Here is a 72,089-nt window from a genome sequence, read left to right on the forward strand (position 1 = left end):
TTCTAATTTCTACTAACATACCAACTAGTAAAATTAATAAAATTATCCAAAAAAAAAATTCTAACTTCCACTAACATATTAGCTAATACAATAATTAAAATCACTAAAATAAAGACTCTAAGTTGGATTAACATACAAACTCACTAATATTATCCTTCTTTTTTACAAAACAATAATTTCCATTAACATGCTAACTAATATTACTTTTAGAAATTATCAAAAGAAATTAGGATAAAATATACTAATAAACTATTTCAGCCTCAAAATTATTCTAATATTTTATTTTGATTTTTGTTACAAGCATATCCTAAATAATTCTATATAAATCAAATCAATAGGTTCAATTTACACTTTTTCAATATAAATTAAATCAATTGAATTCGATTTAGCATATATATATTGTAACAATAGTAAATCAAAGGGTTAAGTACGATTTTGATCCCTATGGTTTAAGTCGAAAAGTTTTTCATCTCCAACCTTTTTTCGCATACAAAATTGTTCCTAAAGTTTAGCGTAATTTTGTCCTTTTGGACAGATTAATCTTTTAAATGACAAAAATAGCATTTCTCTCTTTTCACCACCATCATAATCTACTCTTCATATCGTTACCATTACCACCACCGCTAAACACCCATTTCTCTCTTCTCACCACCACCACCCCACCCACTATCACACCATCACCATCTGTTCATAAATCCAACAAGAAAATTCAACATTCAACAACAACCTCAAATAAATTAAAACCAAAATAGCAATTCATCACCAAAACCATCATCATTAACAAGAATCAAGAAAATCCTCATCAACATCATCAAAACAAACATTAACAAGAAAAGTCAACATTAACAAGAATAACAAATATCTTGTTCTTCCTCCAAATTTTACCAAAATCAAAGAACCAAGAAAAGCAATTACAATCCATGTTCGGAAATTTGGGTGTGTGATAAAAGGAAAGAGAGGGAAGAGAATTAGGAAATTAAGGTTTCTCTGTTAGCTCACCCATGTCATACAAGAGTCTGGACAGTAAAGGGCAGGGAGGGAAGGGGAAGGGAGGCGTGGCGGTGATGCTGGAAACACGAGGAATACGACGACTACCACCACCTCACCGATGACAGTGAGGAACACGAGGTGAGGGCAAGGGCCAGGCGCATTGCGTGGAGGCGAGGGCGAGTTGCGGCGCTACAAGGGCGAGGGGCGAAAGTGATGTGAGGACGAGGAGAGGTGCGGCGAGGGTGACGGCTCTCTCTCTCTCTCTCTCTCTCTCTTTCTCTCTCTCTCTCTCTGAGTTTTTGCTTTTCTCTTTGAGTATCCACTTTTCTTTCTTCCGAAGGTATGATTGAGATGATGATATTGATGGTATAATTATTTGAAGGACAATTTTAAAACTAAGTTGAATCTTAGAGACAAATTTGAATGCAAAAAAAGGTTGGGACGAATAAAATTTTTTACCTAAAACTTAGGGACAAAAATCATAGTTAACCCTAAATCAAATCAACTAGATTCGATTTACTATTAATACAACATATATATGTACTGAACAACACATATATAGTAAATCAAAACAGCTTGATTTAATTTACTACTTGTAACAGATTATTGACAAAGTTAATTGATTATTTATTCTATATTAACTTCAAAACATAAATGCCAATAAGAAAATATTCTCCATTTGGAATCAAAACGAATAAGAATAGAAACTCGATTTGTGTTTTAGTTCAAATTTTAGAAAATCTACAGTTTTTATAAACAATTTTGGAACAATAAACAATTTCTAAAAATTCATTAAAAATTATCATTTGACTCATTAGTATCTAAAGAATTATTACCATAACTTTTGATGTTAAAAAAGTTAATATAAAGTATAACCCTCCAAGATGGCATTGGGGTTAAAACTTAAATTTTTTTCATAGTCAGAAGTAACAGATAGTTATACATTATAAAATGACTAATTATATTTATACAATATGTAATTTGAGAAATAATTAAAATACTATATCAATTAATTTATTATTTAATTTGTGAAATTAAGTATAAAATGTATACTTTGAAGATTGTATGCTCTGAAAAATCTAAGTTTAAGTTAGAAGTAACGTCATCAAAGGCATAAATTTTATACTTAATTTCACAAATTAAATAATAATTTAATTGATATAGTATTGTAATTATTTTGCAAATTACATATTGTATAAATATAGTTGGTTATTATATATTGTATAACTATCTATTACTTCTAATATAACATGTTAGGAATAAGTAGTATGACCACAATCCAATCAATCACGTGTCAAATAATTTGTTATTGTTATTATATTAAAATGTTAATATGATAACGTCCTTGATTAAATTTAGAGATTTATCATTGTGATAGTGATCACAATATTGAGAGATGAATCTTTTATAATTTAATCTAAATTGTTCTTGGTCATAGGATTATTAAAAAGGACATTAATAATTCGGAAAGATCAATATATATATAATGGTCTTCATTGAATGAAGATTAATAGATCTCATTTATTAAATTATATATATAGATGGTGCATATAGAGATATGACCATTGAACTGACTCACTTTGGAAATTCCTAATGGTTATAATTACCGTATATTTGTCAATAGAATATTCTCAAGATGAACATAGTAATAGAGTTTCTTTTGACCTGCGACTATCATAGTAATTAACAATGTATTTATTATACTTTGATTCTGGACACCTAATACCCTAGGGTGCTAGTTGAATGGATATTGGGTATGATTTAAATACTTGTAGAATTAATGATTAGTCAATAAGAAATCCGTCAACTCTTGATAAATAGTTTGAGCTCTGATTATAATGACTGAGATGAATAAAACCTTGGCCAAGGGGATTGAATGAATGAAGAAATGAGTTTCTTAGGTCATTCACAGTTCATTATAATAATGGTAACAAGTTAGAGTTTGACAATTAAACCATACTCTAAAGGTTAACCAAGAGCTGGAAAGATGGAATGAATTATACTTTGTTCTTCTGAGGTTCTTAGTTAAAATATATTACTTCATACTATCGGATCGTTGAGGAGTGTTGCTAGACGCCAACCTTGATTAGTAAATTTAGTATGACTAATTTACTACCCGCTTAGTATTGAACCTATGGGGTCACACACTAACGAGTGTTCTAATCTTTGCTGTAAAATTATTTAATTATTATTTTGATTTGATCAAATAAATAATTATATTAATTCAAATAGAATATTATTATATTCTTTGCTAGCACAAAAAATATAATAATAGTATGATGATTGAGAATATTAAATGAGATTTGAGAATAATTAGTTATTCTATTTCTAGATTTGGATGAGATCCTAACTGATTCTCTTTTCAAATTGAGTTATGCTATGATTCATAAATTTGAAGGATTCAAATTTAGAATTTCAAGATATGATTTAAATTTGAATTAAGATTCAAATTTAAAATCAGGAACAAATCTCATACTATATATATGTATGCCAAGAGTAAAGGAATGACTAACGAGAATAAAGAGTTTTATTCCATTACCTCTACACACATAAACGTATGTGAGCCTAATTCTTGGAGAAGAATTTTATAGCGTGCAAAGAGTTGCAAGAGGTTTCTCAATTTAGATCAGATGTCCATTGGTCAAGGAGTTGACAGCAAAGATTAGTCTCGGTGTGGATACGCATAGCGCCTTCGTACCATCGAAGGAGAAAGTGAGTTTTTACTAGCGTACACAGGTATTTAGATCTGATCTATATATTGTATATTATTGGAATAAAGTTTAAGCACAAAATAGATCTTTAAGGATTACTTTCTTTTCTTCCGTTGCGTGTTATGAACACATCATAATCCTACATAACACCTTGTTACCCTAAGCCTTACCTCGCGCCGTAAAGCGAAGGATAACAAAGTGTCACGACAGTTCTAAGTATATATATATAGATAGAGAGAGAGAGAGAGAGTAATAGTAATACTAGAAGCCAGATGAAGGAATAAAAGCTCAAATTGCATAAAGCAGAATTACGAAATGCAAAGCGTTCACACATGATAACTAAACGCATAGGTACGAACAGAACAAGACATAATACATGTAAAACCTTGTAGATAGCTCCAGGATACATAAGGTAATAATTGAAGTAAACAAGATATATATAATTATAATATCAAAAGAGGACTAGCCACAGCCTGTTGAGTTTAGGCCACCTAGTCAAACTGAATACAACATAGATTTAAAGTTTAAAACAGTTTATACAACTTATCTCTCAAATCAAGTCTCTAAGACCATAAAGTCTAAAACAAAAAGGTGAGAGAGAGTACTACAACAAAATAATCAAAAGTACCAAAAGAGAGCATAAGATCCTCCGCTCCGTTACCATCTCGCAACTCAGCAGATCGGGAAAGGTGCCTGGTTCGTGGTGGGGATGGCCACACTCAATCTGTTGGAGAGCTGGTGATGGGGAAACCGATGGGGCTGGTCTGATCGGTGGAGCAGCAGTCTCACCAGGTCGAATCGTAGAAGATGAAGCACTTGGCGGTGCGAAACGGATGGTGGTTAGAGTAGGGGCGGTTGGAGTTAGTCATGATGCTGTGGTGGAGGGCGAGTCGTTCATGGCTCTGTCTCCGGAGGATGATGCGGCCACAGCATGCGAGGACCAAGACGGGAACCATGCTGCGCTGAGGGCTGGTCAGGGGAATATTCTGAACCAAAGTGGAGGTAGTGGGGCTATTGGATAGGCTGGGGAAGGTTGTGGAGGTGCTGGACCTGGGCAAGGGTACTATGATAAAGAGGACAGGGATAGTGACTTTCAGTGCTTAGAGGAGCAGATGTTGGAAAACAGATTGACCTGGGAGTTGGCGATGGAATCAGGCGCTGTGTTGTATAATAAGAAAGATGACATCATGGCAATTCTTCAAGCGTAGAACACAGAAATAGCACAAAAGAGGAAAGTGGCAAAACAAAAGGCGAAGATGAGGTGGTGCGGACCCAAAACTAAAAAATAGGTGTCTAAATATAGTTCTAAATGACTTTTAGTTCTTGGAATGTTAGGGGGTTACGGGGTGACAGAAAGATAAGAATGGTGAAGGATTTAAAAAATAAAAATAACTTGAGTATGGTAGGTTTGATTGAAACTAAAAGAAAGGTTGTGACTAGATTTAACGTTGAAAGGATTTGGGGACATGTTGGGGCAGGGTGGGAATATGTAGGGTCGGATGGTGCATCTAGTGGTCTTTTGATGATATGGGATGAAATATTTTTTAAATTGAATAATTGCTATAAAGGGGAAAGATGGTTATGCGTTGAAGGTGTCTTGCTAAAGAATAGCTTCCACTGTACTTTTTTCTTGGTCTATGGTACGCATAGTAGAGAGGAGAAGAGTCATGTGTGGGAGGAGTTGAGTTACAGTGCTGGGTTGTGTCAGGTCCCTTGCTGTTTCATGGGAAACTTTAATGAGATAGTGAATGTGGAGGAACGGAAAGGCATCGTTAATTTACCTCTGTCTGCATAAGAATTCAAGTTTTGGATGCAAGATATGCACTTAGTGGATCTGTCACTTACAAATCACAAGTTTACGTGGTTTCAAGGTCGTTCATTGGTGCACGAAATTGTGATCTCTGGTAATGGCTCCAAAAGCTTGGTGCTCTAATCTCAATTCATAATTTGTCACAACTTCGATACAACTAACCAGCAAGTGCACTGGGTCGTCCAAGTAATAAACCTTACGTGAGTAAGGGTCGATCCCACGGAGATTGTTGGTATGAAGCAAGCTATGGTCACCTTGTAAATCTCAGTCAGGCAGATATAAAACAGTTATGGAGTTTTCAAAAATAGATAATATAATAAGGATAGAAATACTTATGTAAATCATTGGTGAGAATTTCAGATAAGTGCATAGAGATACTTTCGTTCCTCTGAACCTCTGCTTTCCTGCTGTGTTCATCCAATCAGTCTTACTCCTTTCTATGGCTGGCTTTTTGTAAGGATGTCACCGGTGCCAATGGCTACTTTCAATTCTCTCGGGAAAATGGTCCAAATGCTCTGTCACAGCACGGCTAATCGTCTGGAGGCATCACCCTTGTCGATGGTTGCATCCTATTCCTCTCTGTGAAAATGGTCCGATGCGCTGTCACTGCATGGCTAATCATCTTTGAGGTTCTCGATCATACTGGAATAGAATTTACTATCCTTTTGCGTCTGTCACTACGCCCAGCACGTGCGAGTTTGAAGTTCGTCACAGTCATTCAATCCCAGAGTCCTACTCGGAATACCACAGACAAGGTTTAGACTTTCCGGACTCTCATGAATACCGCCATCAATCTAGCTTACACCACGAAGATTCTGATTAAGAGATCCAAGAGATAATCATTCAATCTAAGGTAGAACGGAAGTGGTTGTCAGGCACGCGTTCATAGGGAATGATGATGATTGTCACGTTCATCACATTCAGGTTGAAGTGCGAATGAATATCTTAGAAGCGGAATAAGTTGTATTGAATAGAAAAACAGTAGTACTTTGCATTAATCTTTGAGGAACAGCAGAGCTCCACACCTTAATCTATGGAGTGTAGAAACTCTACCGTTGAAAATACATAAGTGACAATGGAGTTCATTGGTCTCGGCCCCAGAGGGGAACCGGAGCAACCAAGACTGTGAATACAATGATAAAAAGTTCTATTTATAATAAACTAGTCACTAAGGTTTACAGAAGTAAGTAATTGATGCATAAATCCACTTCCGGGGCCCACTTGGTGTATGCTTGGGCTGAGCATGAATGTTACACGTGCAGAGGTCATTCTCGGAGTTGAACGCCAGCTTTTGTGCCATTTTGGGCGTTGAACTCCACTTTGCAACTTGTTTCTGGCGCTGGACGCCAGAATTGGGCAAAGAACTGGCGTTGAACGCCAGTTTTCATCGTCTAAACTTGGGCAAAGTATGGACTATTATATATTGCTGGAAAGCCCTGGATGTCTACTTTCCAACGCAATTGGAAGCGCGCCATTTTGAGTTCTGTAGCTCCAGAAAATCCATTTTGAGTGCAGGGAGGTCAGAATCTAACAGCATCAGCAGTCCTTCTTCAACCTCTGAATCTGATTTTTGCTCAAGTCCCTCAATTTCAGCCAGAAAATACCTGAAATCACAGAAAAACACACAAACTCATAGTAAAGTCCAGAAATGTGAATTTAACATAAAAACTAATGAAAACATCCCTAAAAGTAACTAGATTCCACTAAAAATATACTAAAAACAATGCCAAAAATCGTATAAATTATCCGCTCATCACAACACCAAACTTAAATTGTTGCTTGTCCCCAAGCAACTGAAAATTAAGTAGGATAAAAAGAAGAGAATATACTATAAATTCCAAAGTATCAATGAAACATAGCTCCAATCAGATGAGCGGGACTTGTGGCTTTTTGCCTCTTGAATAGTTTTGGCATCTCACTTTATCCATTGAAGTTCAGAATGATTGGCTTCTATAGGAACTCAGAGTTCAGATAGTGTTATTGATTCTCCTAGTTCAGTATGATGATTCTTGAACACAGCTTCTTTATGAGTCTTGGCCGTGGCCCTAAGCACTTTGTTTTCCAGTATTACCACCGGATACATAAGTGCCACAGACACATAATTGGGTGAACCTTTTCAGATTGTGACTTAGCTTTGCTAAAGTCCCCAATTAGAGGTGTCCAGGGTTCTTAAGCACACTCTTTTTTTTTTTGCTTTGGACCTTGACTTTAACCGCTCAGTCTCAAGTTTTCACTTGACACCTACACGCCACAAGCACATGGTTAAGGACAGCTTGGTTTAGCCGCTTAGACCAGGATTTTATTCCTTTAGGCCCTCCTATCCACTGATTCTCAAAGCCTTGGGATCCTTTTTATTTGCCCTTGCCTTTTGGTTTTAAAGGTTATTGGCTTTTTGCTCTTGCCTCTTGGTTTTAAGAGCTTTGGTTTTTTCTGCTTGCTTTTTCTCTCTTTTTCTTTCTCTTTTTTTTTCGCCTATTTTTTTTCTGCAAACTTTGTTCTTTGCTGCTTTTTCTTGCTTCAAGAATCATTTTTATGATTTTTCAGATTATCAGGTAACATGTCTCCTAGTCATCATTCTTTTAAGAGCCAACATATTTAACATTCTTAAACAACAACTTCAAAAGGCATATGCACTGTTCAAGCATTCATTCAGAAAACAAGAAGCATTGTCACCACATCAATATAATTAAGCTAAGTTCAAGGATAAATTCAAAACTCATGTACTTCTTGTTCTTTTGAATTAAAACATTTTTCATTTAAGAGAGGTGATGGATTCATAGGACATTCATAACTTTAAGACATAGTTACTAACTACTAATGATCATGTAATGAAGACACAAACATAGATAAGCACATAACATAGAAAACGAAAAACAGAAGAAATAAGAAGAAGGAATGAATCCACCTTAGTGATGGTGGCGTTTCCTTCTTGAGGAAACAATGATGTCCTTGAGCTCTTCTATGTCTCTTCCTTGTCTTTGTTGCTCCTCCCTCATTGCTTTTTGATCTTCTCTAATTTCATGAAGGATGATGGAGTGCTCTTGATGTTCCACCCTTAATTGTCCCATGTTGAAACTTAATTCTCCTAAGGAGGTGTTGATTTGCTCCCAATAGTTTTGTGGAGGAAAATGCATTTGAGGCATCTCCGGGATCTCATGGTGATGAGCTTCATACGCCTCTTGAGCTCCATGAATGGGCTCTCTTGCTTGCTCCATCTTTTTCTTAGTGATGGGCTTCTCTTCCTCAATGTGAATGTCTCCTTCTATGGAAGCTCCAGCTGAGTAACATAGATGGCAGATAAGATGAGGAAAAGCTAGCCTTGCCCCAGGAGAGGGCTTTTCGGCTATTTTGTAGAGTTCAAGGGAGATGACTTCATGAACCTCTACTTCTTCTCCAATCATGATGCTATGAATCATGATGGCCCGATCCACAGTAACTTCAGATCGGTTGCTAGTGGGGATGATGGAGCGTTGGATGAACTCCAACCATCCTCTAGCCACAGGCTTGAGGTCCAATCTTCTTAGTTGAACCGGCTTGCCTTTGGAGTCAATCTTCCATTGAGCTCCTTCCACACATATGTCCATAAGGACTTGGTCCAACCTTTGATTAAAGTTGACCCTTCTAGTATAGGGGCGTTCATCTCCTTGCATCATGGGCAAGTTAAACGCCAACCTCACATTTTTCGGACTAAAATCTAAGTAATTCCCCCGAACTATTGTAACATAATTCTTTGGATTCGGGTTCTTAATTTGATCATGGTTCCTAGTGATCCATGTATTGGCATAGAACTCTTGAACCATTAGGATGCCGACTTGTTGGATGGGCTTTGTTAGAACTTCCCAACCTCTTCTTTGGATTTCATGTCGGATCTCCGGATACTCATTTCTCTTGAGTTTGAAAGGGACCTCAGGGATCACCTTCTTCTTGGCCACAACATCATAGAAGTGGTCTTGATGAGCTTCGGAGATGAATCTTTCCATCTCCCATAACTCGGAGGTGGAAGCTTTTGTCTTCCCTTTTCCTTTTCTAGAGGATTCTCCGGTCTTTGGTGCCATCAATGGTAATGGAAAAACAAAAAGCTTATGCTTTTACCACACCAAACTTAGAATATTGCTTGCCCTCGAGCAAGAAAAGAAAGAATTAGATGAAGAGGAAGAAGAAAATATGGAGAAGAGGGGGGAGGTGTGTTTCGGCCAAGAAGGGAAAGAGAGTGTTGTGTTGTGTGAAAATGAAGAAGAATGGAAGGCTTTATATAGGGAAGGGAGGGGGGGTTAAGGCTCGGCCATATAGGTGGGTTTGGGTGGGAAATTGATTTTGAATTTTGAAGGTAGGTGGAGTTTATTGGGTAGGTTTATGGGGAAGAGTGGGTGGATGTGAGTGGTGAAGGGTTAATAGGGAAGAGGGATGGAGGTGATAGGTGAAGGGTTTTGGGGAAGAGTGTTTATTGGGAATAGAGGATGATTGAGAAGAGAGAAGAGAGTGAGTGGAGGTAGGTGGGAATCCTGTGGGGTCCACAGATCCTGAGATGATCCTGTGGGGTCCACAGATCCTGAGGTGTTCAAGGATTTACAACCTTGCACCAAATTAGGCATGTAAAATGCCCTTGCACACAACTCTGGGCGTTCAGCGCCAGGTTGGTGCCCATTTTGGGCGTTGAACGCCCATTTGTTGCCCATTTTTGGCGTTGAACGCCAGAACCATGCTTGTTCTGGGCGTTCAGCGCCAGCTCTTCTCCAGGGTGCAATTCTGGCATTCAGCGCCCAGATGCTGCCCATTTTGGGCGTTCAGCGCCCAGATACTGCCTATTTTGGGCGTTCAGCGCCAGAACCATGCTCTGTTCTGGCGTTGAACACCAGACAGGTGCTTCCTCCAGGGTGTGATTTTTCTTCCGCTGTTTTTGATTCTGTTTCTAAATTTTTCATTTTTTTTGTGACTCCACATGATCATGAACCTAAGAAAACATGAAAAACAAAAATAAAATTAGATAAATAAACATTGGGTTGCCTCCCAACAAGCGCTTCTTTAATGTCAATAGCTTGACAGTGGGCTCTCATGGAGCCTCACAGATGTGCAGAGCTTTGTTGAGACCTCCCAACACCAAACTTAGAGTTTGGATATAGGGGTTTGACACCAAACTTAGAGTTTGGTTGTGGCCTCCCAACACCAAACTTAGAGTTTGACTGTGGGGGCTTTGGTTGACGGTGCTTTGAGAGAAGCTTTTCTGCTTCCTCTCCATGGATGCAGAGAGAGATCCTTGAGTTGTAAACACAAGGTTGTCCTTATTTAATTGAAGGATCAATTCTCCGCTGTCCACATCAATCACAGCTCTTGCTGTGGCTAGGAAAGGCCTTCCTAGGATGATGGATTCATCCTCTTCCTTTCCAGTGTCTAGGACTATGAAATCAGCAGGGACTTAAAGGCCTTCAACCTTTACTAACACGTCCTCTACTTGTCCATAAGCCTGTTTTCTTGAATTGTCTGCCATCTCTAATGAGATTTTAGCAGCTTGCACCCCATAGATTCCTAGTTTCTCTATTACAGAGAGGGGCATGAGGTTTATCCCTGAACCAAGGTCACACAGAGCCTTAAAGATCATGGTGCCTATGGTACAAGGTATTAAGAACTTTCCAGGATCCTGTTTCTTCTGAGGCAATGTCAGTTGATCCAGATCACTTAGTTCATTGGTGAACAAGGGAGGTTCATCTTCCCAAGTCTCAATACCAAATAATTTGGCATTCAGCTTTATGATTGCACCAAGGAACTTGGCAGCTTGCTCTTCAGTGACATCCTCATTCTCTTCAGAAGAGGAATACTCATCAGAGCTCATGAAGGGCATAAGGAGGTTCAATGGAATCTCTATGGTCTCTAGATGAGCCTCGGATTCCTTTGGTTCCTCAGAGGGAAACTCCTTATTGATCACTGGACGTCCCAGGAGGTCTTCCTCACTGGGATTCACGTCCTCCTCTCCCTCTTTGGGTTCGGCTATTTTGGTAATATCAATGGCCTTGCACTCTCTCTTTGGATTTTCTTCTGTATTGCTTGGGAGAGTACTGGGAGGGATTTCAGTGATCTTCTTACTCAGCTGGCCCACTTGTGCCTCCAAATTTCTAATGGAGGACCTTGTTTCATTCATGAAACTTACAGTGGCCTTGGATAGATCAGAGACTAAGTTTGCTAAATTAGAGGTATTTTGTTCAGAGATCTCTGTCTGTTGCTGAGTGGATGATGGAAAAGGTTTACTATTGTTAAACCTATTTCTTCCACCATTATTAAAGCCTTGTTGAGGCTTTTGATCCTTCCATGAGAAATTTGGATGATTTCTCCATGATGAATTATATGTGTTTCCATAGGGTTCACCCATATAATTTACCTCTGCTATTGCAGGGTTTTCAGGATCATAAGCTTCTTCTTCAGAAGATGCCTCTTGAGTATTGTTGGATGCAGCTTGCATTCCATTCAGACTCTGAGAAATCATATTGACTTGCTGAGTCAATATTTTATTCTAAGCTAGTATAGCATTCAGAGTATCAATTTCAAGAACTCCCTTCTTCATAGGCGTCCCATTACTCACAGGATTCCTCTCAAAAGTGTACATGAACTGGTTATTAGCAACCATGTCAATGAGTTCTTGAGCTTCTGCAGGCGTTTTCTTTAGGTGAATGGATCCACCTGCAGAAGTATCCAATGACATCTTTGATAGCTCAGATAAACCATCATAGAATATATCCAGGATGGTCCATTCTGAAAGCATGTCAGAAGGACATTTTTTTGTCAGCTGCTTGTATCTTTCCCAAGCTTCATAGAGAGATTCACCTTCCTTCTGTCTGAAGGTCTGAACATCCACTCTAAGCTTGCTCAGCTTTTGAGGAGGAAAGAACTTGGCTAAGAAAGCTGTGACCAGCTTATCCCAAGAGTTCAGGCTGTCTTTGGGTTGAGAGTCCAACCACACTCTAGCTCTGTCTCTTACAGCAAAAGGGAAAAGCATGAGCCTGTAGACTTCAGGATCTACTCCATTAGTCTTAACAGTATCACAGATCTGCAAGAATTCAGTTAAGAACTGAAAAGGATCTTCAGATGGAAGTCCATGAAACTTGCAATTCTGCTGCATCAGAGAAACTAGCTGAGGTTTCAGCTCAAAGTTGTTTGCTCCAATGGTAGGGATGGAGATGCTCCTTCCATGTAAATTGGAATTAGCTGCAGTAAAGTCACCAAGCATTCTCCTTGCATTATTGTTGTTGGGTTCGGCTGCCATCTCCTTTACTTGTTCGAATTTTTCAATAAGGTTGTCTCTGGATTGTTGTAATTTAGCTTCTCTTAGTTTCCTCTTCAGAGTCCTTTCAGGTTCTGGATCAGCTTCAACAAGAATGCCTTTTTCTTTGTCCCTGCTCATAAGAAAAAGAAGAGAAAGAGAAAAGAAGAGGAGTCATCTATGTCACAGTAAAGAGGTTCCTTATTGTTAGTGGAAGAAGAAAAGAAGAAAAGAAAATCTGAACTCAGAGAGAGAGAGAGGGAGTTCGGATTTTTGGTGAGTGATGTGAGGAAGAGATGTTAGTGGATGAATAAATAAATAGAATAAGATGAGAGAGGGATTTTCGAAAATTATTTTTGAAAAAGAGTTAGTGATTTTCGAAAATAGTTTTTGAAAAAGGTTAGTAATTTTTCGAAAATTAAAATAAAAAATTAAAATAATTAGTTAATTAAAAAGAATTTTTTTGAAAAAGAGGGGAGATATTTTCGAAAATTAGAGAGAGAGGGAGTTAGTTAGGTAGTTTTGAAAAAGATAGAAACAAACAAAAAGTTAGTTAGTTAGTTGAAACAAATTTTGAAAAGATAAGAAGTTAGGAGGTTAGAAAAGATATTTTGAAATCAACTTTTTGAAAGAGATAAGATAAGAAGATATTTTTGAAAAGATATGATTGAAATTAGTTTTGAAAAAGATTTGATTTTTAAAATCACAATTAATGACTTGATTCACAAGAAATCACAAGGTATGATTCTAGAACTTAAAGTTTGAATCTTTCTTAATAAGCAAATAACAAACTTGAAATTTTTTGAATCAAAACATTAATTGTTATTGTTATTTTCGAAAATTTGATATAAAAATAAGAAAAAGATTTTTGAAAAAACATTTTTAGAATTTTTCGAAAATAACTAAGAAAAATGAAAAAGATTTGATTTTTGAAAAAGATTTTGAAAAAGATAAGATTTTTAAATTGAAAATTTGATTTGACTCATAAAAATAACTGGATTTTAAAAATTTTTGAGAAAGTCAAATCTAATTTTCGAAATTTTAAGAGAGAAAAAGGGGAAGATATTTTTTTGATTTTTTGAATTTTTATGATGAGAGAGAAAAACATGGGAATGATGCAATGCATGAAATTTTTAGATCAAAACAATGAATGCATGCAAGAATGCTATGAATGTCAAGATGAATACCAAGAACACTTTGAAGATCATGATGAACATCAAGAACATATTTTTGAAAATTTTATATGCAAAGAAAATATGCAAGACACCAAACTTAGAATTCTTTAATGCTTAGACACTAAGAATTCAAGAATGCATATGAAAAACAAGAAAAGACACAAAACATGCAAATGCAAAGATCAAACAAGAAGACTTACCAAGAACAACTTGAAGATCATGAAGAACACTATGAATGCATGAAAATTTTCGAAAAATGCAAGATGAGTATGCAATTGACACCAAACTTATAACATGACTCAAGACTCAAACAAGAAACACAAAAATATTTTTGATTTTTATGATTTTATGATTTTTTTTTTGTATTTTCTTTAAAATTTTTTTTTTTCGAAAATCATTTTGAGAAAGAAAAATAAGGATTCCAAAATTTTTAATATGAATTCCAGGAATCTTATGCTCTTTAGTCTAAAGCTCCAATCAAAGGGTCAGACATGGCTTAATAGCCAGCTAAGCTTTAGTATGTAACTCAGACATGACACGCCTAACATGCCCTATAGAGGAATTAGACATGGCTTTATAGCCAGCCAGGCTTCAACATGCTTCATGAAACACTAGAATTCATTCTTAAAAATTTTGAAGAAGAATATATTTTTGAAAATATTTTTTTTATTTTAAATTTTTTTTTTCGAAAACAAAGGAGAACATTTTGAAAGATTTTTGAAAATTTTTTTTGAAAATAAAACAAAAAGAAAATTACCTAATCTGAGCAACAAGATGAACCGTCAGTTTTCCAAACTCGAACAATCCCCGGCAACGGCGCCAAAAACTTGGTGCACGAAATTGTGATCTCTGGTAATGGCTCCAAAAGCTTGGTGCTCTAATCTCAATTCATAATTTGTCACAACTTCGATACAACTAACCAGCAAGTGCACTGGGTCGTCCAAGTAATAAACCTTACGTGAGTAAGGGTCGATCCCACGGAGATTGTTGGTATGAAGCAAGCTATGGTCACCTTGTAAATCTCAGTCAGGCAGATATAAAACAGTTATGGAGTTTTCGAAAATAGATAATATAATAAGGATAGAAATACTTATGTAAATCATTGGTGAGAATTTCAGATAAGTGCATAGAGATGCTTTCGTTCCTCTGAACCTCTGCTTTCCTGCTGTCTTCATCCAATCAGTCTTACTCCTTTCTATGGCTGGCTTTTTGTAAGGATGTCACCGGTGCCAATGGCTACTTTCAATCCTCTCGGGAAAATGGTCCAAATGCTCTGTCACAGCACGGCTAATCGTCTGGAGGCATCACCCTTGTCGATGGTTGCATCCTATTCCTCTCTGTGAAAATGGTCTGATGCGCTGTCACTGCATGGCTAATCATCTTTGAGGTTCTCGATCATACTGGAATAGAATTTACTATCCTTTTGCGTCTGTCACTACGCCTAGCACGTGCGAGTTTGAAGTTCGTCATAGTCATTCAATCCCAGAGTCCTACTCGGAATACCACAGACAAGGTTTAGACTTTCTGGACTCTCATGAATACCGCCATCAATCTAGCTTACACCACGAAGATTCTGATTAAGAGATCCAAGAGATAATCATTCAATCTAAGGTAGAACAGAAGTGGTTGTCAGGCACGCGTTCATAGGGAATGATGATGATTGTCATGTTCATCACATTCAGGTTGAAGTGCGAATGAATATCTTAGAAGCGGAATAAGTTGTATTGAATAGAAAAACAGTAGTACTTTGCATTAATCTTTGAGGAACAGCAGAGCTCCACACCTTAATCTATGGAGTGTAGAAACTCTACCGTTGAAAATACATAAGTGATGGAGTTCATTGGTCTCGGCCCCAGAGGGGAACCGGAGCAACCAAGCCTGTGAATACAATGATAAAAAGTTCTATTTATAATAAACTAGTCACTAGGGTTTACAGAAGTAAGTAATTGATGCATAAATCCACTTCCGGGGCCCACTTGGTGTGTGCTTGGGCTGAGCATGAATGTTACACGTGCAGAGGTCATTCTTGGAGTTGAACGCCAGCTTTTGTGCCATTTTGGGCGTTGAACTCCACTTTGCAACTTGTTTCTGGCGCTGGACGCCATAATTGGGCAGAGAACTGGCGTTGAACGCCAGTTCGTATTGTCTAAACTTGGGCAAAGTATGGACTATTATATATTGCTGGAAAGACCTGGATGTCTACTTTCCAACGCAATTGGAAGCGCGCCATTTTGAGTTCTGTAGCTCCAGAAAATCCATTTTGAGTGCAGGGAGGTCAGAATCCAACAGCATCAGCAGTTCTTCTTCAACCTCTGAATCTGATTTTTGCTCAAGTCCCTCAATTTCAACCAGAAAATACATGAAATCACAGAAAAATACACAAACTCATAGTAAAGTCCAGAAATATGAATTTAACATAAAAACTAATGAAAACATCCCTAAAAGTAACTAGATTCCACTAAAAATATACTAAAAATAATGCCAAAAAGCGTATAAATTATCTGCTCATCATTCATGCAGTTTAATTGATAGAGCTATGGTTAGTGTAGAATGGCTGGAAGAGTTCCCTGAGACCTGGTTAAGAGGCGAACCAAGGGACTTGTCAGATCACTACCCTATTATTGTCGAAGATAAGAGGATGAGGGGAGATCCTAGGCCTTTTCAAAGCCTAGAGTCATGGTTTACACATGAAAGTTTTCTTAGAATGGTTAAGGAGGAATGGAGAGGGTTAGGGGAGTTGCAATTTACAGAAAAATTGAAGACATTGACGGGACCTTTGGGAAGATGGCATAAGGACAACTTTGGTGAGATGGACAAGAAGATCCTGAAGTTTGAGGAAGAGATCAAAAAGGTAGATGACATGGTAAGTAATGGAGTGTATGATGGAACTATGGAGGCTAGAAGGAAGGCATTAGTTACTTGTTGTGAGAGGTGGTATGTCAGGAAAGAAATTCACTGGAAGCAAATGTCACGGTCTCGGCAAGCAAAGGAAATGGACAGAAACACAAGATACTTTCACAATATAGCGTTGGCAAGAAGGAGGAATAATTGGATTGATGCTCTGATAGTTAATGGCAGATTGGTTAGGAACCAAGATAGAATAAAAATAGCTATTAGAGAGTTTTATAAAGATCTATATCATCAAGGAAGTTCTCCTTTGTTGAGGTTCAGAGATGGTCTGGTGGAAAGATAGATGAGGAAGAATCTGTGACCTTGGAGGTGATGCCTTCGGCTGAGGAAATTAGAAAGGAAGTGTGGGATTGTGAGTCATCGAAGGCGCTAGGTTGTGATGGGTACAACATGAATTTTATTAAAAGGTGCTGGGATGAGATTGGGGCGGAATTTACGACAGCTGTGATAGGGTTCTTTCAGACATCCAGGTTACTGGCAGATTCCAATATTACGTGGGTGGCGCTGGCCCTTCAGAGTGCATTTGTGAAGGGTAGGAAAATTCATGATGGGACTCTCATAGCGTGTGAAACAGTGCACTGGCTTAAAAGGAGAAATAAGGAGGCAGCCATAATAAAGTTAGATTTTCAAAAAGCATATGACAGAGTCAAGTGGAGTTTTATGGATATTGTGCTGCAAAAGATGGGATTTGGGCATAGGTGGAGAGTGTGGGTTATGGAGTGTGTGACCACAACTTCTATGTTAGTCTTGATTAATGGTTCGCCATCTAAACCGTTTAAAATGGAAAGGGGTTTGAGACAAGGTGACCCGCTTTCTCCTTTCTTATTTGTGCTGGTTGTGGATGTTCTGCATAGAATGGTTGGTGAGGCAGTCAGGATCGGACGTATTTCTCCTTTGGTGGTTGGTCGAGATAGTGTGGAGCTATTACACCTTCAATTTGCTGATGACACTATTCTATTTTGCCCACCAGAAAACCAGACTATGAAGAATTACAAGCGGCTACTGCGATGGTTTGAGTTAATGTCAGGGATCAGTATTAATTTCGAAAAGTTCAGTCTGATTCCAATTAATTGTGAAGAGCAGTGGGTACAATGTATGTGTAGATTGTAGGATTGTAAGGAATATACCCTCCTTGTTAAGTACCTTGGAGTCCCTTTAGGAGCTAATCCAAGGCTGGTTAAGACCTGGAAGCCTATAATTGACAAGGTGGAAGACAAATTAAGCCTTTGGAAACCTAAGGTGCTAAATAAAGCGGGGAAGTTGATGCTTATCAAATCAGTCTTGAACAGCTTGCCAGTGTATTATTTGAGTTTATATAAGATGTCGAAGGCTGTTGCTGAGAAGTTGATTTCATTATAGAGAAGATTTCTATGGAGTAAGGAGGATGGGAGGAATGGTATGGCATTGGTGAGATGGGAGTTGGTGCAGGCCCCTAAGAAGTTAGGTAGGTTGGGAGTTGGAGTTGCCATAATTTGTAACACTGTACTGTTATTTAAGTGATGGTGGCGCTTTGCTAAAGAAGAGTGCCCATTGTGGAAGAAGGTGGTCTGTTCCTGTAATAATCTGAAGCCAAATGAGCTACTGTCCACTCAAGTGCTGCCCACTAGAGGAGGCCCATGGAATGATATTTGCCGTATACAAATTAAGGAACCACATCTAAGGGATAAGATGACTAAGGCCTGGCTATGGAGATTGGTGATGGACGACGGACTCGGTTTCGGAAGGATGTTTGGCTACATTGTGGATCCTTAAAAGATCGGTTCCACAGGCTCTTCTCTTTTTCAAACCAATGTGATTAGGTTATTGGGGAGTGTGGGTTTTGGGATGGGTTAGAATGGGTTTGGAACTTCCAATGGAGGCGAGAGCTATTTCAGTGGGAGTTAGACATTCTGAGTCAGCTGCATGAGGCTATGAGACCTGTGAGGCTAGCGAATAATATAGAGGATAGAGTTGTGTGAAAATATGATAGACTTGGTATCTTTTCGACTAAATCCTTTATGCAGGTGCTACAAGAAGGAATGCTATCAGAGGACGTTACCAGCTATAGCTTCACGAAGACGATATGGAAAGGGTTGGTTCCACCAAGGGTACGGTGGAGCTATTTGTTTGGTTTGTCCTGGTAGGCAGGGTGAATACCAAGGAACGGCTAAGTCGGTTCAGGATTCTTAGCTAGGACGATAAGAATTGTGTTTTATGTAATAAGGATGTTGAGCAAGTACATCACTTGTTTCTTGGCTGTGAATTTGCTTGGCAGATGTGGAGTGCTTGGATATCTGTGTTTGGCCGGCACTGGCCTTTTCTGGGGTTAGTGAAGGACCACTTCCTAAGTTGGACAGATGAGCCGCGTAGAAAAGAGGATCGAAAGCAGCGTTTGAGGTGCTTCTGTGCGATCATTTGGCACATTTGGATGGAGAGGAATAGGATGATATTTCAGAATAAAAGCAAAGGCGTAGAAAATATCATCAACATGACCATGCTTAGCTGCGACGAGTGGAGAGGCGTACATTCCTAGTGTTGTTGATAGCTATGCCGGAGATGACATGCATATTTCTTTTCTTTGGGTTATGGTACCTTTTGGAGTTGCCTGCGTGTTTATGTTGTTTGTTGCTATTTGCTCCACATTAGTGTGTTGAGTTCTTTTGCTTTCAAAAAAAAAGTATTATTTTTGTTCTTAACGTTTGAGGTAAGTTCTAAAATTGTATTTAACGTTTAAATCGTCCTATTTAAGTTTTTAACGTTTTAAAATTGGTTTAATATTGTATAGATCTGTTAACAGAATTGATGGCGAGCCAAAATTGAAACGATTTTAAAACGTTAAAAACTTAAATAGGATAAAAATATTGGAGACAAAAACTTTACTTTTTATTTAACATAATTTATATAAATAAATTATTTGAAAAATAATTTTACTCAGTTGTCCTAAAATGAAGTTGCATTACACAATTGTCTTCTTTTTTTTTTCTTTTTTTTTTTTAACTTATGAATATACCACGATTTAGTAGGATGAAAATATAATAAATTTTATTTCAAAAGCAATACTACTACTAAGTCTTAAGTATACACGGGGCCGGGACATTGCAACGATTTAGTAGTTAAATCCTTGTATGTTCATAAATTTTATGATGAAATTTAAAACTTACCTAAATACCATGATTTACATATTAAAAAAGAGGACAATTATGTAGTGCAACTTTATTTAAGACAAATGGATAAAATTATTTCTCAAATAACTTATTATTTAAATTATCTTGTGATTATCTAATCAGTATAACCACTGAACTATAATTACCTATTATTAAGATTATTTTTATTAAATTTTGTTAAAACTTAGCTTCAAATAAAATTATAATATATCAGTTTAAATTCGTGTAAGTTATAAAATTTTAGAATAATTATCCAAATTAATCCTTAAAATTTTTAAAATTAGACACTTTTAGTTTATCAGATTTTAAAATATACAAAATATTTTTTAATATTTACTTTAGTTGGACAAAAATTTTTTTTTCGGTTAACCATCATTGTTAGTGACTTAAAGAAAAAAATATATTGTCTAACAAAAATAAACGTTAAAAATCGTTTTGTGTATTTTAAAATCTGAAAATTAAAATGTTCGATTTTAAAAATTTCAAGAATTAGTTTAGATAATTACTCAAAATTTTATACTGAAATTAGTTTTGATATATGAAAAAAGTATGTCAAATAATTTTTAACTATACTACATAAACACAAAAAAAATCCACTATATAAAAGTACATATTTAGCATTCGTGAAAAAATTTAATTATTCCATTATGTCAAATTTGACTATTCTTTTATATTAATATTGATTATTCTGGTGATAATTATTTTATTAGAAAATTGTGTAAAATAATATATTTAATTATATGTAAATACAAGTAGATGATTATTTATTCCCATGAAATATTTTTGCATGTAAAGTATACAAATATATAATGACTAAATTTGTGATATACTTTTTATTTTGTTTGAGGTAAAATAAATATAATTAACAATAAATAATTTACTTAAGTGATTATTTTAATAAAAATATTTAATTTTATAATATTTATTTATTTACATTTACAATAATATTATTAATTTCTTTTAATTAATAAAAGAATATAAATCACGAAAAAACTAAGCATATATATTCAATATTAAGAATAATGTTAAAATTCCATGTATCATTTTAATTTATTTATTTTTAATTAAATTATCATATGATGAAAATGGGTTCATCTCAATTCAATCAACTATATTATCAATTATTTCATTTTTAGTGTATCTATATTACTCCTTAACAAAATATATTGTATATTATTTGATCATTTTTTTACATTGGAATACAATTTAATTGGCTACTGTGTATTCATAGTCAAAGTTAACCCAAGAAATAGTAACAGCGTTAAGGCTGCGTTTGTTTCTGTAGATAACAAAGAACATGATACTAAAACAAAGATTATAAAATAGAAATATTAAAAACTATTTTTTATATATTGTATTTAGGGGTATGCATGATTCGGCCCGGTTTGAAGATCCGGCCCGAATCTGAATATTTTAGGAGCTAATTTGTTGTGATTTTACCGGGTCTAGGGTCGGATAAGGTCTCAAAAATAGACTCGATCATTATTTTGGGTCGGGTCCAGGGCATAGCTTGGGTCACCCGAACTCGGCCCGGTGGCCTGATCATCATACACAATTAATATTTTGTGTTATTAGTGATGGATGATGACTATTCTTATGTGAGATTTAAGTATTGTAAACCTTAATAATTTGTGTTATTAGTCATTATATATAAGACTATAAGTTAATATTTTATATTTAAAATGCGTAAGACTTTAGATGTAACACCCTACTACATAGAGTTTTATGCTTAAGTCGTAGAACAGAGGTAGTGTGGTGTTACGGACCTGTAATCAGTTAATATATATATATAGTGAAAAGAGATAATATACTAGGAGCATTGAAAAACGAGTAAAACAAAATTGCAAAATAAAAAGCGCAACGCTCAAGAAATAGGATTACTTGCGTGCTAAGAAACCTAGAAGATAAGGATAAGAATAAGCGACAGAGTAAAAGAAGGCCAAGAATACAACATAACTAGCTCCTGACTCAGCCTGCGAAACCAAGGCTGGCCGGAGGATATATATAGGTATCCCAAAATACACAAAATACAAAATAAGATCTTATCTCTCTCTCAACCTCTATGAGGAGCAGAATAAACAAGTTTCTTGGAGAGCAAGCTAAGTACATAGGTACATATATATACAATCACAAAACCCAAAATAACCCAGGGACTACTCCACTTCAAAGATCCAGATGCCTAGCGAGGAGCCTCTCGACCTGCATCTAAAAACAACAATACAGTATGGGATGAGAATCGGAGGTTCTCAGCATGGTAAAGGTGCCACGCGTATAATAAATAAGGTTCTGGGAATGCCAGAGGCAATCCTAAGACTCCGTCATACAATTATAAAACTTAATTTCTAAGCAGAAGCCATAAATAGGGGTAGGTACTCTAAGCCTTCCTAAACTTACTCACTTTTAAACCTAACATCAACACCAACCTATTTTACCCTTCCTCTGTTCCTCCATCATCCATAATCCAGCAGAGACAAGCAACCAAAGAAGTTCACGCACAAGTAGAAACAGATAGTGCAAGTAGCAAGTATCACAGGTAGTAGGATGTATGTATTCAATTAGGCAAACCCAGGTAATGCATAGCAATCAAGTCTTATGGTTGTATGTATTCAATTAGGCAAACCCATGATGTATGCATGTTCTATGGCTGATGAGGCTCATCTGTCGGTTATCCAGCCAACCTGACAAGTCCGAAAACCTTAGACTGTCCCCCGTTGCGCATCCCATGAGTCTATGCATAGATTTCACAGTCATTCATCATTTAATCACTCAATGGGGGTATTCATACCCGGAAATTTATACGTGCCCGATCACCCTTACGACGTAGGGTCAACAGAGTATCGAGATTCATCCTAGAACACGCGGTGGCAAGTCACGGTTCTGTTACCCAGAAAAATTCGGATCTCAGATAACATCATTCATAAGCCATTTTATGTTCATAATCATTAGTTATCCATTCATTCAAGCCATGGCATCATAACTTCGTTTAATATTCATCTATTTTTCTTATAAATCCTCATATTTTTCCTTTTCTTCATTTCCAAGTTACCTTATTTTCCTAACTTCAACTAGCTACTGGACTTAGTACTATACCTTAAGTCTAGAAGGAAGAAAAATTGAGGTTTAGAAGTGAAGATCTGGTTTAAAACACCAAAAATCCAGTTTTGCAGCAAGTCGGGGCCACGCGTACGCGTGGGCCACGCTTACGCGTGGTAGTGTGAAAAAGTAGCACGCGCGCGCAGTCCCTTACCATGCGTACGCGTGGTCATGCAGGTTGGCTCATCACGTGCACGCATGGCTACTCGTGCATGCGTTGTTTGAAATGTCACGCCACGCGTACGCGTGGATGTACGTTTTTCCAAAACAAGGCAAATTGTCCATAAAGTTGCTAAACCAGAAGTTTATCACTTGCATAATACACTTTTTTACACCAAACTTCTATCGTCCATAACTTTCTCTACAAAATTCTATTTTTTACAAAATTTATATCGTTCAAAAGCTTGTAAAACCATCTTTTAGTTGAAACAAACCACATTTCCATCCAAAATTTAAAGAGCAAGTTGTGGACAACCAAAGTTCATCAAAAATCATTTTTTACCAAATTACACCCAAACCTCATTTTCACCAAATTCATATTCCTTACCCATAAAACCTGCACATTCATAACATATCAAGCCCCATTTCATTAATACTATCTACTAACACATCAATACTTACACCAATTCATAAAACTCATACATTATTCAAAAATCCACCCTTTCCAACCATAAGCTTCCATTTTAAAATTCATTAACCCATTTTCTCCATTCATTAATAACCACTCACAAATCACCTTTAACTAATTCAACAAGCCATAACCACCGAATTCCATTAACATATATCAACATCATCATCAACCCTTCATTAATAATTTCAAGAACACATATTCAAAAATACCAACAACTCATGCTCATAAATTCCAACACAAGCTCAATCATTAATTTATCCAACATCATCACAAAGCTAATCATTTAATACATTTCACCATTTCAACTTAACCTATGGTTCCCTAGCCTAAGTTTTCACAAAATCTTATATGTTAAACGCGCGAAACCTAAACCATACCTTAGCCGATCACTATCTTTAGTCCAAGGCAGCCACCCAAGTCACAGCACAGCCCTTCAAGCTCAAGGAAACCAGCCACAATCTAAGCTTCAATCACCACCAAGCCTCCAAATGCTCACTTTTCAATTCCAATGCTTGTATATAAACTTAATTCATACCTAATACACATATAAATTCCAAATTCAGATTTTACCTAATGAAATCAAAATTGAATTAAGGTTTAGGGAATCCTTACCGCTCCCACACGCGTAGCAACTCAAACCCAGTAAGCTCCGCAAGCTAAATCGAACCTAGAACACCAAATTGGCAAAATCTCACTATAGGGTTTCAATTCAAGAATAGAAAAGGAGGTAGAAAATCTGATATGGAATTGGAGCTTACCAATGAAATTGATTCGACAGAATTGTAGAGCTCGACGCGCTGGACACGTGGCCACGAACGGTGCGGCGATCGGAGCTCAAACGGGGAAGTTATGGTGGTTGGAAGGTTTGGTGAGGGTTAAGGAGCTCTCTTCCTCCCCAAATGTGTTCGTTGGTGTTGTTGCTGAATGGGGGAAGAAGGAGCTTCTGCTTCCTTTAAGTTATGGGCCCGGTTGGACCCACGGGCCTGGTTTGGGTCCCGGTTCAACCGGTTCGGCTTTTCCAGTCCAATTTTGGGCCAAATTTTTCGAAATTGGTATCAAAATTCTCGTTTTGAGGAGATCTATCCTATTTTGATATTAGTTTTACATTTTTTTATTTTTCTAATTGAAATTCAATTTATTGACTAATTATTTACCGATTTAAGCGAGATTTACATTAGACTAATGCATAATATTGTGTTATTTGTATTGATTTAAATATTTGGTGTTATTAAACAATATCAGTATTGATTATGGTTATGTTTTAATTTTAGAGAAGAGTTGGTTCTTGTTATATTTTTCTAAGTAAAATTTACCATGTCAAATAATGGTTGGAGTCTTAGAAATTTAGATATTTTCACATGCTAGCTTACAAGAAGGTATCAAGGTAATATAATGTTAATGGCCCAGTTTTTACCCGGTATAATCGTGACCCAAAAGTGTATAGGTTTCATCAGGTCTAGGACCGGGTTCAGGTCTAACAAATAGGCCCGGTATATATTTTGGGTCGGGTCTGGGTCACATAAAACCCGGTTTCATCCGACCCATGCACACCCCTAATTGTATCTAAATATAATGTATAAAATATTAATGTAATATCTAATATTATGTTTGAATACACATGGATAAGACTAAAATATTATGCAAAATGACTAAAATAGATATACCTCTCATACCTTCTCTCTCTCTCTCTCTCTCTCTCTATCTCTCATGTCTAACCATTCCCCCAATTATTGAAGGACGATAAAAAAATAATACATGCTATACTTGCTAAATTCTGCTTTTGTCAATTCAGTCTTTTTTACCAACTCAATATTCAAAAGATTTTGGATACAATTTATTTTCGTATTTCTTTAATTTTTTATTTATCTGCTTCCGAATTTTTTATTATGTAAATTGGGAGATTCAATAGGTATTAAATTTAGTATTTTTACTCCAATTGAAAGAAGAAGAAGAACACAATGAAAGAAGAAAAACACAGAAATAAAAAAAGAGAAGAGTATCTCAGAACCTTTGAGAACGACGATGCATGAAGAATCCCAAATTATGATTTTTTTTCTTTTTAAAAAAGTGGTAATTATCTATGGATAAAAAGAAACAAATTTTCATTAAAAATCCGTGTCTACTCTCCCAAATCTCGTATTCATTATTGTCCTTCATTGAAAAGTAGACAAAAAAAAAAAAAAAACTGTCCTCGAAACACTATCTCTCTATCTAAACAATTTTTAGATATTTACTATCTATATCTCTCTGTCATGTCCACAAAAACAACTGCAGGCTAAAGTCACACACATACGGTAACTACTCTTTGATTGACGTGATCCGCTTTTTCATATGTCTCTCATGCAATATGATATACACGTATAAGTCTGATTGTGAAAAAAAAATCTATAACTCTATATCAATTAACATCGAAATTTTTTTTAAATAAATATTTTAATTATTTTATTTATTGAAATAAGTATTTTGGACATTATTTATATTTATAGGTCACATTACATATTTTGTTTAATGTGTAAATGAAATGATTATATATATTTCTCATTTACATGCTACAAGAATATGGTCGATTAGCTACCACAAAAAGAGTTGTAAAATCGTCGTTAATCCGACGCAAAATATAATTTGTGACGGATTAGCTACCACCTAGCTACTAATGCTTTCCTCGCTGATTACAAGTCGCAAATCAGTGAGGCAAACACAACAGTCGCTAATTCATCGGAAAATTTTTTTGCTACCGAATAGATAGTCGCAAATCCATCACCAAAGTAAAAGCTAATTCCATTGAAGAAATAGACTAAACGGTAGTCGCTAATTAGCGACACACTCTACTGCAGCAGACTCATCGCTAAATGCAAGCTAACTTCGTAGACAAAATGGAATGATTAGTTGACGCTAATTCGAGAGGAATTTTTCCGAACCTAACTCGTCGCAAGTTGTCCGCTAATATGATCACAAATCTGTCACATTTTGTAGCAAATCTATAGCTAATCTTTAAAAATCCTTAATCAAATTTGTAGGAATTTTGTCGCTAAACCAAAGCTATTCGAAATGAGAAAGTAGAGTTATGAAATAGTCGCTAATTTGCTAGGAAATAATCTGCAGTCAATTAGTTGTAATACTATCGCAAAATGTCATCGCAAATTCCTTTTAAACTAGTAACAAATCGATAAGTATCTCGCATTACAAGAAAAACTGGGTTTTGCTATGCTTTTAAAGCATTCCAAATATGCAAAAAGTATAGCGATAAACGTGCCAATTGAGTTAGTGTTAGCTACACTTCGAAAGTGTGCCAATAGGAGACATAGCCACGCTTTTGAAGGGAGAAAATAACGATAATAGAATTTTCAAATTTTGATTTAAAGCATTAGAAATAATGCTTATACGCAATTTTTTATTTGAAATAATAAAAAAAAGTTCTTATAGGTACGTTTTAAATTTTTGAAATTAAATGCTTTTTTATTTTTTGAGTTACTATTTTTTTCTTTTGTTTTCAAATTTTCATTTTGATTTTTTTAAAAAGAATTTAAATTTTAAAAAATATTTTATAAGGTAGATAAGATTTTTTTTAAAAAAATACGAAAATATTTATGTAAATATCAATGATCTTATATTAAAATAAATAAATTAAAATCATTTGTATTACTTTTTTAATGATTTTTTTCATAAATTTTCCATGGATGTATATAGTGGTTAGTGATTAGTAGCAACATGGGACTAATATTTTTTCTGATAAATTAGTAACAACATGAAATAAGCGAGAAAAGTATATCAGTTGTTAAACAGTCGCTAATTCCTCACTAAATAAGCTTTTGATTAGTGACTCAATTGCGACTAGTTACTTATAAAATTTTCTTGATCAGTTTTGGATTTGTTATAACTCTGCGACGGATTTCCAACGAGATTAGCGATTAATTTGCTACAAAATAGGTAGGATATAGCTTTTACTTTGCGACAAGATTGCATTTGCCAAGTCGCTCGCTAAATTAAACTTGCGACAACTTAGCGACAAATGTATTTCGCCCGCTAATCAGCGACTTGAAATTAGCGAACAAACTGTGTCAGTTGTTAAACGGTCGCAAATTTCTCACTACTTAGGTCCTAGGCGCTCAATATCCGTATTTTCACTTTAGCGACTAATTAGCGAGGAACAGTTCCTTAGCTAAATTATTTATCTGTTGTGACGAGTTAGCGACGACTATTTTCTGTCGCTACTCTTATTTTGAATTTTACAATATTATGCGACAAATTAGCGAGAAACTAGTTGCTCGCTAAAAAATAAAAACTTTGGTGACAAATTAGCTAGGAAATTATCCATCGCAAAATGCATTTCAATTCTTCGTGACGGATTAGCTAGGAACGTTGTTCCTCACTAATTAGCCATTTCGCACAAAGTTTATTTAGCGACGAACTAGTGTGTGAATTGTTTCTCGCTAATTGTATATCAAACACTTGCGATGGAATAGTGACAATAATTTCACTCGTTACTTTACCTTTATTCGATTGAACCCCTAAGTGACTGATTTGCTAGAACATTGTCACTCGCTAATTAATTTGTGACAAATTAGTGAGGAAATTTTCCCCGCTCTTTTTTTAGCCACAAAAGTCAATCTGCGAGAAACAAACTTACTCGTAAATCTCTCGCTAATCAGTTGCTTTTCTCAAGTTCAGGTATTTTGTGACCGCTCATTAATTTTGTCGTTAGTGCGTCACTAATTCCTCGCAAGTTAGTGACGGATTAGTGACAAAACATATTTCTCGCAAAAATTCGTCGCTAATTTGTGAAATTCTTGTAGTGACAGAATAAACGAGATACATTCATAAGTGTAAACGAGATATGTATATTATTATAAAAAAATTACGATTAAAATAATTCAATTTTTTAATACTTAAAAAGAGTATATAAAAATTTTATTTAAATTTATTCTCAAATTTGTAACGGCTACAAGGAATATTCAACTTCTAGTCTTTTTAATTTGATTTCTTCTTCCATCACTTATTTAAATTTCTCGTTTATTGATTTTCTCCTCCTACTATTACTGCACTAAAAAAAATTAAAATATTAGATTAATGTAGAGACTCATGTTCTTTGCTCTTTTAGGTAACTGTTTCAAATTTTTGTACTCCCTCATACTCTCGCTTTTCGCGCTTTCAGATCCTTTTTAGAAAATAGTGGGCAATTTCAAATTTAATTTACTAATAAAAATAAATTTAAAAAGAAAATAATCGTCGTAGGTGTTCTGTCAAGTATACTCCGAGTTATAGCTCATCGCTGTTAGAGGGTGAATGCTTCAACACTTCTTGGACAATAGTACTGGATAATCCCTGGAGCTCGAGCACGATCGTGAAACCTGCAAAAAGGACTCCAATGCCCAAGTCAATAGTATATTTATTAGAGTGTAAAACAGAAACGAAAATACTAGGATTGTAATTTGTATTCTCGATCTGTCCTTTTTGTTTAGTTAATGCTACTATTTATTGTTGTTTAGAGTAATCAATCTCTCACCGCCATCTCCGTTCTTTGGGGGAGACAATTATTTATTTTGAAAATATTGAAAAAGAATCCGAGATAGAACCTTATCTATCCGAAGTATAAGGGTTATGGAACACAACCCCAAGCTTGACTTGCTAAATTGTTGTTAGCAAGTTGAGATTTCTTTACAGTCTTATACCTCATAATAGTGTTTTATCTTTATTGAGCCCACAAGCTCAATGTGCACCGTTTTAGTAAGCAGGGCAAGCTTGGTTTTGTTTGTTTTACTATTTTTGGAATACAAAAAGGCGTGGGCCTTGTAATAAATTCTTGTGCGGTTATTTCGAGAAGATCACCACCACCTATCACCATGGTAGTGAACAGTTTTCTAATCCAACCGTTAGTTTAATGGGAGTTCATAAAGTGGTGTTATTTGTTTCTTTATTACCATTTTTCCTTTGGAAAGAGACACGAATTATCTACTAGACTTTGTTTGAAGCTAAAAAGGACATGACTTCAAAAGGTTAGTAGTTCTTTGCCTTTTTTTTTGTTTTTTCGGTGATGGTGATGGTCTAGAATCAATCAAAAACAAGAATCAATTCGTTAGTAGTATAGTCCAAACTAACAACAAACTCTCACAATTAAATGTTAAATTCAAAACAAATATAAATCGAGAGTACTTAAACCTCGGGTCATCTTCTCTAGGAGTTGCAATTAAGTGTACTATTATTGGCTATGGAGAAATGGGGATTGGATGATTGCAAGAGAGGCAAGAAATGTAAATAGCAAGAGAGTAAATGATCATGCAAGAAATAAAAAGGACTCTTTGTGAGAATTGGGTAATCAAGGATTCCTATCCTAGTTATGGACCACAAACATGATAATTATGTGGAATCAATCCCAATTAGTCAATCCTACTTGAGAATTAGTCAAAAGGACATAATTGATTCCAATCCCTAAGTCCTAGTCAAAAGGGCATAATTGATTCAAATCCCTAAGTCCTAGTCAACACTAAGGATCACTTAGAGTCAAGGGAAACCAAACCAATTAATAATCCTCACATAATGCGGAATGGACATCCACAACTCAGTTCCACCCAAACACCCAATTTTTCAACCAAGAGTGTGAAAAACTTAACATGCAAGAAACTAAGAGTCAAAGCAATAAAATGCAAGGAAAGAAAACTTCAAATGCAAGAAATCTCTTGGCAAGTAATTGAGAGCTAAGGTTACCTATCCTAGACGTTGACCACAAACACATGATGATTATGAAGAGTTAATCCTACTTAGTCAACTCTAACATTGAGGATAAGTCAAATAGGTATAGTTGATTTCAATCTATAAGTCCTATGTCAAACTAAGGGTCACATAGAGTCAATGGAGACCAAATCAACTAACTACTCTAATGTATCAAACAAGATGGACATCAATGACTCAAGGATCACCAAAGTCATCAATTCCAAGCCAAGAGTGAAGAAAAACTAAGTAAAAACTAAGCCAAGCATTTTATCAAACACTTGGTGTGCATGAAAATAAAATATCATTAAATTGCAATGAAAATAAATTCTAAAGCTACCAAAACAAGAAAATCATAATAACAACTAAAGAAAGCAAGAATTAACATGAAAACATAAAATTGTATTAAATAAAATAAATTAACAAAGAGTGTTCATAACATAAAAGTGACAAAATAAAGAAAATAACAAGAGAAATGAAGAAGAACAAGACAAAAGAACATGAAAACATAAAGAAATCTACACTAAAATAAGAATTAAAGACTGAAATTAAAGGAAATTAAACTAAACCTAACCTAATTCTAGAGAGAGGGGAGAGCTTCTCTCTCTAGAAACTAAGAGAAAAAGCATAGAAAACCTAAACCTAATTGCCCCCCTTCATCCTTCTTCACTTTGGCTTGAAATAGCTTCAGAAATGAGCTGGATTGGGCTTTGGAAGCCCAAAAATCGCCCCCAGCGATTTCCATTAATGACTTCACGTGCATGCAGTCGTGCGTATGCACAACTTACGGTGCGTACGCATATTTGCGCAAAATTTCCATTGTGCATACGCATCCTTGCACGAAGTCACCGTTGTGCATACGCACGCATCACTGTGCGTACGCATCTTTGCAGCAGCTTCCAAACTCCATTTTCTTCATGATTTCTCCCCTTTTGAATGCTCTTTCTTCACTTTTTCAACCCAAACTTGCCTTGAAAACCTGAAATCACTTGACAAATACATCAAGGCACCAAATGGGATCAAAGTGAATAAAATTTAGCAATAAAAAGGTCTAAAGAACATGTTTTCACTTTCAAGCACAAATTAGGAAGACATCATGAAACTATGCTATTTCAATGGATAAATGGAAGAAAAGTCAATGAAATACACCTAATTAAAGCAAATAAATACCATAAAATGTGGATTCATCACATCCCCACACTTAAACAATAGCATGTCCTCATGCTATACCAAAGGAAGACAAGAAGGGGAATCAACAATTATTCAATCTATCTATATATATGTAACCATACTATCTAACTATCTATATGTATATAATTAGTCCAAATAAATCAATTTCCAAGAAAACATCTATATACAACCAAGGGCTAAAGCAATTATAACCAAATCCTATTCACAATTGAATTGAGTCATATAAAAGAATTTAAGTAAACTTGCAAGATAAGCAATGATCATAGGTGGAAATATGGAATTGAGTGATTGAACCCTCACCGGATATGTGTATGCACTCTAGTCGCTCAAAAGTGTTTAGGGTCAATCCACTCAATTCTCCTCTAATCATGCTTTCTAAAGTTTGTTCTTCATCTAACCAATCAACAAAAATTTAATGTACATATGCAAAAATCATGAGGTCTTTTTAAGGTTGTAATGGGGCTAAGGGTAAAGGTAAAGGATATACATATGGCTAAGTGAGCTTGCATTTAAATCTTTGATTAACCTAAGTTCTCACTAACACATACATACCCTATAAAATTCTAATATCAAACTTAGCTACCCAAAATCTCACTTTTACATATATACACACACTCATGTATCAAATTCAATTCATAACATATGCATTGATTTTTTTTTCATTCTTCTTTTTTTCTTTTTCTTTTTGTTTTTTCTTTCTTTTTTTTCCAAGAACATAATATATATACCAACTCATCAATGCATATGGTTTTTATAATATTACATAAATATGCACCTAAATTTCCAAGACTTTTCAACAAGAATAAAGTACCTATTCATCAACCAAAGTTCTCACATTTTCCCCACACTTAAACATCACACATTCTCACTAACTTATGCTACTCAAAGATTCAAATAGGATAATTAATTGTTTTTCGCTTAAGGTTAATGATGTGGCAAAATAAAGAACAAAAAGAGGGCATTCATAAGCTCAAAGTGGCAAACAAATGTGAATGAAATGGTAGGCTAGGCTATTTGGGTTAAGTGAGCTATAACGAAATAATGGCCTCAATCACATAAATATACATTAAACAATGGATATATAGGATTAAACAAACCCAAGATTGCAATCATAGAGAAGAGCAACATACAAGAATGAAATAAGTGGTTAAATGATGTAACCACACAATAAGGCTCAAAAACTCACATGTTGTATGTTCTTTAACTCAAAAACCATATTCCACAATGTATAAATCATGCAAGTTTCAAAAGATTTCAGCTCAATTCAATTTGAATTTCAATGCCCTATATAAAGAGTAAGCTTCTTGGAAATTTCATTAATTGACTAACATTTATTCTATATATGTATATAGTGTGATTGGATGAAAAAGGTCAAAAATCCTAAGTTTAATTCCTAATTTCAATCAAACCAAAATAGCAAGTATATAGGAAATCAAACTAGGTGCAATCATCACGTCATTCCCAAATCACAATCAAGACTAAAAAAAAAACAAAAAAAAAAAAAAAACATATGTACAAGCCAAAATTAAGAGCAAAATATCAAAATATGCATAACTACTATATAATATTAAGTTATGTACAAGCAAAATCAAAAAGTGCAATAAACTAAACTAAGAAGCTTCTCAAGAGGATAAAATATATACAAAGCAACTAAAAAGCATAATAATAATAAAAACTAAACTACAAGTGTTTGAAAATGAAATTGTCACCCAAAATATGCTTGTTGAAGGACAACCTCCCCACACTTAAGATGTAGCACCGTCCTCGGTGCTCAGATCAAGCGGAGTGGAAAGACTTGTCACTATCATCGGCTCCTGTGTCTGCTGGTGGGTCTCGGGCCTCCTCAGAACGCTCGGGTAGAGTGTCAAGCTCAGGTGGAATGTCAACACCGCCGGAGAGAATAAGCCTCCTCAAATGCTCATAATGTCGCTGGCTGCGACGCTCTAGCTGTTCAAAACGTCGCTGGTTGCGACGCTCTGAACTGGCTATGTCGTCAGACAACTGGTGGATCAGGCTGAAGAGTGGCTGTAGGACTGCTGGTGGTGCTGCATCGGTAGGTGCTGAAGCTGAAGGGACTGATGTGGAAGGTCTCGCCTCTGTAGAAGGTGCTGGTGTCCGTCTGCTGCGTCGTCCAAGTGCTAGCTCAAGTCCTGGCCAATCGCCATGTGGAATGATCTTCTTATGGCCAGCGACTGTTGGTCTCTGATCAGTAGTCATCCAAAGAACCCCAGCCTCCGTGGCTAGCTGAGTAATCAAGCACGGGAAGGCTAGGTTGCCCATATAGTGAGCCCGCCCCATGGACCGTCTAATGTGCCGTGGAAGGTGTAACTCACGGCCCTCCAAGACACACCAGACCATAACAGCCATATCTGCAGTAACCCTTGTCTCATGGGTGCTTGGCATCACATAGTTGGACAGCAGCTGCTGCCAAATACGGGCCTCATATGTCAAAGAACCGACACGGATACCCAAGGGAGTCGTCTTATCAGCACCATATATCCACTGACTCCCAGGCTCAGCAATCACAGCTAAGACTTGGTCCCAATCAAAAGTCTTCATGTGCCTCCCACCTTCAGCCTCTTCATATGCATCTTTACCACTCGGTCCAAGCTCAAGGTGGAGGGCATGCTTAATCGCCTCCTCAGTGACCAGAATCTGCTGGCCTCTCAGGTAAACTGCATCAAGGGCCCCATTGAAGTAGTTCGCATAAAATTCCTTGACCCATGATTCATTCACCGTTGGAAGCTCCTGACCTAGGAAATTCCAACCCCGCTGAGCAATCCGATCATCAGTATACTGGCTCAACTCATCCGGGATATGGAGTTCCCGCTCAACATGTAAGTTCCTTTTTTGGAATGTTTCAAACTTCCGCTCCGAATACGCATTGCTGAACTTATGTTTATTAGTGGGAGGTGTATTCTGAGCTTCTCTGTCACTCCCACTGATACGCCTTGCATAGAATGCAGCATCATTGGTATCAGCAGACTGAGAAGTCCGCTTTCTTTTTCCGGAGCTTGTGGCCTTACCCTTCCCTTTTCTATCAGCCATCTGCAAAACAAGAAGGGAAATGGGGATATGAACATAATCTAGAGGCACACAATCAAGGAAGTATGATAAATAGATAACAAGCAGAAACTGCATCACCTAGCAACATATAACAGAAGTGAACAGAAAATGGAAATTGAATGGAAGCATACATGAGAATCAAATCAAATCAAACAAAAGCAACTTCCAATCAAATTCAGGACATGAGGAAAGCTAACTTGCTTGTTTATCGAAGAATAAAAGAAGGAAGGAACATTGTTACTATGCACAAAGAGAAAGAAAATAGTTAAAAGTTAAAAGTTAATGTTAGTTGAGAAATAAAAAGGAAAGTTAAAAGTTAAAAGTTATGTTAGTAAAAAGGAAAATGGTTAATTGAAAGGTAAAGAAATGTTAAAGGTGAGGTGAAGAAAAAGAAAAAGTTAGTTGAAAAAGAAAACAAAGGTTAAACGTTATGTAAAAAGAAAGAAAAAGTTAGTAAAAGAAGTGGAAGAAAAATCAAAAGTTAGGTGCATAATCACAAGTCCCTTAATTCCAAAAAGTTTTAAAAATGTCAAAACAAGCAAGTTTCTATTCACTTTTCAAAAGTTCAAGATGCCAAAACAAGTAATGCACATGTATGTGTAGAGCACATAATCAAATAAGTATTAATCACAAGCAATTGGCATAAGTTGAAATAATTTGGTGTTGGCAAGTCAAAACTTTAATGAACAATGCACATAAATGAAATTCAAACACCAAATTTCAATGAGGCATGAAGGTCACAAGGTTGAGATAAGAGTTGAAAATTTTATGCACTATGTGACTAAAGGTAATTTGGGCATAGAGAAAATGAATCAAATTAGCCACATAGGTAGAAGAAATCATCAAACTTGTGAAAGCAAGCAAATGGGGCTCAAATTCAAATGAAAACCAAGTTTATGGTCAATCTGAAAATTCACTTGAACTATTCAATGCATAGAAGTAAATCAGCATTATAAACAAGCAAAGAATGTTATAAGCATGACCAAAACTTGTAAACAAGTTCTTGAGGAATTTTCCAAAACCGTTTAGCAAACAAGATTCTATTGACACAGAATTTCGTCAAATAGAAGCTTGTTGCACCAAATAAAACAATGTTATTTAATGAAACATGGTTAGGAAAAATCCGGCAGCATTTCAGCGGTAAATTGACTATTTCCCAAACTCAATCAATCAATTCAGATTCCATATGAATGCAACAATTAAACACAAAAACCAGATGTGAATTCATATGAAATAAACATGTAAGCCAACAGACAGCAACAACAGCAGTGAACAATTCAGGCAAAACAAATAAGCAATGAACCCAAACAAACAGCATCAAGCAGCATGCTTTCTTTGAACAATGAACAAAAGTAATGGCCTAAAACACAGCACCAAATCAGCACAATGAATAAAAGTAATGGATTCAGGCAGCATGCTACTCATTGAGTTCAACTTGCAAATACCATTCCAAGACAATAACCATTCCACTTGCAAGCAGCATGGATTCAAGAAATTACTTATAACTAAATCCAACAATGAAATAAAACTTCAGCGGCAATCAAATTCAATTCATAACAGCCCTCAGCAAGAATCAAGCAACAAAAACATTATGCAGCATCAAGAAACCAATTGAGTACAAAGGCAAGGCATCACCAGCAACGGATACCCCAATTTCAGATAGAAATTCAGTTATTCCAAAACAGCAGCAGCTTCAGAAAGTACAATTAGCAAACAACATTTTGAACTCATCCAAACACTGGCAATCAGCAAGAACACAGCAGCAATCATAATTAACAGTGTGGTAAACATGAACAAGAATACAGTAGCAGTAAACAGCATATTTCCCAGGTTCAAGCAAGCAGCAAAAAGAATTCATATGACTTAACCAGTTCCACAAATTGAAATCATTGCAGTTCATATAATATGGACCAAGCAACAAGCAGAGCAGCACTTAGCAACAACAAACCAAGAGAAATTAATGAAACAGTAATACGTTCATAGCATAGTTCATCCAGGGTAGCATTCAGGGAAGAGATAGAATCATTTCGAACAGCAACAGTAAGCAAAACAAAACCTACATCCACTAACCACTCCAGATTCTCTAACAACCTAATCAACTAAACATACATAAACTAGCTAAATAAGCTAAACAAAATTAACTAGTAGTGATATAACAAACGAAACAGAATAAAAGAAAAATGGGGAAACCTGGAAAGAAGAAACGGAACAGGGGAGGGGAAGGCAAGCACTGGAAGGTGGAAGCGGCCGGCCAAAGTGGCGGCACCAGCGGTGATACTCATAGACTGAAGCGGCGAAGAAGAAGGGTAGCACCGCGTTGCAGGGATGAGAAACAGGGGAGACGCCCTGTTCTTACTGCTCGAAGGCAATCGAGAGAACAGGGGGAGGGGAATGGTGGTCGCGGTGAAGCGGAAGTGGGGACAACAGCTGTTAGAGGCCGCTGAGAGAGGAGAAAATGGCTGGCTACAGCGGAGGGTGACGGTGGGTGGCGACGTGGAGGCGCTGCGATGGTGGCTATTCTGAGAAGGGAGAAGAGGAAATGGAAGAGGAGGGTGGTGGCTTCTAGGCTTGGCGGAGGTGGTGATAGTCGAGACGATGAATGAAATGTGGATTGTGCGTGTGTACAAACGGTGCGAGCGCTACGAACAGGGGCCGTGTTTTTGAGTGTGCGTACGTACCAGGACCGTGCGTACGCACGAAATGTTTTTTTTTTTTTTAACATCACCCAACATCCTAATATTCATAGAAACAAAAATTAACAAAAATTTATAACTATTTACATTCAACTTTAAAATTACCAAGATTTTATTTTCCAAAACAAAATTTGTTAACTACTCACTTGAAATATGCACAAACAAAAACTACCAAAACTACTTTAACTATCCACAACTAATTAAAAACTTTAAAATTTCAATTCATGACACAAAGACAAATTCAAAAAAAATTACCAACTATTCAAAAATAGCAATTGAAAAACTAAAAATCTAAAAAGACAAGCTACCAATCAAGAGACATATTTACAAGAATGCAATAAAGGAGGAAAGTTAAAAAGTTTTACCATGGTGGGGTATCTTTCACCTAGCACTTCTATTTAGAGCCCTTAAGTTGGATTTTATTGAGAAGCTCTCATCAAAGAGGCTTGTGTTTCCATTGTTTCTTGAATTTCCACCCATGTTTGTAATTTCCATGGCTTTTGAGATTCCAAAGTTTGTACACCCAATCTTCTTGTGAATTCTCTTCATTCCATCTAGATGACAAATACTTGAAATTCTCAATCCCTATAACACAATAGCAACCAAACTCATAATGCAATGGGTGAGAATCCATAGGAGAAAAAGGAAATAAAAAAACAAAAGATAATAAGAAAAAGTAAGATAAACTCCTAAAATTAACAAAGACAAGCTACTAAGCAAAAGTAAACTATTCACATATTCACATAGTAACATATTCACAATGTCCATAAATGAGCAAGCAACATATGTACAATCAACAAAAAAAAAAAACAAAAAAAAAAAACTATTTACAATATTCAGATATGCACAATAGCCAATAACATACACCATTGCACCTCCCCGGCAACGGCGCCAAATTTGATGAGTGAGAATTTATGTCGGTTCGGAATCAATCAAAGACAAGAATCAATTCGTTGGTAGCATAGTCCAAACCAATAATGAACTCTCACAATCAAATGTTAAATTCAAAAAAAATATAAACCAATAGTACTTAAATCTCGGGTCGTCTTCCCTAGGATTTGCAATTAAGTGTACTATTATTGGCTATGGGGAAATGGGGATTGGATGATTGCAAGAGAGGCAAGAAATGTAAATAAAATGAGAGTAAATGATCATGCAAGAAATAAAAAGGACTCTTGGTGAGAATTGGGTAATCAAGGATTTCTATCCTAGTTATGGACCACAAACATGACAATTGTGTGGAATCAATCCCAATTAGTCAATCCTACTTGAGAATTAGTCAAAAGGACATAATTGATTCCAATCCCTAAGTCCTAATCAACACTAAGGGTCACTTAGATTCAAGGAAAATCAAACCAATTAACAATCCTCACACAATGCGAAATGGATATCCACAACTCAATTCCATCCAAACACCCAATTTCTCAACCAAGAATGTGAAAAACTTAACATGCAAGAAACTAAGAGTCAAAGCAATAAAATTCAAAGAAAGGAAACTTCAAATGCAAGAAATCTCTTGGCAAGTAATCGAGAGCTAAGGTTACCTATCCTAGACATTGACCATAAACACATGATGATTATGAAGAGTTAATCCTACTTAGTCAACTCTAACATCGAGGATAAGTCAAATAGGTATAGTTGATTTCAATCCATAAGTCCTATGTCAACACTAAGGGTCACATAGAGTCAATAGAGACCAAATCAACTAACTACTCTAATGTATCAAACAAGAATGGACATCAATGATTCAAGGATCACCAAAGTCATCAATTCCAAGCCAAGAGTGGAGAAAAACTAAGTAAAAATTAAGCCACGCATTTTATCAAATACTTGGTGTACATGAAAATAAAATAACATTAAATTGCAATGAAAATAAATTCTAAAGCTACCAAAGCAAGAAAATCATAATAACAACTAAAGAAAGCAAGAATTAACATGAAAACATAAAATTGCATTAAATAAAAGTAAAATTAACAAAGAGTGTTCATAACATAAAAGTGACAAAATAAAGGAAATAACAAGAGAAATGAAGAAGAACAAGACAAAGGAATATGAAAACATAAAGAAATCTACACTAAAATAAGAATTAAAGACTGAAATTAAAGGAAATTAAATTAAACCTAACCTAATTCTAGAGAGAGGGGGGAGCTTCTCTCTCTAGAAACTAAGAGAAAAGCATAGAAAACCTAAACCTAATTGCCCCCCCATCATCCTTCTTCACTTTGGCTTGAAATAGCTTCAGAAATGAGCTGGATTGGATTTTGGAAGCCCAAAAATTGTCCCCAGCGATTTGCCATTAATGACCTCACGTGCATGCAGTCGTGCGTACGCACAACTTACTGTGCATACGCATTTTTGCAGCAGCTTCCAAACTCCATTTTCTTCATGATTTTCCCCCTTTAAAATGTTCTTTCTTCACTTTTTTAACCCAAACTTGCCTTGAAAACTTGAAATCACTTGACAAATATATCAAGGCACCAAATGGGATCAAAGTGAATAAAATTTAGCAATAAAAAGGCCTAAAGAGCATGTTTTCACTTTCAAACACAAATTAGGAAGACATCATGAAACTATGCTATTTCAATGGATAAATGCAAGAAAAGTCAATGAAATCCACCTAATTAAAGCAAATAAATACCATGAAATGTGGATTCATCAGATGGCTAGAGATAAAGTGGTGGAGGTTAAAAAAAAAGACATATACAATTGGGTGCATGTTGATGTGAAGCATCATGCTTCGACTTACAATATTGCCGAGTCTTTGCATTAACTTAATTCTATAAGGTTGGTGAAAGATAATGCAATTGTTGGCATGGAGTTGCTTCCCTGTAGCAGCAAAGAAAGAGTCTGCGAGAGGAGGGGAAATTGGGCATACTTCTATCTATATACCCCTTGTCTGATGGTGCTACATTTGAAGTTTCCATTTTTAAAATTTGAGTGTAATGTTTTGACATAGTTAAACTGCGCCTCTTCCCAACTGCATCCAAATTCATGGGCTTTTTTAAGAGCATATGAGTGTTTAATGAAGTTTCTTGAGTTTCCTCCTTCACTAAATGTCTTTTTCTTACTATTTCAATCTAAAGATATGTGAAAAGGTCTCTGGGTCAACTTTAGTAGCTATCCTAGTTATTCATTGTTTGTTTTGTATAAATCTTCTTTCAAAAATTTCAAAGCTATGTTTGTAAAAGTTCGGTCATCGGAAATTGAATACCCTTTCTACTTAGATGATAAGTTAGTTGAAATGTTCCCTCTTTACTGGTGTCCAGAGCCGATGCAAATATTAGAAGCTATTGAAAGAAGTGATGAAGAAAATTTGTTTTTGGATTTCATGGTGGATTTCTTTGCGGCAGGGGAGCTGTTGTCCATTTCTGAACTTTTAAAGTTTGAAACTGATGAGGAAAAAACGATTCCACACAAACTCACCGGCAAGTGTACCGGGTCACATCAAGTAGTAATAACTTACAAGAGTGAGGTCGATCCCACAGGGATTGATGGATTGAGCAACTTTAGTTAGGTGATGAATTTAGTTAAGCGAATATTTGATTATATGAGTGAAACTTGATTAATAGAAGTAAAATTGTAAGAAAATAAAAGGGAGAATGAAAATTGGTTGAATCTTAAAGTGCAGAAGAAGTAAATTGCAGAAACTGAAAGTGTAAGAAAGTAAACAAGCTGAAACTTAAACTGTAAGAAATGTAAATGACTGAAACTTAAACTGCTAGAAATGTAAATTGCTGAATCTAAATTGCTTGGAAACTTAAATTGCATGAAGAATAAAGGGATTTGGGTATTGGGATTCAAGGATGAACTAGAAAATGTAAAATGCAGTAGATCAGGGAAGTATAAGATGAAGAGAAATTGCAGAAGAACCAAAACAGAAATAAAAACTTGCAGAAGAATTAAAACAGCAAGAAAGCTTAGCTCAATTATGAAATCCTAAAGGAGAAATTGACAATTGCAAAAGAGTAACAAAAACAGAAGCAAATCTAGATCTCAATTACTCTCTTGACCAAGAAGTAAAGAAGAAATAGCAGAAGAAATAAAATGAAAACAGAAAGAAAGCTTAGATCCAATTTCTAATTCTTAGAATTATAAAAAAGGAAAAGTAAAAGATGATCCTGAGATGAAGAAATTCAGTAGAGTTCTTCTATCTTAGCTCAAGACCCAAAACAGACAATAGAAGTTGCAGAAGAAGGAAAATGAACAAAGAAAACTTAGATCTGGTCCTCAATTCCCAAATTCTTCAAAAGAAAATTAAAAGAGAACTAAAAGTGAGCTAAAGGTTAAAAATCAAAAGGTAGGGTCCTCTCAAATTAAATTTACTCCTATTTATACACTTTCTATTTCCATCATTTAACACTTGAAGTGGGCTTTTGGGTTTGGCCTTGAATGAGAGTGGGTCAGGGTGCATTTGGTACTCCTAGTGGAGCATTCAGTTGGGAAAGTGAACGCCCCGTTCACTCCTTCATCATGCCTTTGGTGCGCATGTTGCCTCCTCCTAGCGTTGCCTTAGTGAGCGCTGAGTTCCCTTACTGAGCGCTAGCCTTTGGTGCTTCCTTGGTTGAGCGCTTCTCCAGCGCTCCCTTGATGAGCGCTACGTTCCTTGGTGCGCGCCTTTCTTCCTAGCGCTCTCCTTGTGAGCGCTACGTTCATTATTTGAACGTTGCCTGGCTGTACAGACGGCACAAGCTTCCCCTCTCCAAGCTGAAAAACACGAAAACGTTCAGAAAGTGAATGCTAGCCCAAAAGCGTTGCTGAGTGTGGCGTTCTCTTTGTGAACGTAACGCTTCCCTGATTGCTCCCCTTTCTTTCTCATTTCTTCACCTACGAGCAACCAAACAACCAATCAAAGTCTCACCAAAATCATAAGATCTTTGCATCATTCATAAAATCAATTAATTCTATTATAAACCTTATAATTTTGTGTAAAATGAATGATGTTTGATTGATTCAAAATAACCATGAAATTCTACTCCAATCACTTATTGTGCAAGAAAGTGCATAAAACCTAATGAAACTAATGAAAAATGCTTGTAAAACTAGCATAAGATGACTTGTCATTGCAACACCAAACTTAAACCTTGCTTGTCCCCAAGCAAGCACTAAACATGAGAAGAAATGAAATGAAACAGAGAAGTATATATATCCTTATTTAGCAGGTAATTGAATTTTGACCATGGGATTTTATGCAGACAAAAATGCAGCTCAATTATTCTTTGCTGATAGATATGAAATGCCTCTTTAAAGATTCACTAGAGTTGCTGTTATAATTCCTTGCTCTTTTATTGATCCCTATTAGCTTTTTCCCTCTTTCTTTTGCTTCAGAAGCTTCTTTATTAAAGATAGCTCAGTGTCAAGTGTTGCAGTAGCCTTTTGGCTCAATTTTTCTCAACACTTCTTCACTACAGACACTTGGCTCACAATTCTTCTTAGGAACATTGATGCCCAACACCTCTTGGGTTACTAAATGCTTTGTAACTAGGTTTCTCTTGATAATGGACTTTCGGTTGGTAATCCCGGATTAGTTAACCCAAGTTACCAAGTTTTAAAAGACTCCTCAGAACCTAATTGTCCAAGCATATCCTAGTACAAGAAGCACCACAGGCTTATGTCCTAAGGTCCAAGCTATTGGTGTCTAGCCTTATTATTTGTTTCTTTCATTTCTGTTGCCAATCCTTGGCTTTTTCCTTTCTTTTTCCTTCTTACTTTTCCTCATTTTCCAGGGATGTTCATTAATTGGAGGTTTCATAGCAGCAACTAAGTTCACACTACAAAGGACATTCTATTCTGCAGCTTTTATTATTGAGCTTATCATCTAATCAAGCAATCACCACCACTGAACTTTATTCTAATTCCTACTACATTGGACAATCACTTTCTATTTCAAACATTTTCTCTTATTGATGCAAAAGGGAAACAAGACAGAATTCAATGCAGATGAGTGATAACAAGCATTATGCAGATCCTAATAAGAACTCTACTAAAGCATAAAAGTGTAAAACATGAAATATTTGGAGGCATATCATGTTTCAGATATGCATCATCCTTATTTAATTAAAAATTATGAAAGGGACTCCACCACCTCTAGTTGTTGTGCTCTTTTCCTTTGTTGGACTCTCCTTTCTTCTTTGACTCCTTCTTCCGCTTCTTGCTCGTTTCTTGGGGTTCTTCAACAGGGTACCTACGATCCCAAATGTGGTCTACTTGATCCCAGAGCCCAGCATCCTTCAATTCTTGTTGCATGTGTGCTACATTTTTTTGGGCTTTTGCTCTCTGATAGTCTATCAATTATGGGCATTGAACATATAGCTTGATCTCTCAGTTCAATATTGGCATGCCACTGACTATATAATCTAACTTTGCTTGAGTTTCTATATCATACTCCATCCTGTCCAAGTTCCTATGCTCTCCAATTGTATGATATATATTCTTCCATTGATAATGATTTTGGATGTACTCTCCTTGCTTGGATTGTTGTAGGAACAATCTATTAAATGATTCTTGAAAGTGTGCCGATTGTTCCCTTTGCCAATCAGAAGTTCTTGCTTGAAATTCTCTCTGTTGATCCAACATCTTGAGCTGGAAGTTTTCTTGTTGTTCCATCATTTGCTGCTGCCAATACTCTTATTGCTCTTGGGCTTTCAAGTACTGCTCTTGTTGCTTCAAGTATTACTCATGTTTTTGCTCCTGTGCTCTCATATATTGTTCAGACATTTCTTCAATGGCTCTTTGCATTTGGCTTAAGTCCATTGCACCAGAAGTTTGTTCTTCCCCCATTTGTAGTCTCCTTCTTCTTCCTTGAGTTCTTCTCTCTTCCTGGGTTTCAGTGACTCCGTCCATTTTTTGCTTGGTGATTCCTTTGCCTCCCTTTACCCAATCTGTATCTGCATCCTCAAAGAGTACTACTGCTCTATTGCACAGCCTCAAAATGGTACTTGGGTGACCAAGTCTGCTTGATTCGCCAGTATCCTCAGCCATCTCTTGAATGCTATCTGCTATGAGCTGTGGGATATTGATTTTTCCTCCCCTAAGTATGCAGTATATCAGGATTGCTCTCTTTATTGTAACCTCTGAGGTATTTGCAGTAGGGAGTATGGATCTTCTCACTATCTCATACCAACCTTTGGCTTTAGGTATGAGATCCATTCTCTTCAAGTGGCTTGGAGCTCCTTCTGAGTCCTTTTCTCAGTCTTTTCCTTCAAAGCATAAGCCATTTAGTATCTCATCAGGGTCATTCTCCCCTGTCATTCTTTCATCAAATCTGGATTCTCCATAGGGTATCACTCTTATCTATAAGACTCTCATGATGGATGGTGGGCTGAAATCTACCTCAACCGCCCTAACATAGCTCTTGTAGGGAGGGCTGGTCTTGCTTGACCTCACAGCATTAGAATTCCCTTATCATGGTTGCACTTATGTTTGTGAGAGGTTCACATAGAATTTTCCATCTCCTTTCTACAGTTATTCTCCTCATGATGGGATATTCTTCATCTTTCAATCTGAAATCCATCTCTGGAATGACGTCTTTTGATTCCATTAACCTGTGATATCTTGATTCATGAAATTGAGACTTAAATCTCTTGGTATCATAGGTTGGTGGTTCGGCTTCAGCTGGTTCCTTTCCTTTCCTTCTTTTGGAACTTGATGAAGCCATGAATTAGGAAAGAAGGGAGAAGATAGGATGAACTTTGGTTAAGGATACGACTTAGGACGAAAGGAAGAAGAAGTTGGGTGTTGTGTGATGTATGTGGGTATGAGAGGGATGATGTAAATATTATGGAAGACTTATATGAAGAAGGCAATGGTATGTGGGCTTAAGAAGTGCTACTGCCAATTTATAGAAGGCATGAAGTCTTGAAATAAAACAATAGGTTGGAGGATTCGGTTAAGTTGCAATGAAGGGTGAGGATTGAGCAAATCATTGTTGAGGTAATGGGAATGAACGGCTTGCATGTAAAATTGGATGAGGACAAGGATTGCTCCTTTATTGGGCACATGGTTCGGCCTCCTAGGTGCTGATTCCTGCAGCATTGTGCTTCCCAAACATGCACATGTGACTTGCTTTTCTCCTTGGGACAACCGTACATGCATGAGTTTTGTCCTTTTCTCAAATTTCTTCATACCTATCCAATTGAATCAAAGCAATAGTGAGCCCAAAATTTAAATTTAAATACGGTGATGTTTATCAAAGACAAAGTAATAAAGAAAAAACAAAATTTGCTATATGTTCCTTATTTATGAAAAACCAACTATGCCCCTTAGGAATTGAACAAAATTTTGGTGAACACCAAACTTGTTTTCTGCCAAGTGATTCATATGAAACCCAATGAATATCTATCATAATTAGTATATTAATTATAAGGAACATTTTATTTTCTACCATACTATCATAAACTCATAAAATGATGCAATGTATGGTTTATCTGTTCATGAATTTGAGCCTCTGAGCAAAAGTGATTTTCTTGAAATTCATAGCATATATAGACACCAAACTTAATGTTTGGCTATATACTTAAACAAAATGAATGAGTATATATCCCAAAATAGTTCTATGATCAATCATGCTTGAAAAGCTATTTTAAAGTGCCTTTAGGCACACCAAACTTAGGACTCAAATATATGCTTCAAAATGATGTGTGCAGTTATCAAATCTACTCATGAGAGATCAAATTTATGCTAGAAGAACCATTAATTATTGAAATCAAAACAAAAGCAAGAATATTAAATCATGGGCTGCCTCCCATGGAGTGCTCTTTTATTGTCACTAGCTTGACATTGGGTCCTTGTTAGGGTGGCTGATGATTATGGTGCCTCAGCTTGTCCCCTCTCACTGTGAGCCTTCTTCATGTGCCTTGATGATCAATCTCTATATGCTCCAACGAGAGTATCTTATTGACAGTGTAATAATCATCAGTTTGTGAGTCTGTCTCCAACCGTTGGTATATCAGCTGCATTTTGTCTCCTTTTGAGAATCCTTCAGTTGGGATTCTTTTGTTTCTCCACCCTTTTGGAACCCTTTTCTTGTTCTTCTTTCCTTTCCTTGGTGATCCTTCTGTTTTGATAGCAGGCTGTGTGTCAGGGTCTGTTTCCCTAGTGATCAACTCCTCACTCTCTTCCTGCCTTCTCTTCTCATTCTTTACATCTTCATTCCCCTTTTGCTCTTCTCCACTGTTTGTCTTTTGCTTCGGGGGTGAGCTGATGAGTGCTTCATTGGGTTTTTCTTTCCAATGCAAGTCTTCTTCTTCGACCCTCATGCAGCTTTTCTCTTCAGCAGTATGCTGTATTTCCTGAAAGACATTTAGAGTGATCTTCTCATCATGTACCCTCAAAGTCATTTCTCCTTATTCCACATCAATGATGGCCCTTGCTGTGGCTAAGAAAGGTCTTCCCAATATAATAGATTCACTCCCCTCTTCACCTAAGTCCAGGATTACAAAATCTGCTGGAAATATGAACTTTCCTACTCTGACTAAGAGATTTTCAATCACACCCTTGGGAATTACCAGTGATCTATCCACTAGCTCCAATGACATCTGTGTAGGCTTCACTTCTTCTATAAATAGCCTTCTCATCATAGATAAAGGCATCAGGTTGATACTGGATCCTAAATCATACAGTGCCTTATCAATGGATATGTTACCAATGGTACAAGGCAAAAAGAAACTTCCAGGGTCTTTGAGTTTTGGTGGGAGGCCTTCTTGGATCAATGTACTGCATTCTTGTGTCAAGATCACTATCTCTTTTTCATTCCAACTTTTCTTTTTGTTGATAAGCTCCTTTAGGAATTTTGCATACAGAGGCATCTGCTCCAATGCTTCAGCAAGTGGAATATTGATTTCCAGCTTCTTAAAGACTTCTAGAAACTTGGGAAACTGTTGGTCTTTGATCTCCTTCTAAAATCTTTGAGGATATGGCAGAGGAGGGGTGCAAGGCTTCACCATCTTCCTCTGTTCTTGTGATTGCTCCTCCATGACTTGCTTTCCTTTCTTTGAAGCTTGTGGTTCTTCCTCTTTCTCCTTGAGCTTCCCCTGGTCTTGCTTGTCTTTTTCTCCTTCTTGCTTCTTGCTGCTGTCCTCATCATTCTCAGCTGGCCTCTTGTTAGCTTCTTTGTCATTCTTCAAGGTTATTCCACTCCTTAATTGGATTGCTTTGCATTCTTCTTTGGGATTGGGAATGGTATCACTTGGTAATGCATTGGGTGTTCTTTCAGCCACTGTTTGCTTGGATAATTGGCCAATTTGCCTCTCTAGATTCCTTAGTGAAGCTTTATGGTTATTGTTGGTCAATTCTTGATGCTTGATCATCTTCTCCATCATCATCTCCAAGTTGGAGATCCTTTGAGCTTCTTGGGGTGGTTGTGGTTGATTATGAGATGTTGAGGGTGGATGATAGTTATTTTGGTTAGTGGATGGATTGTTGGGTGGATAGTAGTTGGGTTGGGGTTGGTTATTTTGTGATTTTCTGTATTGGTTTTGGCTAGTGTTTTGATGATTTTGATGGTTTGTGTTTCTAGAATTGTTCTGGTTTGAGTTTCTCTGCCAAGGCTGCTGGTGTTGGTTGTCTCCCCACCTCAAATTGGGGTGGTTCCTCCAAGAAGGGTTGTAAGTATCACCATGAAATTCATTTTGTCCAGCTCCTTAGTTGTGCATATAGTTGACTTGCTTTTGCTGCTACTCTTCATAGTTCTCCTCATTTTGTCCCTACCTAGCTGGTGGTTGACTTGTAGTGTTCACTGCTGCCACTTGAAGACCAGCAATCCTTTTGGCCATCATCTCCATTTGCTATTAAATCTGTTGATGCATTACTTTGTTTTGAGCCAAGATGGTGTCCACACCTTCAAGCTCCAGTACACCCTTCCTTTGAGCTGGTTGGCGTTGCCTTTGATGAGCATAGAAGTATTGGTTATTTGCCATGGTGTCTATGAGATTTTGAGCTTCCTCAGCTATCTTCATTAGTTGCACTGAGCCTCCAGCAGAATAATCCAAAGCTTCTTGAGCTTTTAAAGTCAATCCCTCATAGAAATTTTGAAGTCTGTCCCATTCATTAAACATCTCAGGTGAACACTTCCTAATCAAGGCTTTGTATCTCTCCCAAGCCTCATAAAGTGATTCTCCTTTCATTTAGGTGAAGGTTTGCACCTCTGTCTTCAATCTTATAATCCTCTGAGGTGGGTGGAACTTAGCCAAAAATTTGCTCACTAAATCCTCCCAGTTGTTGATGGTTTCTTTGGGAAATACATCTAACCATTGAGTAGCCTTATCCCTCAAGGAAAATGGAAACAGCAGCAACTTATAGATATCTGGGTGTACACCATTTGTCTTAACTGTATCACATATCCTTAGAAAGATGGCTAAGTGCTGATTTGGGTCTTCCAAAGGACCTCCTCCATAAGAACAGTTGTTCTACACCGAAGTGATGAGCTGAGACTTCAATTCAAAGTTGTTTGCATGAACATTTAGAGTGAGTATGCTACTCCCACAGTCTTTTGCATTCGGGAAGGCGTAGGAGGCTAGAACTCTCCTTTGAGGCTGGCCATTGTTGGCCACTCCATCTGGTGGATTAGGGGGATTCCCTTCCATCTCTTGGTTCTCTTCCTCTGATTCCTCTTCATCAATGATCCCCTTTCCTCTTGCTTCTCTTCTTAGTCTTCGGAGAGTTCTCTCGTCATGGTCACAAGAGGTGGAGACCTCTCTCCTTGCTTCTGACATACACAGAAACATAAACAGAGCACTCTATAGCTTGAGTGTAGTTAGGATTAGTAGAGACAAAGTCTCAAACAGTTAGTGTGCTTAGCAAAAATAAAAGAAAAAATGCTTAATCTAGATTATCACCCTACTTAATCATTGTCAATCTATATCAATCCCCGGCAACGGTGCCAAAAACTTCATGAGGGAAAAGCGATTCCACACAAACTCACCGGCAAGTGTACCGGGTCGCATCAAGTAGTAATAACTCACAAGAGTGAGGTCGATCCCACAGGGATTGATGGATTGAGCAACTTTAGTTAGGTGATGAATTTAGTTAAGCGAATATTAGATGATTTGAGTGAAACTTGATTAATATAAGTAAAATTGCAAGAAAATAAAAGGGAGAATAAAAATTGGCTGAATCTTAAAGTGAAGAAGAAGTAAATTGCAGAAACTTAAAGTGCAAGAAAGTAAATAAGCTGAAACTTAAACTGCAAGAAATATAAATGACTGAAACTTAAAGTGCAAGAAATGTAAATTGCTGAATCTAAATTGCTCAGAAACTTAAATTGCATGAAGAATAAAGGGATTTTGGTTTTGGGATTCAAAGCTGAACTAGAAAATGTAAATTGTAGTAGATCAGAGAAGTATAAGATGAAGAGAAATTGCAGAAGAACCAAAACAGAAATGAAAACTTGCAGAAGAATTAAAACAGCAAAAAAGCTTAGCTCAATTATGAAATTCTAAAGGAGAAATTGACAATTGCAAAAGAGTAACAAGAACAGAAGCAAATCTAGATCTCAATTACTCTCTTGACCAAGCAGTAAAGAAGAAATAGCAGAAGAAATAAAATGAAAACAGAAAGAAAGCTTAGATCTAATTTCCAATTCTTAGAATTATAAAAAAGAAAAAGTAAAAGATGATCATGAGATGAAGAAATTCAGTAGAGTTCTTCTATCTCAGCTCAAGACCCAAAACAGACAATAGAAGTTGCAGAAGAAAGAAAATGAACAAAGAAAACTTAGATCTGGTCCCCAATTCCCAAATTCTTCAAAAGAAAATTAAAAGAGAACTAAAAGTGGGCTAAAGGTTAAAAATCAAAAGGTAGGGTCCTCTCAAATTAAATTTACTCCTATTTAGACACTTTTTATTTCCATCATTTAACACTTGAAGTTGGCTTTTGGGTTTGGCCTTGAATGAGAGTGGGTCAGGGTGCATTTGGTGCTCCCAGTGGAGCGTTCAATTGGGAAAGTGAACGCCCCGTTCACTTCTTCAGCATGCCTTTGGTGCGCATGTTGCCTCCCCCTAGCGTTGCCTTAGTGAGCGCTGAGTTCCCTTACTGAGCGCTATCCTTTGGTGCTTCCTTGGTTGAGTGCTTCTCCAGCGCTCCCTTGATGAGCGTTACGTTCCTTGGTGCGCGCCTTTCTTCCTAGCGCTCTCCTTGTGAGCGCTATGTTCATTATTTGATTGCTGCCTGGCTGTACGGACGGCACAAGCTTCCCCTCTCCAAGCTAAAAAACACGAAAACGTTCAAAAAGTGAACGCTACGTTCACTTCCAAAGTGAACGCTAGCCCAAAAGTGTTGCTGAGTGTGGCGTTCTCTTTGTGAACGTAACGCTTCTTTGATTGTTCCCCTTTTTTTCTCATTTCTTCACCTACGAGAAACCAAACAACCAATCAAAGTCTCACCAAAATCACAAGATCTTTGCATCATTCATAAAATCAATTAATTCTATCATAAACCTTATGATTTTGTGTAAAATGAATGATGTTTGATTGATTCAAAATAACTATGAATTTCCACTCCAATCACTTACTTATTGTGCAAGAAAGTGCATAAAACCTAATGAAACTAATGAAAAATGCTTGTAAGACTAGCATAAGATGACTTGTCATCAGAAACAGATAAGGAAGCATTAGGGGACTATATAGGTAACTGAATGGTTTTGGGAAATTTGTTGTATAGTATTTTTTGTTTTGACATTGTACATTTGTTTGTTCTTTAGGCAGAAGAGTTCCGAACTTGATTGCTTCTCAGTTGCAATCATTCTCAGTCCAGAAGAAAAAGAGTGACAAGGATGGTGGTGCCTCGGGGGTGATTAAGGAAATAGGCACTGATGCCGCTCAATCAAGCGCTCGGCCTATTCCTCCACCCAAAAGGAAAATGCTTAAGTCGCAAAAGTCTTTGAAGATTCTTTTCGAGGAGGAATTGGATGTTTGGCACTGGTGACAAGTCTATTTTGAAAGGCAGAAGAAGTTACATGGCTTCATTGAGTTGGTGAATGCACAATCCTTGTAGAGTGAGCAGTTCCTGATAAGGTCGCCCAGCATGCTAGTGATGTGAGGATTGTGAAATGAGTTAGTAAGGAAGGTGTTGGGAAGTATATGCAGGTAAATTCTATTTAACTTTGTTTGCTCTTTTATTGGTCATCTATTTTTTGTTTAGTCTGATGTGATCATTCATTTGTAGATAGCTACATCAAGATTGTTGTGCATGGGTCAGACTACTGAACTGTTAGGTGCTGAAGAAAGCATTATCATGGAAAAAGTGGAGACTTTGGAGAAGTCTGTGAAAGAAAAAAAATGTTATTATAGATGTTACTGCTAAGATGAAAAGTGGGGAGGAAGAGATCACAAAACTCCAGAATCAAATTTGTCTGTTCCAGAATCAGATTAAAGAGAATGATAATGACAAAGGGAAGATGACATCCAGGATTTCATGAGCTAGAGAATGATGTATTAGAGATGTTTGCTGCGGGCTCTGATCGGGACGTGAGCCAAGTGGCTGCTTTTGCACCCAAGTTTGACATCAGCAAGCTTGATGTTACAAAGATCGTTGTTAACGGGGAACTTGTCGAGGACGAAGCTGGTGAAGTGGAGGATGAAAATGCTGCTTCTGTTGATATAGACCTCTAGGGCCTTGAATTTGTATTGTTTTATTTTGAAACTTTTGTTTGAATTTTGTTAATGTTGGACTGTGATCGATCTTTTGAATATCGGTTTTTGTTTGTTAGATTGAGACCGACTTATGGTGTCGGGGTTGTTTTGAGAAACGCTAGATGTTTGAATGATATCTATTTTGACTATTTTAATGTGATTTCCAACTTTTGATGTGTTGGTTTGTATGAAGTAGACAATTCAAAAAATGACATAGTTTTTATTGATAAGACCTTCAGTTGTGGAAGGTGCGGGGTGATCGACCTCGTTAAAATCTGTTCGAGTAAAACCATTGTGGAAAAAACCTCGTGATCAGGAAAAAGAGTACCTCATAGTCTCGTCTTTTATAAAAAATTAGCTATAATATAACTTTAAAGAGGATATGTTCCAAGTGATGCGTAACTCAGTTCCAACTAATGTCTCTAAGGAATAAGCTCCTTTCCCATGAACCTTTGGCACCCTAAAAAGGCCTTCCCAGGTTGCAGCCAATTTTCCATGTCCTGGAGGTTTTCAAACTTCTTCAATTTTTCGAAGTAATAGGTCTCCTTGTTGTAGTACTCTTGGCCAAACTTTCCTGTTATACTTCCGCTGTATGGCAAGTTGCATAGATTGTTGTCGTAGCCTGGCTAATTAGTCGGATTCTTCATCTTGTGTGTCAAGCTTGATTAATCGTGTTTCTGTATTGGTCGTGTCTTCCAAGAGCTCGGATCGTAGTGATCCTTGGGAGATCTTTACCGGCATCATTGAATCTGCACCGTATACTAGCCGAAACGGTGTTTCTTTAGTTGATGATTCTGGTGTTGTGTTATAACTCCACAATATTTTGGGACTAAATTTGGTGTAACATCCTTTGGCCTCTGTTAATTTTTTCCTTAAAGCCTGCAAAATAATTTTGTTAGCTGCCTCTGCGAGCCCATTACTTTGTGGGTGCTCTACAGAGAAAAAATGGTGTTCGATGCAAAGGTTCTTTAAAAAATATGCATTCTTTTTATTTGTAAATTGCCAACCATTGTCGGAAATAATTTTCTTAGGAAAACCATATCTACATATGAGAAATTTCTAGATAAAAGAACGTACCTTATCGAATGTTATTTTTGCGAGGGGTTGTGCTTCTATCCATTTTGTAAAATAATCTATTGCTACCAACAAAAACCTTACCTAGTCTGCCGACACTGGGAATGGTCCGAGAATATCAAGCCCCCATTTGTGAAAAGGCCATCCGATTTTGGAAGATTGCAACAGCTCGACCGGGCTATGAATGATAGGCGCACATTTTTGGTAAATGTTGCATCGCTGTACCATGTCCGTGCAATCTCTTCTTAACGTTGGCCAATAGTATCCAGCTCGTAAGAGCTTTGAAGCTAGGCTTCGACCTTCTATATGTGTGTCATAGATACCTTCATGAATTTTGGTCATTGCCAAATCTGCTTCTGAGGGTCCAAGGCACTTGAGCAACGGTTGGGAGAATCCTCATTTATACAAGTCATTTTCCATGATGGTATGATAAATTACTTTCTTTCTAAACAATTTTGGTTGTTCATTTGACGGTATATCTCTAGTTCTCAAATATTTTATGTATGGACCTCTCCAATATGCTTCATGTGATACACTTAAAACAACTTTGTTACATATGCTTGGCTCATTATGGGTTACCTGTGATATAGCGTTTGTGGAATCATGTGTTTTGGAAGTAGCTAACTTAGATAATATATCTGCTCTGCTATTTTCGTCTCTAAGTATAAGTAATATTTCAAAATATTGAAAATATTGTGTTAAATCTTTTACTGCATTCAAATATTGTTCTGCGAGGGGATCTCGTACCTGGAAATGACCGCTTACCTGTTGGACGATGAAGAGGGAACCATAGTACACTTTGAGATTTTTAATGTTGACCTCTTTTGCAAGTCGTAGTCCAGCCAACAAAGCTTCATATTCAGACTGATTGTTGCTTGTCTAGAATAAAAGCCTTACAGATTGCTTGGCGTACACACCCTTGTTGTCCTTAAGTAGGATTCCAGCTCCGCATCCCTCCTTGTTGGAGGCTCTGTCGACATATATCTCCCATTCTGGGAGGATTCCTTGTGTATCGATGAATTCAGATATAAAGTCAGCCAGTGTTTGAGCTTTCAATGATCCTCGTGATTGATAAGAGATGTCAAACTCCGAAAGTTTGACCGACCACTTAGTGAGTCTACCTGCTAGATCTAGCCATGCCAGTATTTGATGCAATGGTTGGCTTGTCTGAACTATAATTTGGTGATTCTTGAAGTAATGCCACAATCATCAAGCTGTGATTATAAAGGAAAATGCTAGTTTTTGTATGGTTGGGTAAATACAAAACTAACTGGATAAGCTGAAATTGAAAGATATAAGTAAAGAGGTTTACTGTGTTGGGGTTTCTAGAGAATAAGTGGTGAGCTGAGAAGATTTTTGAATTCAGTGAATGCTTGCTCGCACTTGTCAGTCCATATGAATTCTTTAGCCTTCTTAAGGCTATTAAAAAAGTGATACGACCTTGCAGCGGCCACGAGTAAAAATTTTGACAGGGCTGCTAGGCGACCAGTGAGTTGTTATACTTCTTTAATTGTTCGAGGTGATTGCATCTATATTACAGCTTGGCATTTGTCAGTATTCACCATTATTCCCCGATGTATTAGCATGAAACCGAAGAATTTGTCCTTGTGTTACTCCGAATACACATTTTTCTAGATTTAGCCTCATATTATATTTCCAAAGTTGCTGAAAAACTTCATGGAGGTCGGCTTAGTGATTTTCTTTCAAGCTTGATTTTACTACTGATGAGTGGATATTTTATACGCTTTTTGGGGATAATTTCATATAGTTTAGAGTATGTTTTAGTTAGTTTTTAGTCTATTTCTAGTAGTTTTTAGGAAAAATTCATATTTCTGGACTTTACTATGAGTTGTGTATTTTTCTGTAATTTCAGGTATTTTTCTGGCTGAAATTGAAGGAGTTGAGCAAAAATCTGATTCAGGCTGAAAAAGGACTACTGATGCTGTTGGATTCTGACCTCCCTGCACTCAAAGTGGATTTTCTGGAGCTACAGAACTTGAAATGGCATGCTTCCAATTGCGTTGGAAATTAGACATCCAGGGCTTTCCAGCAATATATAATAGTCTATACTTTGCACAAGGATAGACGACGTAAACTGGCGTTCAACGCCAGTTCTCTGCCCAATTCTGGCGTCCAGCGCCAGAAAAGGATCAAAAACTGGAGTTGAACGCCCAAACTGGCATAAAAACTGGCGTTCAACTCCACAAATGGCCTCTGCACGTGACTCACTTAAATCTCAGCCCCAGCACACACCAAGTGGGCCCCAGAAGTGGATCTCTGCATCATCCATCATAGTCCACTCATATTTTGTAACCCTAGGCTACTAGTTTAGTATTTAAACAACTTTTAGAGACTTATTTTGCATCTCATGACATTTCAGATCTAAACTTTGTATTCTATGACGGCATGAGTCTCTAAACCCCATTGTTGGGGGTGAGGAGCTCTGCTGTGTCTCAATGAATTAATGCAAGTATTTCTGTTTTCCATTCAAACACGCTTGTTCCTATCTAAGATGTTCATTCGCGCTTAACTGTGATGAAGGTGATGATCCGTGACATTCATCACCTTCCTCAAACCATGAACGTGTGCCTGACAACCACCTCCGTTCTATATCCAACTGAATGAGTATCTCTTAGATTCCTTAATCAGAATCTCCGTGGTATAAGCTAGAACTGATGGCGGCATTCATGAGAATCCGGAAAGTCTAAACCTTGTCCGTGGTATTCCGAGTAGGATTCAATGATTGAATGACTGTGACGAGCTTCAAACTCCTGAAGGCTGGGCGTTAGTGACAGACGCAAAAGGATAGTAAATCCTATTCCACCCGGATCGAGAACCAACCGGTGATTAGCCGTGCTGTGACAGAGCGCGTGAGCGTAGTTTTCACTGGAAGGATGGAAGGTATCCATTGACAACGGTGATCCACCAACACATAGCTTGCCATAGGAGGACGTGCGTGCGTGAATCAGAAGACAGAGGAAAGCAGAGATTCAGAGGACAAAGCATCTCCAAAACTCCAACATATTCTCCATTACTGCACAACAAGTAACTTTTAATTTATGCTCTACTGGCCATTCACAAATCAACTGATAAACATAATTGACTTCCTGACTAAGATTTACAAGATAACCATAGATTGCTTCAAACCAACAATCTCCGAGGGATTCGACCCTTACTCACGTGAGGTATTACTTGGACGACCCAGTGCACTTGCTGGTTAGTGGTACGCGTTGTGAAAAGTGTGATTCACAATTCGTGCACCAAGTTTTTGGCGCCGTTGCCGGGGATTGTTCGTGTTTGGACAACTAACGGTTTATTTTGTTGCTTAGATTAGGAAAAAAATCTTTCTTTTTAGTTTAGAGTCTTTTATTATTTATTCCTTGTTAAAACACTTTAAATTGATAACTCAGTTAGTTAGAACGTGGTGTTCATGTTCATGGTAATTGGCTATCATAATTTTTTTAAAAAACCTTTTTCAAAAATAATTTTTTTCTATTAAATCCTGTGCTAAACTTTAAGTTTGGTGTTTTCAAAAATAATCTTTCTTAAAATTTTCGAAAGTTCCATAACTCATTTGGCTAGAGCGTTAATCTGTGTTCTTGGTAATTAGGTTAGAATCTTTTATACTCTTTTCAAAACCTTCTTTTTCATAAATAATATTTTCTCTATTAAATTGTGTGCCAAACTTTAAGTTTGGTGTTTTCTTGTTGAATCCCCCTTGGTTTTCGAAAATTTTGGTGGTTTTCTAAAAATTTTTAAGTTTGGTGTTCTTTCTTCATGTTCTTGTGTTCTTGTGAATCTTCGAAGTGTTCTTGAGTTTTCCTTGTGTCTTGATCTTAAAATTTTTAAGTTTGGTGTTCCTTGGTGTTTTCCCTCCAAATTTTTCGAAAACAAGGAGCATTAGATCTAAAAATTTTAAATCTTGTACTATCTTATTGTTTTTCTCTCTCCTCACTAAATTCAAAAAAAAAATATCTTTTCAAAATATCTCTTCTAACTTCCTAACTTCTTATCTTTTCAAAATTTGTTGCAACTAACTAACTAACTTTTTGTTTGTTTCTTAACTTTTTCAAAACTACCTAACTAACTCTCTCTCTCTCTCTAATTTTCGAAAATATCCTCCCTCTTTTTCAAAAATTTCTGTTTTTTTTACTAATTAATTTTAATTTTTTTTACGAAAAAAAAATTTATTTCAAAATTCAAATTCTTTTTAGTTATTTTATTTTATTTAAGTATTTACTTCTTATAAAATAAAATAAATAAAAAGATAAATCAGTCCAAGTTATATCCATATATCCATCATGGACATAAGTGGAAATGAACAGTCCAGGAGGACTCTGGGGTCATATTCTAACCCCTCTACTGCTTCATATGGGAGTAGCATATGCATACCCTCCATTGGAGTTAGTAGCTTTGAGTTGAATCCTCAGCTCATTATCATGGTGCAGCAAAGTTGCCAGTATTCCGGTCTTCCACAGGAAGAACCTACAGAGTTTCTGGCACAATTTTTACAAATTGCTGACACAGTACATGATAAGGAAATAGATCAGGATGTCTACAGACTATTACTGTTTCCATTTGCTGTAAAAGATCAAGCTAAGAGGTGGTTAAATAACCAACCTAAGGCCAGCATAAGGACATGGAAACAGCTGACAGAAAAATTCCTGAATCAATATTTCCCTCCAAAAAGGATGACACAGCTAAGGCTGGACATCCAAGGCTTTAAACAAGGAGATAATGAATCTCTTTATGATGCCTGGGAGAGATACAGAGAGATGCTACGAAAATGCCCCTCTGAAATGTTTTCAGAGTGGGTTCAGTTAGACATCTTCTACTATGGGCTTGCAGAAGGAGCTCAGATGTCTTTAGATTACTCAGCTGGTGGATCTATCCATATGAGAAAGACAATTGAAGAGGCTCAAGAGCTCATTGATACAGTTGCCAGGAATCAGCATCTGTATCTAAGCAGCAACCCTTCCATGAATGAAGAGGTTAAAACAGTAACTGCTGAATTCAGTACTGTAAAACAAGCTGCTGAATTCAATCAGCAATTAGATTTTCTAACAAAGCAGCTAGCTGAATTCAAAGACAGGTTACAGGAGACAAGGATAGCTAATATACATATGGACGAACAGTTTAAGCAAACAAAGCAGCAACTATCAAAGCAAATAGCAGAAGAATGCCAAGCAGTTCAATTAAGAAGTGGGAAAACATTAAATACCCCACCTCAAGGCATCAAAAATTCAAGAAATGAGCGACCCACCAAAGATTCCCCTGAGGACAGTAAGAGCCCAGGGAAAAATAATTCTGGCACTAAAACGCCAGAAAATGGGTGGAAGGCTGGCGCTGAACGCCCAGACCATGCCCAAAACTGGCGTTCAGCGCCAGAAACAAGGCAGGATTGGCGTTCAACGCCAGAATTGGGCAAGAATCTGGCGTTGAACGCCCCAATGAGGCAGAATCCAGCGTTGAACGCCCAAAATGGGCACATTTCTGGCGTTCAGGCGCCAGGAACAGACAGTGAGTTGGCGTCTAACGTCACTCCAGCTTCTGACTCTGGTACTCAATTGCCAGCGAGGGATCAGACACACACAAGTGCTGATAACAACCCATCTAAAAAGGCTTCTTTAACCACTAAGGTTGAGGAATATAAAGCCAAGATACCTTATCCTCAAAAACTCCGGAAAGAGGAGCAAGATAAGCAATTTGCTCGCTTTGCAGATTATCTAAGGACTCTTGAAATAAAGATTCCATTTGCAGAGGCACTTGAGCAAATACCTTCTTATGCCAAGTTCATGAAAGAGATCTTGAGTCATAAAAAGGAGTGGAGAGAAACAGAAAGAGTTCTCCTCACTGAAGAATGCAGTGCAGTCATTCTGAAAAGCTTTCCTGAAAAGCTTAAAGACCCTGGGAGTTTTCTGATACCATGCATATTAGAAGGTGATTGCACCAAGACAGCTTTATGCGATCTTGGGGCAAGCATCAACCTGATACCTGCATCCACTATCAGGAAGCTTGGCTTAACTGAAGAAGTTAAACCAACCCGGATATGTCTCCAACTTGCTGATGGTTCCATTAAATACCCATCAGGCGTGATTGAGGACATGATTGTCAGAGTTGGGCCATTCGCCTTTTCCACTGACTTTGTTGTGCTGGAAATGGAGGAGCACAAGAGTGCTACTCTCATTCTAGGAAGACCCTTCCTAGCAACTGGACGATCCCTCATTGACGTCCAGCAGGGGGAAATAACCCTGAGAGTCAACGATGACGAGTTCAAGTTGAACGCTGTCAAAGCCATGCAGCATCCAGACACATCAACAGACTGCATGAAAGTTGACCTTATTGACTCTTTGGTAGAAGAGATCAACATGGCTGAGAGTCTCGAATCAGAGTTGGAAAACATCTTTAAAGATGTTCAGCCTGATTTGGAGGATTCAGGGGACATGAAAGAGCCTCTGAACTTTCTTCTGAAAGAGGAAAAACCTCCTAAACCAGAGCTCAAGCCACTGCCACCATCCTTGAAATATGCATTTCTAGGAGAAGGTGACACTTTTCCAGTGATCATAAGCTCTGCTTTAAATTCACAGGAAGAGGAAGCACTTATTCAAGTGCTAAGGACACACAAGACAGCTCTTGGGTGGTCCATAGGTGACCTTAAGGGCATAAGCCCAGCTAGATGCATGCACAAAATCCTATTGGAGGATAATGCCAAACCAGTGGTTCAACCACAGAGGCGGCTAAATCCAGCCATGAAGGAAGTGGTGCAGAAAGAGGTCACCAAATTACTAGAGGCTGGGATTATTTATCCCATTTCTGATAGCCCCTGGGTGAGCCCTGTTCAAGTCGTCCCAAAAAAGGGAGGCATGACAGTGATTCATAATGAAAAAAATGAACTGGTTCCTACAAGAACAGTTACAGGGTGGCGCATGTGTATTGACTACAGAAGGCTCAATACAGCCACCAGAAAGGATCATTTTCCTTTACCATTCATAGACCAGATGCTAGAGAGACTAGCAGGTCATGATTATTACTGCTTTTTGGATGGCTACTCAGGCTATAACCAGATTGCAGTAGATCCCCAGGATCAAGAGAAAACAGCATTCACATGTCCATCCGGAGTGTTTGCTTATAGAAGGATGCCCTTTGGGCTATGCAATGCACCTGCAACCTTCCAGAGATGCATGCTCTCTATTTTCTCTGATATGGTGGAAAAATTTCTGGAAGTCTTCATGGATGACTTCTCAGTATATGGAGACTCATTCAGCTCCTGTCTTGATCACCTAAAACTTGTTCTGAAAAGATGCCAAGAAACCAACCTAGTTTTAAACTGGGAAAAGTGTCACTTCATGGTGACTGAAGGAATTGTTCTTGGGCATAAAATCTCAAACAAGGGAATAGAGGTGGATCAAGCAAAAATAGAGGTAATTGAAAAATTACCACCACCTGCCAATGTTAAGGCAATCAGAAGCTTTCTGGGGCATGCAGGATTCTATAGGAGGTTTATAAAGGATTTTTCAAAAATCGCAAAACCTCTAAGCAATCTGCTAGCTGCTGACACGCCATTTGTGTTTGACACAGCATGCCTGCAGGCGTTTGAAACGCTGAAAGCTAGGTTGGTCACTGCACCAGTCATTTCTGCACCAGACTGGACATTGCCATTTGAGTTAATGTGTGATGCCAGTGATCATGCCATTGGTGCAGTATTGGGACAGAGGCATGACAAGCTTCTGCATGTCATTTATTATGCCAGTCGCGTTTTAAATGATGCCCAGAAAAATTACACAACCACAGAAAAGGAATTACTCGCAGTGGTTTACGCCATTGACAAGTTCAGATCCTACTTAGTAGGATCAAAGGTGATTGTGTACACTGACCATGCTGCTCTTAAGTATCCACTCACAAAGCAGGATTCAAAACCCAGGCTCATCAGATGGGTATTGCTTCTGCAAGAGTTTGATATAGAAATAAGAGACAGAAAAGGGACAGAGAACCAAGTAGCTGATCATCTGTCCCGGATAGAGCCAGTGGAAGGGACGTCCCTCCCCTTCCTTGAGATCTCTGAGACATTCCCTGATGAGCATCTATTTGCCATTCAGGAAGCACCATGGTTTGCCGATATTGCAAACTATAAAGCTGCAAGGTTCATACCCAAGGAGTACAATAGAATACAAAAAAAGAAACTAATTACTGATGCAAAGTACTACTTGTGGGATGAGCCCTATCTCTTTAAGAGATGTGCAGACGGAATTATCCGTAGGTGTGTCCCCAGAGAGGAAGCACAGAGAATCTTATGGCATTGCCATGGATCTCAATATGGAGGCCATTTCGGAGGTGAGCGAACAGCCACCAAAGTCCTCCAATGTGGCTTCTATTGGCCTACACTCTATAAAGATTCCCGAGAGTTTGTACGTAATTGTGACAGTTGCCAAAGAGCTGGTAATCTGCCTCATGGTTACGCCATGCCTCAACAAGGAATCTTGGAAATAGAGTTGTTTGATGTATGGGGAATTGACTTCATGGGACCTTTCCCACCATTATACTCAAACACTTATATTCTGGTGGCAGTTGACTATGTATCAAAATGGGTTGAGGCTATTGCCACGCCCACCAATGATACTAAAACAGTGCTGAAGTTCCTCCAGAAACATATCTTTAGCAGGTTTGGTGTCCCTAGAGTGTTAATCAGTGATGGGGGCACTCACTTCTGCAACAAACAGCTTTACTCTGCCATGGTTCGGTATGGAATTCGCCACAAAGTGGCCACTCCATATCATCCACAAACCAATGGGCAAGCTGAAGTCTCTAACAGAGAATTAAAGAGAATCCTGGAACGGACAGTAAGTACCCGTAGAAAGGATTGGGCACGGAGCTTGGATGATGCTCTGTGGGCTTACAGAACAGCATTCAAGACCCCTATAGGGACCTCTCCATACCAACTTGTGTATGGTAAGGCATGTCACCTGCCCGTGGAACTGGAACATAAAGCTTATTGGGCAACCAGATTCCTAAACTTAGATGCCAAATTAGCAGGAGAAAAACGATTGCTCCAGCTAAATGAGCTAGAGGAATTCAGATTCACAGCTTTCGAAAATGCCAAGCTTTATAAAGAAAAATCAAAAAAATGGCATGACAGAAAGCTGTCATCTAGAATCTTTGAACCAGGACAGAAGGTCCTGTTGTTTAACTCTAGACTCAGGCTATTCCCCGGGAAACTGAAATCCCGGTGGAGAGGACCATACGTGATTACAAGTGTGTCACCATATGGTTATGTGGAGCTTCAAGATATTGATTCTGATAAGAAGTTCATTGTCAATGGACAGAGAATCAAGCAATATCTTGAAGGCAACATTGAGCAAGAATGCTCAAGGCTGAAGCTAGATTAAAAGCTCAGCAAGGTCCAGCTAAAGACAATAAAGAAGCGCTTGCTGGGAGGCAACCCAGCCATGGGGCAACAATCCTCTAAGCATTTTTGCCCTATTTCTATTTTTATTTTTATTTGTTTATATAGAGTTCATTGACAACAAGGTAAATAATCATTTACAGAAGACCTCGGCACACAAAACAGAGTAAAAGAGCTCAATGGCAAGAAAACGCCAGTAAAGGGGCATTTTGGGCGTTCAGCGCCCAAAATGGGCATCCACTGGGCGTTGAACGCCAGTAATGATAGCATTTGGGCGTTCAACGCCAGAAATGGCCACCCACTGGGCGTTGAACGCCAGGAATGGCAGCAACTGGGCGCTGAACGCCCAGGAGATCAGCATTTGGGCGCTGAACACCCAAAACAGGCAGTGTTTGGGCGTTCAAACGCCAGGAGGACAGGGAGGAGCCAAATCCAGTAATCCCACACGTATTTCCATCTTAATTTCAAAATTTTATGCTTCAATGCATGATTTTTACATGAACTCTTTTCAAAAAAAAAAATCCTTAATTTCTAAAAATCCATCTTTCCAAATTCAATCCAACTCTTTTCAAAATCTTTTCTGAAAACAAATCTATCTTTTTCACTCAAAAATCTTTTCAACTAATCCATATCTTTTTCAAATATCCATATTATCTTTTTCAAAATTCAGAGTTATCTTTTTCAAAAATCTATCATATCTTTTCAAAATTAAACTCTATCTTCTATCTTATCTTTTTCAACTCAATCTTTTTATCTTATCTCTTCCAATTTTTCGAAAAAAAACACCCCCCCACCCCTTTAAATTGGGTTCGGCCTCCCCCCTCCTTCATCAACAAGTGCTACTCAATCTCCTTCTATCCCTCTCCTTTCTTTTCTTTTGCTTGAGGACAAGCAAACCTCTAAGTTTGGTGTGTTTTTCCGAGATCACTAAGATCATGGCTCCCAAAGGGAAACAATACACTCCTAGAGGCAAGAAAGAGAGCGTTCCAAAACCACTTTGGAATCAAGGGAAGTTCTTATCTAAAGAACATTCAGACCATTATCTTAAAGTAATGGGTCTGAGATCAGTGATCCCGGAAGTTAGATTCGATCTGAAAGAAGATGAATATCCGGAGATCCAGGAGCAAATTCGAATCAGGAACTGGGAAGTCCTAGCTAATCCTGAAACGAAAGTAGGAAGGAACATGGTCCAGGAGTTCTATGCTAATATGTGGCAGACTGACAAGCAAAGACTATCTGGAACAGCCTGCTACGAATTTCGGACCATGGTCAGGGGAAAGATTGTTCATACCACCCCTGACAAGATCAGAGAGATATTAAAGCTACCTCAGCTAAAGGATGATCCAGACTCCTTCAACAGGAGGATGATGAGAGTAGACATTGGCCTGGATAAGATTCTAAAGGACATATGTATCCCTGGAGCCAGGTGGACCACCAACACAAAGGGCGCCCCAAATCAACTCAAGAGAGAGGATCTCAAACCAGTCGCCAGAGGATGGCTGGACTTCATTGGGCGTTCTCTGTTGCCCACTAGCAACCGTTCTGAAGTCACAGTTAAAAGAGCAGTGATGATTCATTGCATCATGATGGGAAAAGAAGTGGAGGTTCATCAGCTGATTTCAACTGAGCTCTATAAGATTGCTAACAAAAATTCAAAAGAGGCCAGGTTGGCTTATCCAAGTGTGATTTCTCTGCTCTGCAAGGACGCTGGAGTCAAGATGGGAATAACTGAATATATCCTAATTGAAAAGTCAATCACCAAAGCATCAATGGAGAGACAACAAGCACAGGAGGATCTTATCAAGAAGAGAGCACAGGAATTCCTCCCAGAGATTCCTCAAGCGGAGTATTGGGAATATCTTGAGACGTCTGTCACCAAGCTACAGGAAGCTATGGAGCAAATAATAAAACAACAGAAGGAACACAGTCAAATGCTGACCCATATGCTTAAAGAACAAGAGGAGCAGGGACGTGACTTAAGGGAACTGAAGCGCCAAAAGTCTTCTGTAATACCAAGCCTCCCAAGGATCAGAGGAACCCCCATACCCCCAGAATAAAGGTTGTTAATTTCCAATTTCTGCCTTAACTCTGTGACAGTGTCCTTATAAAAAGTACCTTAGAAGTCATATAGTAGTAATTAGTATCTATTTTGATTTTATCTCCAATTAAGCTATAGTTTATTTTTCTCATCATCATTGAACATGAATAAAGTAGTAGATCTTTTGAATAAGAGGCAATAAAATTTCGAGTTTTAATAAGAGAAATTCTAATTAGTTAAATGTGGTGGCAATGCTTTCTGTCTTCTGAATGAATGCTTGAATAGTGCATATGTCTTTTGAATTTGTTGTTTAAGACTGTTAAATATATTGGCTCTTGAAAGAATGATGAACATGAGACATGTTATTGATGATCTGAAAAATCATAAAAATGATTCTTGAAGCAAGAAAAAGTAGCAAAGAACAAAGCTTGCAAAAAAAAAAAAAAAAAAGCAAGCAGAAAAAGCCAATAACCCTTAAAACCAAAAGGCAAGGGTAATCAAAAGGGATCCCAAGGCTTTGAGCATCAGTGGAAAGGAGGGCCTAAAGGAATAAAATTCTGGTCTAAGCGGCTAAACCAAGCTGTCCCTAACCATGTGCTTGTGGCGTGAAGGTGTCAAGTGAAAACTTGAGACTGAGCGGTTAAAGTCAAGGTCCAAAGCAAAAAGAAGAGTGTGCTTAAGAACTCTGGACACCTCTAATTGGGGACTCTAGCAAAGCTGAGTCACAATCTGAAAAGGTTCACCCAATTATGTGTCTGTGGCATTTATGTATCCGGTGGTAATACTGGAAAACAAAGTGCTTAGGGCCACGGCCAAGACTCATAAAGAAGCTGTGTTCAAGAATCATCACACTGAACTAAGAGAATCAATAACATTATCTGAATTCTAAGTTCCTATAGATGCCAATCACTCTGAGCTTCAATGGATAAAGTGAGATGCCAAAACTGTTCAGAAGCGAAAAGCTACTAGTCCCGCTCATCTAAGTAGAATCTGAGCTTCATTTAAAAACTCTGAGATATTATTGCCTCTCAACCTATTAGTCTTCTATTTTATTTGTCTAGTTGCTTGAGGACAAGCAACAGTTTAAGTTTGGTGTTGTGATGAGCGGATATTTTATACGCTTTTTGGGGATAATTTCATATAGTTTAGAGTATGTTTTAGCTAGTTTTTAGTCTATTTCTAGTAGTTTTTAGGAAAAATTCATATTTCTGGACTTTACTATGAGTTGTGTGTTTTTCTGTAATTTCAGGTATTTTTCTGGCTGAAATTGAAGGAGCTGAGCAAAAATCTGATTCAGGCTGAAAAAGGACTGCTGATGCTGTTGGATTCTGACCTCCCTGCACTCAAAGTGGATTTTCTGGAGCTACAGAACTCGAAATGGCATGCTTCCAATTGCGTTGGAAATTAGACATCCAGGGCTTTCCAGCAATATATAATAGTCTATACTTTGCACAAGGATAGACGACGTAAACTGGCGTTCAACGCCAGTTCTCTGCCCAATTCTGGCGTCCAGCGCCAGAAAAGGATCAAAAACTGGAGTTGAACGCCCAAACTGGCATAAAAACTGGCGTTCAACTCCACAAATGGCCTCTGCACGTGACTCACTTAAATTTCAGCCCCAGCACACACCAAGTGGACCCCAGAAGTGGATCTCTGCATCATCCATCATAGTCCACTCATATTTTGTAACCCTAGGCTACTAGTTTAGTATTTAAACAACTTTTAGAGACTTATTTTGCATCTCATGACATTTCAGATCTAAACTTTGTATTCTCTGACGGCATGAGTCTCTAAACCCCATTGTTGGGGGTGAGGAGCTCTGCTGTGTCTCAATGAATTAATGCAAGTATTTCTGTTTTCCATTCAAACACGCTTGTTCCTATCTAAGATGTTCATTCGCGCTTAACTGTGATGAAGGTGATGATCCATGACATTCATCACCTTCCTCAAACCATGAACGTGTGCCTGACAACCACCTTCGTTCTATATCCAACTGAATGAGTATCTCTTAGATTCCTTAATCAGAATCTCCGTGGTATAAGCTAGAACTGATGGCGGCATTCATGAGAATCCGAAAAGTCTAAACCTTGTCCGTGGTATTCCGAGTAGGATTCAATGATTGAATGACTGTGACGAGCTTCAAACTCCTGAAGGCTGGGCGTTAGTGACAGACGCAAAAGGATAGTAAATCCTATTCCACCCGGATCGAGAACCAACCGGTGATTAGCCGTGCTGTGACAGAGCGCGTGAGCGTAGTTTTCACTGGAAGGATGGAAGGTAGCCATTGACAACGGTGATCCACCAACACACAGCTTGCCATAGGAGGACGTGCGTGTGTGAATCAGAAGACAGAGGAAAGCAGAGATTCAGAGGACAAAGCATCTCCAAAACTCCAACATATTCTCCATTACTGCATAACAAGTAACTTTTAATTTATGCTCTACTGGCCATTCACAAATCAACTGATAAACATAATTGACTTCCTGACTAAGATTTACAAGATAACCATAGATTGCTTTAAACCAACAATCTCCGAGGGATTCGACCCTTACTCACGTGAGGTATTACTTGGACGACCCAGTGCACTTGCTGGTTAGTGGTACGCGTTGTGAAAAGTGTGATTCACAATTCGTGCACCAACTACCATGTCATCAATGTAGACTTCGATGTTCCGACCAATTGGGTCTTTGAAGACCTTGTCCATCAGCCTTTGATATATAGCACCTGCATTTTTAAGTTCAAAGGGTATTACCTAATAACAAAAATTACCATGGTCAGTTATGAATGCAATCTTATCTTGATCTTTTGGATGCATTAGTATCTGATTGTAGCAGGAGTAAGCGTCCATGAAGCTTAACACCTCAAAGCCTAAGATGCTATTCACCAATTTATCAATGCTTGGTAACTGATGAGTCCTTGGGATATGCTTTATTTAAGTTTGTAAAGTCCACGCACATGCACCATATTCCTGAGCTCTTTTTTACCATTACCACATTTGCCAACCATGACAAGAATCTGATTTCTCGGATGAATCCTGCATCAAGCAATTTTTGAGTCTCTACTATGGTTGTGTTTCTCCTTTCTATTCCTAACTTTCGGTTTTTCTGACGCACTAGTCGGACATTGGGGTTGATTAGAACTTTATGGCATATGACATTCGAATCGATTCCAAGCATATCCGCTGGTGTCCATGCAAAAAGGTCAGCATTGGACTTGAGTAATTTGGTGATATTTTTCTCATTTCCTGCAAAAAAATAGATCCGATATTAGTATATTGGTCTTCAAGTTCGGTGAGTTAAACCTTGCTTAGTTCGTCCGTTGGGGTAGGTCAGTTGGAGATGTTGTCTCAGGGATCCAGTTCGGTCAAGGTCGGGATGTCCTCTATATTGTAGACAGAGTTAACCTGTTGAATGGTTTTTGTTGGTGGTGGCCTCAATTTCAGTCCTGCACTTGTAGCATTGTCATGCGTCCTTATGGTTAGCATGTACTATTGCAACGATGTTATTCTGCACATGAAACTTTATGCACATGTGAACTGTAGAAACAATAGCCCTAAAAGGGGTAGGGGATGGTCGCCCCAAAATAACATTATAAGGACTGACACAATGAACTACTAAAAATTGAATATCTAGGATTTTTGAGCATGGGTGCTCCCCTAATGTCGTTCTTAACCATACATAACCTGTCACGGGTACCCTTTTCTCAGAGAAGCCTACCAATTCTCCGGTTGAAGGTTGCAGAGCTTTGTCGCTAAGTTGCATTTTTCGAAAAGTTAAGTAGAACAAAACATCAATGCTACTCCCTGGATTAAGTAAGACTTTTCTGACTGTCAAGTCTCTCATGTTTATTGAGATCACAACATGATCATCGAAGTTCGGGCATTGGGACTTGAAGTCGGATGCATCCAAAGAAATGCGCTCTATGGGGAGCGAGGCTTGTTGCGCCTTTGAAGATCCTTCCATGGTTAGCATGGTTTGATAACTTCGTTTTCTGGTCGTGTTAGTGATTCCTCCTCCTGCAAAGCCTCTTGAGATATAGTTAATAACTCCCCTCGGTGTGGGGAGTTCGGGTGGGGAATGCCAAGCTCCTGTCTTTAGATGTTGAATTATAGTTTCATTGGTTTGCTGTCGGACTCATCATTTCTTTTTTACTTCTACTGTTGATATATTTATCTAGCAACCCCTGTCTTGCCAATATTTTTGACAAGTCCTTGGCAACACATTCGTCAGTGGTGTGACCAAACTTCTGATGGAATGCACAGTGTTTACTTTTATCCAAATATTTCTGGTCTTGATAACTTCCTGCTTTGCTAGGTGGTTTTATGAGCTTAGTGTGGAGAATTTCCTTTATTATGCCCTTCCTCCTTGTGTTGAATTTTGTGTAGGAATCAAACTTCAGCGTTAATCTGAAAGGTTTCTTTTGTTCCCTCGTCTGGCTTGGTCTTCCCTGTCTATCTTTTTCCTTTCAGGTGTTTGTTTTTCGGCTTTCTTGGCTTCTCTCAGTTCTTCAATTTCTATCTATTCTGATGCTTTGTCCCTAAACTCGGTTAATGTGTTAGGTTTGGTTACTACGATAGTTTCCTGGAATCTTCTTAGGCGTAGGCCACTCTTCAGCGCATGTAAGTGTACGTCTAGACTGAGATCGGGAGTTTTCATTGCGAATGTGGCAAATTTTGTCATATAGTTCTTCAGGCTTTCATGCTGACCTCGTTTGGTAGTACTGAGAAAATCATAATCATGAACGTAGATTTTCAAGGTTGTAAAATGGTTGACAAACAGATTGGCAAAGTCATCAAAGTTGGAAATTGAACTTGCAGGGAGACAAAAAAACCATAATAATGCAGCTTCGTCCAAAAATGTCGAAAAAGAACAACATAAAATCGAGTGAGAAGCGCCATTCAAAAACATCATAGATTCAAATTTAGTGATGTGGATTTTGGGTTCACCAAAACCCTCATATGGTTTCAGTGTGGTTGGGAGTGTAAAATTCTTCAGCATCTGAAAGTTCATTATCTCTGCAGAAAAAGGGTTTGTTCTCTTCTTTGTGGACTTCGGAGGGAGGAGGGGTGGACCTCCATCGTCATGTTTGTTTCAGAGTGATGTTCGTCCTCAGGGTTTTCCTTGCTCGCATTCTTTCTGTCACCTTCCTCCCTATCTGTTCAACCTGCAAGGAGTTCGGACATCTTTCTCATTTCTGCTTGAACGGCAGCATTCATAGCAACTAACTTAGCATGAGTTGGGGGAGGTAGCGGTAGTGAATTGTTGGCCCTGCAAAAAGGAGACAAAACAAACAGAGGAAAAAGGATTGTGAGGTAACGTTAGATTTTAGCCCCACGGTGGACGCCAAATGTTCTGTCAAGGATACTCTGAGTTATAGCTCATCGCTGTTGGAGTGTGAATGCTTCAGCACTTCTTGGACAACAGTGCTAGGTAATTCCCGGAACTCGAGCGCAGTCGTGAAATCTGCAAAAAAGGACTCCGACGCTCAAGTCAACAGTATATTCATTAGAGTGTAAAATAGAAATAAAAATATTAGGATTGTGATTTGTGTTCTCAATTCGCCCCTTTTGTTCAGCTAATGCTACTATTTATTGTCGTTTAAGATAAGTAGGTAACTGATCTCTCACCGCAATCTCTGATCTTTAGGGTGAGTCCGAGATATTGGGGCAGTTTTTGTAGTTAACGGTTATTTATTTTAAAAATGTTAAAAAAGAATCTGAGGTATAACCTTATCTATCCGAAGTATAAGGGTTATGGATAAGTAGGGTTTAGAAACTTAAATAGATTATAAAAAAGGAATTTTGGTTGCTTAAATATAATAGAGAAGGAGGAGAGTTAATTAACACAAAATATGAAAAATTAGAACACATGAAAATCTGCGCGTAATGGAAGAGGATTTTAAGGCAAACAAAACAAACACAATTTTTGTAACTGTTCCTATATTTAATTTTTTTTAATTTACCGATGCAACTAAAATATTTGCTAATATTTTATTCGATCTAAATAATAACAAAATATGTTAATTTTTAATTTTTAAACTGATCTAAATTAAATTATTAATATTTTTATTATTTTAAAAAATTATATTATGTAAAATACGTCAACTTTTATGTATCACATGTATTTAAAAATTTATGTCTTATTTTATTTACAGTATAAATGAGATATACTTATAATTAATTTATTTATACTGTAAATAAGATAAGTATTAAAATACAAAAATATAAATTATATTTAAATTATCTATATTCTATAAATAAAATATTTAAAATATTTATTTTAAAAAAAAATTCATTAACATTTTATCTTATAATTCACCTTGTTTTTAACTTACAAAACCAGTAATCAATAATGACGACATCATGTGCATCGGTGGATTCGAGGGGTTTAAGTTGGCCATGGTTCCATCAATTTTTTTTAAAAAAATTAGTACTGTTAAATTATTATTATTATAATTAATATATATATATTATAGATTAAATATATTTTTATATATTACACACTAAAAAAATTTATATGTTAGTAACTTAATATGTATAAATTACAATATGTATTATAATATATTAGTAGTAATTAAAAAATAAATTTAAAAAATAATAAAAATGTATAAATATATAAATAATTGAAAAGTTATTGAAAAATATGAGTTTGGATTAATGTAAAAAGTAATAATTATAAAAAAATTTTGTTTTGACTCTTTCTATGATAATAGAATAGATTTTTTAAACAATAAAAATTATTAAAATAATATTTTAAAATAAGATGAAAGACGAATTTTTAATAGATTATATAATTGTATAAGTTAAAAAAGAGAATACTTTAAAATTTACTTTAAATGATAAATTGATAATTTTAGTTATATGAAATTGTTGGGTTTTTGGGCTCCCTTCCTATGTGGAGAAAAAGTCCAAATACTAGTATCCAAACCCATGAATAGTTGAAGTGGCTGAGGTGAGTTAGGGTTGGATGAGAGAGAGGTCATTTTTGCAAGAGAACACCAAACACTAGAGAGAAGAGAAGAGAGAAAGTTATTTTCGCACATACACAAAGCTGTCTCTGTAAATTGGTCACTGCAGATTCGTTAACCGTTGGATCGAGCTCAAATTTGGATAGTGTGTTCTACACATCTGGTTCTTTGATTTCGCCGTTCGGATCTTCAATTAGACATTTGTAGCTGGAGATATTGGCCACACACAGTAGCTCTATTTTTGTGGTATTTCCATCTTCTTGTTCTTGTTTTGTAAGCTTTGAAGCTTGGATTGTTTGGCTTGTTGTATGCACATTTTGTGCAGTAATTTGTGACTCTCTTGTACCCTATTTTTCATCATAGTGAAGCTATATCCTGGTCTTGGTGACTCGTGGTTTTTACTTCTCTCATTGAGGAGGTTTTCCACGTTAAAAATCTTGGTGTGTTAGCTTGTTTCTAATTTCTGGTTTATGTAATCTTTCCGCTGCTATTGGGTATTATTGTGCTTGTGTTAATACTTGTTGTGAGTGGATATTGTTGCTCCTCTAATTCTTGCAAGTAGGAAATTGTGTATTATTCCTATCAATTGGCATCAGAGTCAGTTTTGGGTATTTGGTTAT

The 72,089-nt window shown here is 37.2% G+C and overlaps 3 protein-coding genes across 4 annotated transcripts; 2 read left to right on the top strand and 1 right to left on the bottom strand.

The window, feature by feature from the left end:
• Positions 1 to 16,471: 16,471 nt before the first annotated feature.
• LOC148569096 (uncharacterized) lies at positions 16,472 to 19,357 on the top strand. The gene is made up of 4 exons (XM_088484887.1): positions 16,472 to 17,017; positions 17,107 to 17,855; positions 18,849 to 18,954; positions 19,100 to 19,357. The coding sequence occupies exons 1-4, from the start codon at positions 16,472 to 16,474 to the stop codon at positions 19,355 to 19,357; spliced, it is 1,659 nt and encodes a 552-aa protein (XP_088341013.1).
• A 13,776-nt stretch (positions 19,358 to 33,133) lies between these two features.
• On the bottom strand, positions 33,134 to 37,347 carry LOC107639710 (uncharacterized). 2 transcript variants are annotated; one of them, XM_016343278.3, is made up of 2 exons: positions 36,865 to 37,347; positions 33,134 to 34,656 (listed from the first exon to the last, which is right to left on the bottom strand). In XM_016343278.3, the coding sequence occupies exon 2, from the start codon at positions 34,654 to 34,656 to the stop codon at positions 33,385 to 33,387; it is 1,272 nt and encodes a 423-aa protein (XP_016198764.1). In that variant the 5' UTR covers positions 36,865 to 37,347; the 3' UTR covers positions 33,134 to 33,384. The 2 variants fall into 2 exon arrangements, with proteins under 2 accessions (XP_016198764.1, XP_020977258.1); XM_021121599.2 differs by lacking the exon at positions 36,865 to 37,347 and adding an exon at positions 34,753 to 34,782.
• Positions 37,348 to 40,638: 3,291 nt separating this feature from the next.
• On the top strand, positions 40,639 to 51,662 carry LOC148569097 (uncharacterized). The gene is made up of 5 exons (XM_088484888.1): positions 40,639 to 40,748; positions 41,762 to 41,766; positions 50,954 to 50,986; positions 51,061 to 51,204; positions 51,523 to 51,662. The coding sequence occupies exons 1-5, from the start codon at positions 40,639 to 40,641 to the stop codon at positions 51,660 to 51,662; spliced, it is 432 nt and encodes a 143-aa protein (XP_088341014.1).
• Positions 51,663 to 72,089: the final 20,427 nt, after the last annotated feature.

The sequence above is a fragment of the Arachis ipaensis genome, chromosome B4 (genome assembly GCF_059453495.1).
Source record: "Arachis ipaensis isolate K30076 ecotype BB chromosome B4, ASM5945349v1, whole genome shotgun sequence".
Lineage (NCBI taxonomy): Eukaryota > Viridiplantae > Streptophyta > Magnoliopsida > Fabales > Fabaceae > Arachis > Arachis ipaensis.

What these genes read in the sequence shown, in the direction of transcription:
- LOC107639710 (XM_016343278.3), bottom strand. Translation starts at nt 34,656, where the DNA reads ATGGCTGATAGAAAAGGGAAGGGTAAGGCCACAAGCTCCGGAAAAAGA.
- LOC148569097 (XM_088484888.1), top strand. Translation starts at nt 40,639, where the DNA reads ATGCAAATATTAGAAGCTATTGAAAGAAGTGATGAAGAAAATTTGTTT. An exon ending in AGCATTAGGGGACTATATAG is followed by an intron (nt 50,987 to 51,060) that starts GTAACTGAATGG and finishes TTTGTTCTTTAG; the next exon opens with GCAGAAGAGTTCCGAACTTG. An exon ending in AAGCGCTCGGCCTATTCCTC is followed by an intron (nt 51,205 to 51,522) that starts CACCCAAAAGGA and finishes TCATTCATTTGT; the next exon opens with AGATAGCTACATCAAGATTG.
- LOC148569096 (XM_088484887.1), top strand. Translation starts at nt 16,472, where the DNA reads ATGGTTAGTGTAGAATGGCTGGAAGAGTTCCCTGAGACCTGGTTAAGA. An exon ending in TACAAGCGGCTACTGCGATG is followed by an intron (nt 17,856 to 18,848) that starts GTTTGAGTTAAT and finishes TCCTTTATGCAG; the next exon opens with GTGCTACAAGAAGGAATGCT. An exon ending in ACGGTGGAGCTATTTGTTTG is followed by an intron (nt 18,955 to 19,099) that starts GTTTGTCCTGGT and finishes TTTGCTTGGCAG; the next exon opens with ATGTGGAGTGCTTGGATATC.